General features: G+C 45.0%; 1 protein-coding gene across 1 annotated transcript; it reads right to left on the bottom strand.

Moving 5' to 3' along the window:
* Nucleotides 1–21,812: 21,812 nt before the first annotated feature.
* PKDCC (protein kinase domain containing, cytoplasmic) lies at nucleotides 21,813–63,751 on the bottom strand. Its single transcript, XM_033145465.1, has 7 exons — nucleotides 62,829–63,751; nucleotides 46,061–46,183; nucleotides 44,389–44,660; nucleotides 39,571–39,650; nucleotides 38,345–38,452; nucleotides 23,412–23,585; nucleotides 21,813–22,015 (listed from the first exon to the last, which is right to left on the bottom strand). The coding sequence occupies exons 1-7, from the start codon at nucleotides 63,552–63,554 to the stop codon at nucleotides 21,813–21,815; spliced, it is 1,686 nt and encodes a 561-aa protein (XP_033001356.1). The 5' UTR covers nucleotides 63,555–63,751.
* Nucleotides 63,752–72,089: the final 8,338 nt, after the last annotated feature.

Here is a 72,089-nt window from a genome sequence, read left to right as displayed (position 1 = left end):
GTCAAAACAAGTCGGGGGATGGCAAATCCCATCTATAAAAGAATGAGAGCAGGCAATTTGGCACAGGATTCTACTGTATAACACACACACACACACATATTCGCAAAACAATGAGAAGGAACTTTAGGCAAGTGCAAAGACTCATTAAAATTTTGTTAAACATGTAGCGCTTATTGGCACAATAAAACAAAAAGAATCCACAAATACTGGGCAAGTTGTCTGAGAGTAAAATCCCATGCTGAAGTTAGCTATAGAATCGTTAAATCAATGTAGAAGAAGAAAACACCATATGCAGTGCTTTTTTTCAGGGGGTACTCAATGGTTTTAAATGTTTGATGTTTTATCGTTTTTTAATATTCTGTTGGGAGCCGCCTATAGTGGCTGGGGAATAAATATTATTATTATTATTATTATTATTATTATTATTATTATTACCAGCACCTCTCTTTTTTTTTGTTAAAAAGTGTGGCACTTACTGTAACAGTTTCATGGTGAGTGCCAGCACCTATTTTTCGGGGGGGGGGGGCACTGACCATATGAATAGCATTTCCTCTAGTACTGTCTAGAACAGGGGTAACCAGCCCTGCAAAAGCTGTTGGACTCCAGCTCCCATCATCCCTGACCATTGGCCATCCTGTCTGGGGCTGATGGGAGTTGTGGTCCAACAACATCTGGAGGGCATTGCAGAACAGCTACCATGCTTCTTTGCTCTTTTGCTCTCTATTCATTTATCAAGATTGTTTTCCTGTTAACAGCGAGTTGTTTTAAACTGGGCTTAATGTTGTGTTCTAATGCTGTAGCCCAGCCTGGGACCTTGGGGTGAAGGTTGGGTAATTAATAGTAGCAGCAGTAATGGCTCACACATGCTGCAAATGCTTATGAATGTTCATTTATTTTCAAAAACCAAAAGAAAACAAGCATAGGTGGTGCAAAGCTAGCTGAGATGAGCTGTCCATGTGCCGGGCCACCCCACAAGTTCAGGCACATAAATGCACCATACATACATGCAACAGAAGCGTATGTGCATATACACACCAATACACACCAATACACACACACACAGACAGACAGACAACTCCATTATAGATCTGAAAGCCAGTGTGGTGTAGTGTTTAAGAGCAGTAGACTCATAATGTGGCGAACCGGGTTCGCGTCTCCGCTCCTCCACATGCAGCTGCTGGGTGACCTTGGGCTAGTCACACTTCTCTGAAGTCTCTCAGCCCCACTCACCTCACAGAGTGTTTGATGTGGGGGAGGAAGGGAAAGGAGAATGTTAGCCGCTTTGAGACTCTTTCAGGTAGTGATAAAGTGGGATATCAAATCCAAACTCCTCCTCCTCCTCTTCTTCTTCTTCTTCTTCTTCTTCTTCTTCTTCTTCTTCTTCTTCTTCTTCTGTAAGATCCCTTGGATCCTCTGGATAATTTTTTACACTGAGGTCTACAGGATATCACAGAGGGGGTGACCCAAAAAAGACATCTTCCACTATTGTCCCTGCATTGTGGGGTCCACTTCACTCTGCCATATGAGAAGCATCAACCACCAGTTGCTTCATGCGACTTGAAAAGACGCATCTTTTCACCCCAGGTTTCCCTGACCTGTAAGACTGGCGCCTGTTGTTATATCGGAATTCCTGTTTTCTATCTGTTTGTAGAGCACTGCTTTACTGGTTTTCATGTTACATCTCTGTTTTTATGATCCTGTTTTATTGTTTCTATGTTGCATTTCTATATACCACTTAGAGACGCTTAAATATTGAGTGGTTTAGAAACACTTTTAAACAAAGAAATAAATAAGATGCATGCATGCGAGCGCACACCAGTCCAAGGACTGCTTCCACCCATAAATTTTAATAGCTACTTTTACAGTGGAGATTCATGATGGAACTTGTACAACGCAGATAAATGAGTACTCATTACAACCATTCTATCCCTGGGAAATGAGCAACTGGGAAAAGTGTGTCCTGTGGCCACTCTCATTTTCCAATTTTGACATTTCTGCAGGGGGCAGACGAGATTTAACTGGGAAAGCAAATGCAAACCGTTAACCGTCAGCCCTTTAGATAAAATCCTACAGTTGGCAATTTGGGGGTTTGAAATTGTAGACTAAGAGCATGTTTCTCATTTCAGCAAGCTGGAATAAATGGCTATTTTTCAAAGAGGCAGTTCGGAGGAGGGGAGAATATAACTGCACCTTTTGAACTTTCAGTAAATACAGCTAGACTTTGGAAAGCTGAGTGGATAAAGATTTTTTTGCCCACAACGTTTTTGATAAGACTGTTTCTCGCTATGATCATAAAAAAGATAGTGTGAAGTAAAGCCAAAAATATTTGTAAGAAATTCAGTTGGTCTGCATGGATTCCCATAACGAAGTTCACTTCTAGGACCCTGACTTGCTTAATTACTGCAGACCTTGAACCTGCAAATTGGGCATGTCCAAAGACTGGCTACACATTTGACATGTTCTGGAAGGTTTGTCCATCACAAATGTCTGCAAAAGTGAGCAGCGGCAAACTTGCGGAGGCAGGACAAGGAGTGCCAAAAGAAGTTAAGTCCAAAATACGATGTCATTAGCACTTCCTGACCATTGCTATTTTGGGGTGAGGTTTAGTCACAAATCAACACATTCAGGCTGCACAGTGAATGTTGATTCGGAGCTCCCCCTGCCCTGCCTAAAGCAGGTTTTGGTGTTGTTTTGCAGTAAGGAAAGTGACAGGGAATTGTACTGGAAAGTGTGAGGTGACGTTTCTTTGGTGCAATGTCATTTAAACTCCCCCAAAACAAATCAAATGTTCAATCAACAGGTCATCTGGAGGCAACTACAACTTCACCCTTGTGTGCCCTATAATACATTTGTAGTTCCCTGGACCTCCAGTGCCAAACTCTCCCTGGAGTGAAATGCATAATTACATCTAACGTGTAAGGTTTTTAACATGCTAATTGCATCAGCGTAAGATTAAGAAAATGGGAAGCTGAAAGGAACCACAGCAGATGGATTCACTTTTACAGTTCAGAGTAAAAGGTGTCCCCAGGATTGCTCATGAGCAGGCCCTTTATGGGTGCTGGGAAAAAATGTGTCCTTTTGTGCACTCCCTGCCTCGTTTCCCTTCATTGTTTAAGAAGCAGCTACCAGGTGGTGAGGTGAAGTTTCCTGCCACCGATGGGCCCAAAAACAAATCCCTGGCACCTGCTGGAGAAATAATTGGAGGAGCCCCTTCTCTGCTGGCAGCCTGGTTTATGTGGGCATTTCTAAATGCTTTAAAATCCTAGTCAGATGTGGGAGTGTTACCTTCAAAGCATCCTGATAAATTCCAACCTGGGTTAATTCCATTTGTACCTATGTAATTATTCCTCTCTAATCTTCATTTAGGAAGGTTGGGCGGTTTATACACCAAAGGATTGGTTTTAAAAATAATAATCAATCAATGCCAAAGGAAAACTAATTGCGTGCTTACAGTATCCAAGCTATGGTCTTGGAACACAAGCCCTATTTTCATTTTTTTTTCTTTTTTGTTTTAAAAACAATTTTATTGAAATATCCTTAAAATAAAATCCAATATTCATACAGTATTACATTCGAACTCAAAGAGATACAAAAAAAGCAAAAAAAAAGGTAAGTTACACACACAACTCATACAGTATTACATTGAACTTAAAGTGTTACAAAAAAAGAAAAAAGAAAAGGTAAGTTACACACACAACTCACATCCAATTACAAAAAGGAAAAAAAATTACAAATAATAATAGGTAGATTAGAGATAAAAGTTAAAGATATAAATTAAAAGACTTCCTAAAGTTCTACTTCGTGTTCCTTACGAATACTCCTGTCAGTGCTGTTTTTTTTATTTTATTTTATTTTTCCCAATCAAGCTTATATCCAAATACTGTTATTTATATCTACATTTTTCTTACTCCTGTGAGTGAATCATTCCAAACAGATCAACAATCTTGTTTCAATCTCCTTCTTTTTTCATATATTCTTCTACATATTTCCATTCTCCTGTCACTTTTTGGTCCTATTTTCATATTGACTTCAGCCATTGGAACCAGAATGAACCATGCTCCTAAGAGCAGAATGGAATGAGAGGCCTCCTGGATCAGTCCTTTAGTTTCCTCTGGGGATGGTATGCCTGGGAAGAGGCCACGTTTGGCCCCTAGGGCCTGAGGTTTCCCACCCCTGCCTTACAGCAAAGGTGAAGAAGGACACTACACTTCCTGTCAAGAACGTACTGCCTCACTGAGCATGATTCTCCCAGTGAGAATATAAGTGGGGCACATACTGCTGTATCTAAAGAGTGCCCACAGGGCAAACACACTCTCCAGCATTAATCCCTACAGGCATGCCTAATGCTGTTCTTCTTTGTTCACCTGAATTCAACCTAAAGTGCCCTGGGAGGTTGGGGAGTGTTAGCTGAATCCACTGGTACATTTATTACCTGCAGCTTTCAGAAGATTGCAATGGGGCTGAGCATAGCTGCTGAGGACAATTTTTCCTTTACATAACCGTTTTGCAAAAAGAAAAGCAAAAAGTAAGGGAAGCAGATGTTTTGCTGCAAACGAAAGGGAGATACATTGGCTGACCAAGAATCCCTGCCAATTCAACAGCCATCTCCCTTCTTCCCTAGGCTAATCGGGTGGCTTTTCTGATTGTTGAATTAGCCCTCTTTTTGGAGGCGGGGTTAGGCTGGAGCCCAAATACGTGGCAGGACTATCGCCTCACTTTATAGACTGCAGCAGATTTTAAATATGGATTTATTTATGTATTCTTTCCCCCTTCCATTGCAATGTTTTGGTTTTGGTTCCTTCTCATGCCTTCCATGACTACCGGTATTTTTTCTGGGATAATCAATGGATGGTAGGAGTGCCAGCTTGGCCCCCCCAACTGTGGGTGCCTGGGGCTGTGGATGCCATGCAGTGTGCATGGCCCTGGAACTGAAATTTGTGGGTGCCCAGCCCTTTTATGGGGAATTTTGTGGGTGCTCAGGCACCCGGGAACCCAGGGAGTTGGCACCTATGATGGATGGTGTTTCATTGCTTATGAGTTTTAAGGAATGCCCATTCCTTAATGAGTCATCTATAGTGACTCATCGTTCCCTCTCCCCCAGTTCAAGGCCCTAGCATTAGTTCTCTTTTCTGTTCTAGAAGGCTCTAATCTGAAAGCAGGATTTGCTGAGGCTATCAGGAGAGAGATAGTATGTCCCCACAATGCATACTCCGCAACATGTCCAGCCCAGAAACTGGGATGCTCGTCTTCCAACCTGCAGTGTCGGGAGAGTCATGTGACCTGCGCAAATAGCACTTTGGGGGGGGGGCAAAATCTCAGTGCCCAAAATGGCCTCCATGCTCTCACACAAAAATGGGATATTCCAGATTTTCCAGGACAGTTAAAGCAGGGGTCGGCAACGTGTGGCCCATGGTCTGGATGCAGCCCATGAAGACCGTTTTACCGGCCCACGAGCCACCCCCGAACCAAGCTGCCCGCTTGGCGAATCCCCTGCACACTGTGCTAAACCGATGCAGCACAGCACGGGGACTCGCCGAGCGGCACCGGAAATTGCTTTTGCGCATGCCCAGTTGCTGAAAATTGCTCCTGCGCAGGCACAATTTTCGGCATCTGGGCATGTGCAGAAGTGATTTTCGGCATCGCGCTGCGCCGGTCCAGCCCATGGACGATCGCAGGAGTGATCCGGCCCATGGCCAGCAAGCCTTGCTGACCCCTGAGTTAAAAGGTATGCACAATGTCCATTTTGTTGTATGGACAACACCTCCAGAAACAAACAAACAAATAAAACCACTGAGTATTAGAAATTAAGAAGAGCCCTGCTGGAACAAGCCAAAGGCCCCTCTCGTCCATCATCTTGTTGTCACAGTGCCAACTAGATGCCCGTGAGAAGCCCATTAGTGGAACCTGTGCACAACAGCACTTTCCCCACTTGCAATTCTCAGCAACTGGTATTCAGAAACTAGTGCTATCAAAGGTAAAGGTAGAGGACCCCTGTATGGTTAAGCCCAGTCAAAGGTGACTATGGGGTGCGGCACTCATCTCTGCTTTCAGGCCGAGGGAGCCGGAGTTTGTGCACAGACAGCTTTCCGGGTCATGTGGCCAGCACGACTAAACCGCTTCTGGTGCACCTTAGTGGTATCAGCAGTATAGACACTGAGTAATTCCACTCAATCCAACCTAGGGGCTCCCCCGATCTAGAGCCTGGAGTTGGGGTGACCCATGAGAACAGGATGGGAGCCAGCTTGGCAAGGGGCTATTTTGGGGAGGTGACGGGGAATGTTAGGAACAGTCTTATGCAAGGTCACACTATTCGCCATCTAGCCCACTCTGACTGGTAGGGGCTTCCAGGTTCTCAGATGTGAGAAACTGTGACCTTCAGCTTGCAAAGGCTGTTTTACCTGTTGAAAGTGCAACATCGGGGATCATTCAGTTGGTAACTTAAGGGTTAACTTTTGTCAGGGTTAAAGCCAACTTGCAAAGAGGGAAATGGTTGAAGGTATCATGACATGATCTTCACTGAGGTAACACGCACTCTGGCTGCATAGTTCTGAGTCTTCCTCCTATATCCTTTTGGTTGAATGTATTCCTGCTGTGTACAAGGCCCAAACTAAAAAAAAAAAAGGGTAAAAACTCTGTTCCTTTCTCCTCAAATTATACACTACCTTTGTTCAGTTTGCTCAGCAAAGTGTTATCAGAATTCTTTTCCCCTGGATTCCATTCACATTATTTTAGTTTCTTTGCTAACACTAGCACTGTGGTGAAGGCCCAACCAGCCAATGTCTCATCCTACACCTTTTCCCCAACCTCTGCTCATTTATCATTTGATACAGAATATTTATACGATGAATACAAGCAGGTTCAAAGAATGTACAGAAACACAGGATGTTATGGGCTTGTGGGTGACAGAACATGCTCTCTGTATAGTGACTAATGCTGCGGTTGGTTCAGTCCTTAAGTATATCTAAACAATCAGTCACCCACAGTTTATCTGTTATCACACACACACACACCCTGTCAGTTGGGTTCACTAGTGTTAGGGTACCTCCTTTTCCTTCTGTGCCTCCACATTCAAGGCAGGAATACACCCTCCATTAGGTCAGTGTTGTGCATGGTATGTAAAAGGCAAAGTCTGAGAATCAAAAGCAATTTCAATGAGATTTCCTCATAGCTCCCATATAGTCAAGCTTCCTCCTTTTTAAAATGCAATGGGAGTGGGAGCAAATTTAATCAGAGCAGCAGCACATAAGCGAAAAAGTTCAATCCATAGGTTGCCAATGGGTAGCCACATGAGGGCATGTAGAGGTCTTCCTTATTGCAGATATTAATATTGTACAGCTTTAAACAATAGGATGCATAAAAACCGACTCCTCTTGGAATAGAAATTGTCCAATCCCATAAAGATAATTCATTTTTTTACTCACAGAACTTTTTCAAAACGGAACATAAAGCAATCAATTAGCTTCAAAAGGCATATGCTTGTCCAATATCTTCTTATATTATGAAACTCTAAACCTAAAATCAAAGATCTTTCTCTCCCTACAGCCTCCATTAGCCTGCAGCTGTTTTTTTCTCTCAGAGAGACTCATTTGTGCATCTTTCTCCCACTGTGGCTGAGGAAACCCCCCTCCCCCCAAAAAAAACCTTCAAAATTGTGATTTGTAACTAAAGACTTTACTCATGTGATCTAATGTTAAACACCACATGAAAGAGCAGAGAACATCAACAGTTGATTATAAACCAATCTAAGTGCTTAGAGAGCTCTCCTTCGCTTTAGTGTACCCCAATGGAATTTTCCACTGTTAAACCCTTAGCAATACACATACAGGCATTTCCATTTCAATGTCAATTAAACAAATATACAGCAAATCCCCATTTCTTCCCAGCTGAAATTAAGCTTGGAAGAAACTTTGTGGGGTGGGGTTGGCATTTTTGGGAGGGTCATAGATGTCAAGGCCATTGCCTATAGCCTCATCCACTGTCTGATGCCAGCCCCAATTGACTCTTCCCATGGTTACTGGCCCTTCATAGAATAATTTTTTCTTGGCCCTGTCATAAAGCACTGAACTGACTCAGGAGCAAACCCTCAGCAGTTAACGAGCTGTTGGCTAAACCATGAACCTATGAATCTGTCTGAATTAATCATTGCTCTATCTAGCTCATGATAGACAATGTGGTCCCTTCCAGATGTTGTTGGACTCCAACTCCCATAATCCCTGCCTATTGATCATGTGGCTGGGGCTGATGGGAGTGGTGTACAACAACATCTGGAGAACGTATGTCGGCTACACCTGATCTAGTCTGAGCAGCGGCTCTCCAGAGTCTCAGGCAGGGATCTTTCTCAGGATCCTTAAATCTTTTGAAGTGGAAATGTCAGGATGCAAACCCAAGACCTCCTGCATGGAAGCAGTCTACGCATTATTGGGAAGGGCCATAGCTCAATGGAGAAAATCTTTTTGCATGAAAAAGGTCCCAGTTTCAGGTCCACAGTATCTCCAGCTTGGGCTGGGAGAATCTCCTGCCTGAATCCCTAGAGAGCCACTGCCAGTCAGTCTAGACAATCCTGAGCCAGGTAGACCAAAGTTCTGACTCAGTATGAGGCAGCTTTCTAGACTACTACAGGTTTTGCTTCTCTTGAAATATAACCAAAATGCATTGCTTTAATAGCTAGTCTACTTTCACCTTTAATAACCGGCCATAACGGAACATTGCCATGTTTCATTTTAATAACCAGCTTAGTGTTTTTAAGACCCCTTCCCCTATTCTCCTGATTCGCAAGGAGACCTTGGGCATTTCAATTCATTTCTCAGATAATGTAATTGATGCTCCTGCCTATAAAATGAAGCACAGAGAGATGATGTCTGTGGAATCAATCATTTCCCCCCCATTGACAAGTCTGGTTAAATTATCAGGTTGTATGTAATTTTATTTGAGTGTAGGAAAATGAGTGTTACAGCCAAGAGCTTGGTGGGGTTTGCTTTCCTGAGACAATGATTGATTCTTTTTGGCTCCAATAGCTACGGTGTCAGCATATTTATGTATCTCCAGCTTTGACACTTCAAACATTTGATTGCCCTTTGCAACTTCCAAGCTAAAACATGTTCCCATTATGGGATATTCAAGCAACTGCCATACACACACTGACTCATGAAAGCCGTTTTTTATTCTCACAAAATAAGTAACCCCATTTGAATAAAATACAGATGGCCTCCAATGTGTTAAACATAGCAAATTTGCCATTTCTTTTCCACCGGTCTCTCTCCCTGCCTCCCCCTGTTCCCAGCCCAAGCTTTCTGCTTGGACAGCAGTATGAAATCTTAATCACCCTAAGCTTGAATAGATCAGAGATATAATGACAGCACCATGTCTGAAATGTCATTAATATTTTGTCTGCAGTACAAACTATCATGTATAGGTGAAAATGGGGGGGGGGGAGAGAGGAGAATGTGAAGACTTCATTTAAGATGTTTTGAGATAGATTCAGATAACAGGGTTCTTTTTCCACTCTGCATCAACATAAATGGTTATTGCAAACATCAACCTATGGGAAGGGCCACAGCTCCATAGAACAGCATGATCTTTGTGTGCAAAGGGCCCAAGATTCATCCTGGCATCTCCATTTTAAAAAAGGAATTAGGTGTGTATGTGACTGGGTACTTGGGATGGGGGGGATTCAGTTCACATTCAAACGCAAACCTACCTAAATTTGTGTTTTCCAGAACAACACACAAACCAAAACACAGCTGTCCTTCAGAATTTGCACTTCTAACGAATTGTTGCAATGCAGTTGTCCGGTCAAGTAATGTGTACAAAATGCATATAATTGGCAAAAATTACATACACAAATTGCATTGTATTGTTTGGCAGTTTCTATGCAAAAATGCCACATGTGGGCAAAAATTGCATGCAAACACTGTGCATGTTGTGAGAAATTTGCACTAAAATGCAGGTGGATTTTCTGGAGGACCTAAAAAATATAATTTGCAAACCGATGCGGAAATGTGAACTTAAGTTGGGGAAATGCTGAGGCAACATATGCACAGCTCATTGGTATCGTAAGAAAATGCAGCATGGATACTATTGTAGTAATGTCTTTAAGGTCTTCAGATGAAATACATTGTACAGCATAATTAAAACATACAGTCAGATGAGAGCCCAGCAAATGTGTGTGAGAGAGATAGAGAAAAAGATACCCAAGCTTTCCCATGTCTTATGTGTGGGATGGGGTTTAATAGCAAGAGAGGATATATTAACGCAATTTATCCTTCTAGGCACCCACATGTGTGGGTTGAACGAGTTTTAAAATCCCATCCTTGGCAGCAAATTTAAAACATAAGAATGTAAACCTTGTTTTGATGCAAGCCAGCTATGAAGGACGCTTGCTCTCCTTTTGTACCCCACTTAATAAAGATGCAAGCAACAACTTGGGAAGCAAGTTTAAAAATAAGATTTGGTTACTTTACACATTGTTTGTTGTTCAGTCGTGTCCGACTCTTCGTGACCTCATGGACCAGAGCACGCCAGGCATGCCTATCCTTCACTGCCTCTCACAGTTTGGCCAAACTCATGTTAGTAGCTTCGAGAACACTGTCCAACCATCTCATCCTCTGTCGTCCCCTTCTCCTTGTGCCCTCCATCTTTCCCAGCATCAGGGTCTTTTCTAGGGAGTCTTCTCTTCTCATGAGGTGGCCAAAGTACTGGAGCCTCAACTTCAGGATCTGTCCTTCTAGTGAGCACTCAGGGCTGATTTCTTTACACCTTGGTTCACAGCAAAGGCAGCCGTAAAAACTATGCAGGCAAAATACTTATATTTACAGTATAACCAGCTTCATGCTCATGCCTAAAAGCTGGAGCAAGTGGAGGCATGTCTACAACCAATACTGGTCAAAGGAAGAGAGAGAGAGGAACAGGAATTACTCTGTGGTCCTTCCTACTCAGCCATGTGAAGCTCCCAGGGTGACCTTGGGCCAGGCACTGCATCTCAGTCTAACCCACCTCACAGGACTGTTGTGGGAATTAAACAAGGCAGAGGAAGAACCATTTGTGCCACCTTATTTATTTATTTCTATTTAGAAAAAAAAACATTTATATCCTGCTGTATCTTAGAGATACATCATAGCAGTTTACAACAATATAAAGCCATACAGTAAAATCATAACTAGTTAAAAACAATTAAAAGCAAAAGATTTAGAAACAAACATCAGCAGACCATTGTAGTACCTTGAGCTCCTTGGAGTGAAAGATGGGATAGAAATGCAACAAATAAACAAAAAATTAACATTGTTTTAAATTTACTTTTGTCTACCCATATGAAACACTCATTTTATTTTATTTTATTTATTTTATTTTATTTATTTTTTTATTTTTAAAGGATAAGCAAGGTGAGGAAAGGGCTTCTGCAGTCTGAGGACCCGTTTAACAAAAATAGGAACTGGCTGGAAGCAGACGGAGGGTTTCTGGGTAGCCAAGTTAAAAATGATGTCTGAGCAAGGTGTTATTTGCATGCAGGGAGCATAAAGTATCCAGAGATTGGAGCCGAGAGGAGCAGCAGGATTCAGGAACTGAAAGGAGTGTAAACACAGACAGCCCTGGACTGCAAAAAGGAATGAAGGAAATTCTTAAGGAGCTGGGAACTGAAACAGCATGAGCTGTGCTGTATCCTGATTTGGCTTTGGGGAATTAAAAATTAATCCTTCCTTGAGTCTCTGAGTGGAATTTCTGGTACTGTTTCTGTCATGCAGCCACAACCAGTTTAGCACATGGAGCGAGCATCTACCGCGTCTTTGTTCAAGCCTGACTGATATATTTCTTATTTTGACACTTTCTATTCCCTTTTTCCCTTTACACATCACCTGCAGGATTAGATCTGTTTGCCAGCTTGTGCCAGAAGCATGCTTTTCAAGCACTCATCCTCCTCGGAGGTAGTGTGCGCACATGAATACAAAGATGCTAGTCTTCTGCTGTTACATGCAAATCCTGTGTAGCTTCCCGCACGGCTAAAGCTGCCAATGGCGGTACATCGCTTCTCCTGACTCCCCGCGGCAAACCGTTCAATATCAGCAGAGGAAGGCTGCAAAAGTCACCACAGGGATGGTGTGGGCAGTGCCTCCCTGCTGAGCACACTATGCACTATGGGAAGCAAGATTTCACAACCACTTGGAAATAAGGAGGTGAGAAGGGGGAAAGATCAGTTCAAAAGATGAGTCTAAGAGCTAGTGTGACATGGTGGCTAGAGTGTCAGGCTAGGCAGTGGCGAAGGAAGCCGCTTGGCCACCTGGAGCGGCAAACCCGGGGGTGGGGTGTCGCTCCATAGCGCCATGCGCAGTGTCACTACATAGTGCCGCTACGTAGCGCCGCTGTGCATGCACGCTATGGGGCAGCACCAGCAAACCGCGAGCAAGCCATGCTCAGCAGCTTGCTTGCAAACCTGCTTGGCGCACGCTTTGCTATTTCCGGCTTGGGTGCAGGTGAAGGGCGGGCCAGGGAGGGGCATCAGCAGCAGCCCACCCCTCGCCTATGCCTGAGCCGGAAAAAGCAAAGCGCGCCCAAGCAGGTTTGTGAGCCCCACTGAGCGTGGCTTTTTACCGGGCGGCGGGCTCACCCTGGGCGTCGTGGGGGAACGCCCAGAGTGTCACCCCCCTCCAGGGTGGCACCGGGGCGGACTGCCCCCAATGCACCCCCTTGCTCTGCCCCTGAGGCTAGGACCTTGCAGTCCAGAATTCAAATCCCTATTCAGCCATGAAACTCTGGCTGATCATGGGCCATTCACTCTCTCTCAGCCTCACCTACCTAATAGGATCATTGTGAGGGTAAAGTGAATGTCCATTGTCAGTGAAGTTAACTCTTTATTCAAGGAGACAGCATGCAACTCTGGAACACTTCCCCTATAGAGCAGTTGCCAAGACTGAAAGTCCCTGCCTTCCACTCTCTCTAAGGCTCTCCTGGATGTTTCCCAAACAGTCTCAAACTGCACCTATGCACCTCTGGTCTCTATGCTGCCTTCCTCATTATCTTGGGTGTTCTTGGAGACCAGGGGGGAAGGGAGCTTGTAACAGCAGGAGAAGGAGACTCCTTGGATTCTGCAGCAGCCTCTTCACACACACACACCACACACCCCTCTTTTGCTTCAGCCTCGGAGTCTAAGCTGCTCCCTGTCACAGGCTCTCCCTGCTCACTAAACCCTGTTGCCCCTTCAGCATCCTGCCCCTCCTTCCAATCTTCTCCCTACTCCTCCACCACCAAACCCGTAGCTCTGAGCCTTCCTCCTCTGGGGTTTCTCTTTGGGGGTTCCCCGGCTGGTGCCTCCCACCACTCTTCTTCCAGCCAGTCCTTGATATAGGAGGAGAATCATGTACTCCACCTTGAGCTCATTGGTCCTGCTTGTGACACACACACACACACACACACACACACACACACGGATGTTGTTGGCCAATGTGAGACCAGGAAGCTGGACTAGATGGGCCTGATCCCATAGAATTCTTCTTACATCCCTCGACTTCCATAGTGCTGAGCAAGACATATCCCTGGTCAGTTGTTCCATTACGTCACTTAGTTTATTAACTTCACTTTTTGAGAAGTAATGTGCCTCTGAGCATCAGCTGCTGTGGAATGAGACCAAGGGAGGGCTAAGGCTAAGAGAGAGGAGAGAGGAGAGGAGAGGGAGGAGGAGGAGGAGGAGGAGGAGGAGGAGGAGGAGGAGGAGGAGGAGAGGAAGGAGAGAAGAAGGAAGAAGAAGAAGAAGAGAGAAGAGGGCGAGAAGAGAGAAAGGAGCTAGAGAAAGGAAGAGAAAAGTAGAAAGGAAGAAGAAGAAAAGAAGAGAAGAGAAGAGAAGAAGAAGAAAGAAGAGAAGACGAAGAGAGAAAGAGAAAGAAGAAAAGGGAAGAAAGAAAAGAAGAAGAAGAAGAAAGAAGAAGAAAGAAGAAGAAGAAGAGAAGAGAAGAAGAAGAACCATCACATGGTTTTTGTACGCTGTCCATCTGACTGGGTTGCCCAAACCACTCTGGGCAGCTTCCAACATAATATACAAACCACCACCACCGAATATCACACATTAAAGCATCCTGATACAGGGCTGCCTTCAGATGTCTCTAGAAGGTCATATGATTATTTATCTCTTTGACATCTGACAGGAAGGTGTTCCAGGATCCGGCCCTCTTTCAGTGCATGTATGACCTCCTGCCCCACGCCCTCAACAGAGTCTTGGGGCAAACCTATGAATGCCTAGGTCTAGTTCACCGCTGATTGGATAGTAGAGAAACAACCACAAACAAGAAGCCCAAAGTCTGTGACATGCTGAATGCTCTTTGAACTTACAGGCTTATTTTCAAAAGATACCGGTTTTGAAAATAGACTTCTGTTAAACATTAACCTATAGCATGTGGTTTTGTGACCACAGAAAGAGAAGCAGGATGAATGGAGTGGCTCAGGAGTGGTGATTGCAGCTGAAACAGATACCAGAGGAGAACGTTGAAACTAATGAATGCAATCCATTGGGCGCTGCAATTTTGAATGGCGCTCCAGCCCTCTTCAGTCTTCTGTGTTAAATCAGCCGCGTGAACAGAGAAAGGGGGAGGATGAGCACACTAGCTCCCCCCCCTCACAGGAGTGCCTCTATCATCTCCTCAAGCCGGAAGGTGACTGTCTGCAGTCTGGAATATCAGGGTTGTACATCATGCAGGACCCTCCATGGGCGCAGCAGGGTCCCCACCTCAGCTGAACGCCCTCCAGCTCATGGAAGTGTAGGGTGCAGAGCTGGCATACTCATCCTTGCTCTTTGTGTGTTGATTGAACACAGAAGATGAACCCATGAGTAGGCATTTGGGGAGACAAGCAGAACTGGAACTGTTACAGGTGCCACATACCTGGTCCACACCTGTAAGAAATCAAATCTTTTAATGTGGTGTCACCCACACTCTGGACTTCCCTACCTATTAACATCAGGCAGGTGCCTTCACTGTACCATTTTCGGTGCTTGCTAAAAACATTTTTTTTAAGACAAGCCTATACAGACATGTAAAAAGTTGGCATGTGTTTTAATCTGATTTTTAGCTTTTATTTCAATCTTTGGGGGGGGGGGGTGTTTTAGATAGCTCTTTTTAACTTCTTTTTTTTACTGATAATTTTGTTGTTTTATTCTTTTCGTAAAGTGCTCCGAAGGTTCCAAGTGTTAGATTTTATGAAATAAACAAAAAATAAACAAATTTCTCCAAATGCCCCCTTCCACAATCATCTGAATATCCCAGTCTTCTAATGATGAAATTTGCAGTTAAACTCCTTCAAATAAGAGCACGGCTGACATTTCTGAAGAACGCTGCCTCTTAGAGACAAAACTTTAGCTTCCCCTCCACTCCCCCTGTCCCATTCGATAAGTTGCCCGCCAGACTGCTCATTTCATAAGCTGACAGTTCCTTTTGCTCTCTGTAAATAATATCTCTGTGTTCTGATCTCAGGAATTTTCTCTCCCCTTTATCCCGAGGATCAATTGTTTAGAGCAGAGTTGGTGTCTTCTTTCATTTTCCTACCTTGAAGCTACAGGAAGTTGTTTAAAAGAAGCCAAGGAAATGTATAAACCAGCTAGAATTTTGAACAGATGATTCCCCCCCATATATATAATAAAACCACTTTTAACCACAAATAAATCCTATGCATGTAGTGCTCTGTGGTGAGAGGGCAACTGAACCGATCCTTCTCCAAACAGAAGGCTGCCTCAGGCCAACAGCCTAGCTAGTCCAGCATCCTGTTCTCAGAGTAGCTGACCAGATGTCTGTTGGAGCCCACAAGCAGGAACTGAGCGCAATTACACTCTCCCTTCATGTAGTTTCCAGTTACTGGTATTCAGGCACTGATAGACTTATCCTCCATGTGTCTAATCCTCTTTCAAAGTCATCAAAGTTGGCATCTATTGCTGCCTCATGTGGGAGGGAGTTCCAGTTTAACTACCCACAGTGTAAAAAAAATTCCTTCCAGTAGCACCTTAGAGAACTAAGTTTGTTCTTGGTATGAGCTTTCGTGTGCATGCACACTTCTTCAGATACCTACCTGAAGTGTGCGTGCACACGAAAGCTCATACCAAAACAAACTTAGTTCTCTAAGGTGCTACTGGAAGGAATTTTTTTTATTTTGTTTCGACTACGGCAGACCAACACGGCTACCTACCTGTACCCACAGTGTGAATAATTATTTTCTGTTCTCTGCCCTGAACCATCCAGCACTGTTGAATAGGGTGACCTTGAGTTCTAGTGGAGGAGGACAAAAACGACTCTATCCATTTATTTTAATTAAATTTGTTATAGACACCTTTTTGCCCAAGGCAACAAAAAAAAAAAGGTAAAGGTAAAGGACCCCTGACAGTTAAGTCCAGTCGCAGACAACTCTGGGGTTGCGGTGCTCATCTCGCTTTACTGGCCAAGGGAACCAACGTTTGTCCACAGACAGTTTTTCCGAGTCATGTGGCCAGCATGACTAAGTCGCTTCTGGCAAAACCAGAGTAGCGCACGGGAACACCGTTTACCTTCCCGCCGGAGCGGCACCTATTTATCTACTTGCACTTTGACATGCTTTCGAACTGCTAGATTGGCAGGAGCAGGGACCGAGCAACGGGACCTCACCCCGCCTCGGCTTCCGATCGGCAAGCCCTAGGCTCAGTGGTTTAGACCACAGCGCCACCTGTGTCCCTGAGGCAACTCAAAGCAACAGCTAAATGAACAAAAAACAACATTAAAACCAAAGGGGGCAGGCAATCTTTCACCATACCGTGCATAATTTTATAGGCTTCTATCATGTTCTCTATTACTTGCCTTTTCTATAAACTAAAAAGACCCAAAAGCTGCAACCTTTTCTCATAAGGGATTAGCTTCTGACAATCTGGGGTATCTACAGTACATCTCCTATGGGCATCATTTGATATTTTGATGTCCCTAGGAACCAGAGTAGGCTGGGATTAGAAACGGCTTGAGTCCATCAATACATTTTTGCCACACACCTGATCTTCTCTTTCCACAATTCCAAGGAAATATTGATTTTTTCCGCAGGTTTCCAAGCTAAAACATGTTTCCATAGGTTTCTAAGCTTGCGTGCAATTGATCCTAGTTGACACCTGCTAGCTGACACCATGCATAACCCACCTTTCCTCCAAAGATCTCAAAGCAACATACACAGTCCCTTCCGTCCCTTTAATGATCCTCACAACAACTTTGTGTGGCAGGTTAGGCTGAAAGACCATGATTGCCTTAATAAACAACAACAACAACAACAACATTAATAATAATAATAATAATATAATAATAATAATAATAATAATAATAAACAATTTATTTGTTCCCCAGCCACTCTGGGTGGCTTCCAACAAATATTAAAATACATTAAAATGTCACAGATGAAAAACTTCCCAAAGTGAGCTTCATGGTTGAATGGGGATTCGAACCTGGATCTCTCCAATCCTGGCCCAGGTCTCTAACCACTACACTGCACCACACCATACCGAAGTTTGACTACTATTTAATCCTGCCATCCCTTACATTATGCCGCAGTGGGCAAGGGGTTTGATACGGTGTTGCAGAGGGCCTATGGGATATGTCCAATGCCAGGCCTACTCACGAGTAGACACATTGGAATCCACTGATGTGACTAACACAGGTTCAGATCAGAAGAATCTTTATTTCCATCAGCCACTAGCCATAGCAATAAAATAAAACTTAACTATACCAAAATACATTTTGGAGGTTTATGTCAATAATCAAATAATAGATCTTATTCTAATTGCCCCTACTATTTTTATTTTATTTATTTTTTTGCAGTTTTTGCTGTCACCTGGTTATCTTGATCTGCTAGAAGAAAAGACACTGGCAATGGTTGAGTGACCCAGCATGGACAATAATAGAAGGGTAAAAAAAAAAAAATGACAAACCTAGACAGCATCTTAAAAAGCAAAGACATCACCTTGCCGACAAAGGTCCGTATAGTTAAAGCTATGGTTTTCCCAGTAGTAATGTACGGAAGTGAGAGCTGGACCATCAAGAAGGCTGATCGCCGAAGAATTGATGCTTTTGAATTATGGTGCTGGAGGAGACTCTTGAGAAAAAAGAGACTCTTGCAAAAAGATCAAACCTATCCATTCTTAAAGAAATCAGCCCTGAGTGCTCACTAGAAGGACAGATCCTGAAGTTGAGGCTCCAGTACTTTGGCCACCTCATGAGAAGAGAAGACTCCCTGGAAAAGACCCTGATGTTGGGAAAGATGGAGGGCACAAGGAGAAGGGGACAACAGAGGATGAGATGGTTGGACAGTGTTCTCGAAGCTACTAACATGAGTTTGGCCAAACTGCAAGAGGCAGTGAAGGATAGGCGTGCCTGGCCTGCTCTGGTCCATGGGGTCACGAAGAGTCGGACATGACTGAACGACTGACAACAACACAACAACAACAAACCCCTCCTTAAATCTTTATAGAGCGCAAGCCAGAATCACATGAGCCACTGACTCAGTGCTGCCATCTCCACATGGACATAACCGTTTTTCCAGCGGAATTTTTTGAAATCGACCCTCAAGTACAGCCAAAGGCAGTATATTCAATCTTGCGTAAGTGAAAACGCATCTGCATTTTGGAATTGTTAAATTTTGCAAATAGGGTGCCAGCGTGTCAAAATGACTAGGTGGAAAATCATCATACCACGAACCAAATTTCCTTATCGTGGCCAAATTATTCTGTCGCTCAGTATCATATAGGCACTGTCTAATTATTTGCTTTACTGAAGCCCAGTGTGAATAACTGGTGTGGTGATAAACTGGAAAAGGAAAGCATTTGGTTGGCAAGTTTAGTCCAAGCGCGAAGTTTGTAACTTAGGTTCATTAGTATACTTCATTGCAACTTCACTGACTACAAGCCCCACTATACATTTCCAGAGTTCCCTGGGCAGAGGGATCAATTCTTAAACCTTTCTGTGAATTGTAGCTCTGTTAGGGGAATGGAAGTGTCCCATTAAAGACAGCAAAGACAATTTTATTGATTTCCTGCCTGTATTCCATCATGGAACGAACCAAAGGCAGCATGCATGTATGCATGTGGTTCCAGCCGGCCACCCATCCAGGCACTGACCTGGCCCAAACCTGCTTAGCTTCAGCATGAGGCAGCCTAAGGCATCTTCAGACCAAATCTACAGCTCTGGAGTGAATCAATTATAAGGATCAAAGATCCAAAAACAAAGGGGGGGGAGAGGAGAGAGAGAGAGAGAGGGAATGAATCACAGCAGTAGCAAAAAAAACCCAAGTCCATCCATTTCATTTCTTTTTATTACAAAAATAAACAATTTAAGAACCAAAGTACAAAAGATTCTGAATGTACAAACTAGAAAACAGTATGACATTTGTCACTTTTAAACATCTTCTCGCTTGCTTTCACTGAAAGCATATATTTAGACACACTCTGCTTTTTTTAAAAAAAGATTTTTGCTATTTCTATTGCATTTATTAAGGCTCGGGTTCGTTTGCTGTCAAAGGTTCTTTGTTCTTAAAGACAGGAAAGCAGCACCTTCAGAATGCAAAAGATCCAGTAGCAGAAATGTATCTTTTGTCGCAACTATCGAAAAATTGTGCTTTTTGAATAGCGGCTGTGGCTCTGCTGATGTGCCAGGGATACACTTCTCTGTGGCAGTCCCAATGCGACATGCGGGAATCAGATGCAATGTTTTCCTTCAGGTGTTCTTCTGAACAAGTACATTTGCTGAACTCTGGTCAGCAGCATTATATGGCTTCCTAGAGGGCGACGATAGGGAGCCTGTGGACTTCCTATCATTGGACTCCAACTCCCATCCACAGACTACCTTGGAAGGTGGTGAACTCTCTTCCACAGAAGCTGGATGGCCATTGGTCAGGGATTATTTAGCTGTGATTCCTGCATTGCATGGGGCTGGACCAGATGGCCCTTGGGGGGTCCCTTCCACTCTACAGCTCTGTGGTTCTAACCCCAGCCAGAGTGGCCAATGCTCAGGGATGATGGGACTTGGTAGTTCAGCAGCATCTGGAGGAGTGCATGTTTCCTATCCCTATGATGGAGAGATCCTATCCTATCCATTGCAGATACCAGCAATCCAGAACATCTTCCACAGTCAGAGCTGGCCCAGGGAATTTTGCCACAAGGTGGCATTCCACATACAGAAGCAAACATGGCTGGCAGCTGAATCGTACTTCAACTGGGTGATGCAGTAGTGCCTTCGCTGCACCTGAGGTAGCAGGTCTGATGAGGAAGCTCAGGACAGGCTGTGTGACAGCAAAGCAGAATGGCTGGGGAGGCTCAGGGGGAATAGCCAGGGGCTGGCTGCAGATGCTGTGCCACCTGAAGCATCTGTCTCACTGTGCCAAACAGTAGAGCTGGCCCTGATTGAGTCCCCAAGAAAACCCATTATTTCAGCCTCCTGAGTATCCAAGCCTTTTAAATTCACCCAACACAAATTATACGCCTTAGCTCAATGTAATGAAATATCACATGAACCTAGATGATACTACTCATTGGTTTTGAGATAAGCAAACAAAACTGGGACAGGCTTTCAAATTAAGACAGCTGCTGATCAGCTTACCCCAAAACCAGTCCCTAACTCTTTGTACTCCATGATCCTGTTCTATTGGCATCAAGCCAAGAGAGCTCTGCAGATAAGGACAGGCTTGATTGTCAATGGTTCCCATTAAGTGATATGGGATAAATGCAAGCAGGATACATTTGTCAAAAACTGATTGAGGCAGGGACAATATCTCCCTCCCTTAATAGAGCAATAATGGGTAGGGTTGGCTCCTAACCTCAATGCTGTCTTACACCCTTCTACTTTATCCAAGAGCATGGCTCCCATTCATTTGTATGGGAAAAGTAAATAGCCAGTTAGGACTGGGGTACCATTTGGTGCACTGATAGAGACAGATGCAGTGTGTCTGTTTGATTAATTAAGCACATACATTGGGTCTCTGTAGCAAGCGGCTCTCTTTTTCCTCCCTCCCACAAAGATGGGCATCTTGCTAGTTTATCTTAAACTGGAAAATGGCTATGTTATTGAATCTGTAGATAGTCTGGCTGCAACATTTAGTCAACTAACCAATTAGATTTCCGTTCTCTCCTATATAAGAGAGGAGGGTTGTTTTCCCTAAAACAATGCCTGCTGCAACATGCACATGTATCTTTAAAAAAAAAAAAAAGTTGTCCTCATTTTGAACTATTGCATTTCCCCCTCTTAGGCAAATAATGCAGATTTATATCCATTTAAGCTGACTTAACATAAGTTTTTTTGGGGGGGGGAATGTGTGACAACTTTAACAGATGCATATCGTTCCATTGCACAAGGACAACCATAATTTTTGGTCTTGCATATTTGGTTCAATGAACAGAAGTACTGATTGTCCCAGGAGGTTTCATCATTAGCTTTGGAACTCAACGAGGCTTTTAAAATGCTGCAGTGATTGTACTTTGCCTGTATAAATATCTGGACTGGAGGTTCCAAACTCCCTGTGAAAATGAACAAGAATTTCCAACCAAAGCCTACGCAAACCCTATACATAGTGAAAAAAGCACACTAAAGGTGGCTGCTCCTTTTTAGCAACCTATAGATAGCCACACAGTGTATCACATTTTGGATTTCATTCTGCTTCTTCAAAGTCACATCTTAAAAAATGTCATCCTATTGCACATTCGTCCTGGTCATGCTGGTCTCTTCTTTTAAGGTTTGATTTCACGCTCTGCAGATTAGAAGGAGTGATAGTGCAATTCCATCTCCATCCTCAGTTTCTTTGCGTACAACAGCAGTCTCTACATTGGCATGCTGACTGCAGTCATTTTACTAGCTTGCAACTAGGGCTGCAATCCTATGCATGCCGACTGGAGAGTAAGCCTTGCTGAACTTCATAGGATACTTCTGAGTAAATTTGCACAGAACTGGACTTGTAGGTCGGCTAGTGCAATTGATCACTTTCACGTAGGTCGTCTTGTCATGATCAGAGGCAATGGAAGTGGATCCCATCTTGAAGTAGACCAGCTGACGACCTAGGCAGAAAACAAAGAAGAATGGTGATTTAAAAACAAAAACAACATACTGGAGCTTTTTCAGATTAGAAAGTGATGGGAGTCAAGGAGGCTGCAGAGAACATGTTCATCGCCCACGGTCACTTTGCAACAGTAAGATGAGTTCAAAACTCTGCACCCACTGGAATTCTGAAGTGCCCTGAGAATGAGGCTGAAAAATGGGAGCACATTTTGCAGAGGGTGAAAACTTACAAAGAACTGGATGAGAGATTTCAGAACAGCACTCCAAATAATACTAAATACCAAATGTTGAAATTTCAGGATTCGTGTTCAAATGGGAATAAATGTCACACGTTGCAGGTTTCCAGCACTGTGCATAATTTAGGGTGCGATCTTGAAACCCTCTTACTTGGAGACAAGCACCATCGAGTTCAATGATATTTACTTCCAAGTAGAAAAGCATAGGAGCTCCCTATAAACCTCAACAGTGCAAACCTGCATGTTTTTAATTGGGTTTAACTCCTTGAAAGTTCCTCTCCTAGGCAGGAAAGTGGTTGGTTTTTTTTAAATAAAAAAATGTTAATATTAAATAAGTAAGATTACCAGAAACATGCATGACCTCTAACGTATATCCCACAAAGATCCCAGAGTTCATTTGAGGCTTCCCTTTGAGTAAAGTAGCATTGGTTAGCATCTGCCAGTGTCTAGATGGGAGGGCAGAATGCTCCGCTTGTCAAAGGAAGATCCTGCTCACATTTCATCCAGCTGGAAGCAGTCGTCCAGCGCACACACTAATCTCTATGGCACTCGTGACGACCGATAAAGGCAAGGTGCTGGAATGCATTTTGCAGGATTGCTTCTGCAGCTGCTCGGCTGTTTTCTACCTTCTGCCTAAACTTAATACAATTTCTACCCGTCTCGCAAGTGCTTCCATCAGCAACATAATGTTGTGCTCTGGACACTGCCAAGAGAGATTTTGCTATGCTCAACAGCTATATGGAACTCCTGGGAACCAAAATGTGATCGAAAGCCAGGAACATGGGTGGGCGTGCAAATGGGCCCCCATGAAGACAGTTAGAAACATTCCATAAACTTTCGGAATGCTGAAGAGTTCAGGGAAAATAAAATGTTCCTCAGTGAAACGGGCGCCCTCTAGGTGGACGAGACCCCACCCCACCCTTGCTTTTGCCATTTTTCTAGGGAAAATAAAACGAGGGAAAGAAACCCTCCATGCAGCAGGGTTAGAGGCTGCTGTGACATCAGCAGCAAACAGACCAATCACTTTCCTCTTGTTTTGCAAGTTTGAGCTCTGAAAGGAGAACAGGGCCCTGGTGCCCATTTCAAGCCAATCCCATTCCTTAGTCGCCATCTTGCTAGTAGGGAATGATAGTAACTCCAGTCCCCCGACATTTATTACCTGTCCACGTCGTCTGGTTGGTGAGCACAAAAGCTTTGCACTGGGAATGATTCTCGCAAACCTCCATGGCCTCGCTAACGTCAAACACGGATAGGAGACATTCCTTGTGATGGTAGGAGGGCCAGCACCTGTAATTCTCATTGATGATAGTGGCTTCAGGCACCTTTCTGTAATCTGTAGGGGGAAAAGAAATGCAAATATTCCACATGTGCTATTTTGAAGGAAAGTGGGTCCTCTCCAACATAGTCTTAGAAAATTTTACTGGCCCTCTTTCTCCGTTTCTGAAATATATTGCTGGTTTGTGTGTGTGTGTGTTTTAATCATTTCACAAAATATCTGCCAAAGGGAATATTTTGCTATGTTCGTTTTGGTGGAGAAGGAAAGAAAGAAAGAAAGAAAGGAAAGAAAAGAAAGAAAGAAAGAAAGAAAGAAGAAAGAAAGAAAAAGAAAGAAAGAAAAAAGTTTGCCAAGAAACTCCCATCTGCCCCTAAAACTCTATCCCTCGTCTCCTTCCTGCGTACGGCAAGCCTTTCATTTCGTCGAGCTCTTTATAGAGAGAATGTTCTACTGAGCAAACAACATCCACTTGAATGAACAGGCGACTCAGCCATCATTTGCTCTGAACAGGGGGCTGAATTGTCAGGGCAAGACCTGATCAGGCGTCTCGGCTCTCCTTCTGAGTCAGGAGAGCGTGGCTGTTTTTCTCCGCTTTTGTGAAGAAAAGACAGGTTTTTAATTAAGCAAACTTTTTTATTTCTTTCTAGGAGGAATAACAAAAGGGCAGTTTGCTTGATGGGCCCCCCGAGATAAAGACATGGGGCGGGTGGGGGGGAGGAATGACATGGGAGTTTTGGGGTTTTTGCCCAGCACTGCGGCATTGCCTGTGGATTAGCTGCCCCCATTGGCTGCAGTTCAGTCTCCCCTCCTTCTCTGAGCGCCTTTCTCTGTCTTGTTCCCTGTTCAAGGCTCCAGGCCGTTTCCCAACTGCCTGCAGTCTCGGGTTTATGAATGCATCAGGCAAATCAAACCTAATCATTTATAAACATTTCTGCTTAGCCGATGGTCTCACAAATCACCCGTCCGTTTTTTTAAATAAAAAAACACACACAAAAACCAAAACCACGCGCTTCTAATTGTACCCATTAAACAAAACTGTAAGCTGAATTTCTAGTTTCATGGCCTCGTGTTTTGTTGGAGTCATTTCAGTTCAAGAGGAGGGGGGTTGTTTTGGTTTTTTGCCTGCAGCTATGAAATTTCAGCCTGTTGATATTTTGGAACGGGCTTTGTTAAGGATGCTTCCAACTCAACAGTCACAGAGTTAACTTTTGGCTGCGATTATACACAGGCTTACCTGAGAGGAGGGCCTCACGTCCTGGGGACTGTGCACAATCTAACAGACAACAGATTGGTTTATATGAAAATTGCTCCCCACGCCATTAAGCATGCATTCCACACACCATCCCCTTGGAAAGTATGTGAAATATTTAGTAAACAGACGTTGGTTTCACACAGCCCTTGGCTTCTTCTCCTCTGACAACGAGGAAGCAAAATGCAAAACCACATTCAGGAAGTAGACGCCTGCATTCTCGACAAGAGCTTAGGTTCTGAAACAAAATTAAAATTCGCACAGGCGGATCTTACGGCCTGTATTAGATTGCAACCCTATGCCCATGTACCTGAGAGTAAGCCTCAATGAAAATCAGTGCGACTTACTTCTGAGTAGACCTACGCAGGATTGTGCTGTGGGCTGTCCATATTAAGGACAGTCACAAACTTTGCATGCCACTTGTGGGAGAGAAGAAGCTATGCAGGGGGCTAAAACTCTATGCTGCCCATCCCCAATCCATAGAACTCTTACTCAAGCAGCATACACAGACACCAGGTACTGCCCACTAAACTTTTCATCTGAATCCTAAGGGATGGGAATTTGCTTTTGAAGCCCTCCCCAAATGAATGAATGAATGAATGAATGGTGGGGAAAGCCAAGAGCCTCATGCTGCCAGCAACCACTTTTAAAAACAAAATCCAGACAAAAATGGGTACCACAGAGCTTCACCACAGAGCTTCTCAAAATAACTTGCCTTCTTAATTCTGGACCTACACCCTGATATTTGACAGCTTTCCTGGGTGCTGAGAAGAAGGATAAAATCCCAGACCTTCAGATCAACTTCCAAAACCCAACTAATCCTCTGTATTAGTTGCATTGCAGGGGGTTGGACTAAATGACCCTCGGGTCCCTTCCAACGCTATGATTCTATGTATGCCGGAAAGATGACAACGAGACCCTTAAGGGGACTTAGGCGGAATGGCCAAGAGCACTGAATCTGCAATTCAGAAGGAGAACGATTGGTAACCTGAGTCGGGGGTTAAACTAGTGCACTGTTCCTTCCCCTAAGGAGCAGGTGAAATTTCCCCAGCCTCCTGGTCCTTTTTAACCAGCTCTGGCTCAAAGCCTCAAGAGTGTAAACTGAGCTCTGTTTTCCAGCTCATCTGACATGCAGCCCCACCTCACTCCTCACCCACTGAAGCTCCAGGTTGCAGCTCAAAGCCCAAAGGAGAAAGCTGTCATGCTAAAGCAACTCCTGCTGAACCCCAAGGAGATGCTTGGGGGCCAGCCTTCATAGAGTCATAGCACTGTAGGGTTGGAAGGGGCCACAAGGATCATCTAGTTCAGGCATGTCCAACAGGTAGACCGTGATCTACTGGTAGATCACTGGACGTCTGTGGTAGATCACTGGTAGATCAGTGGCTCCCCCCAAAGAAGCTAAAAAACTTTGGCTGCCCTTAAAAAACCTCAACTTCTTTGCCCTGCACCCCTAAAATGACCTGAACCACCAGAAAAGGACTTTCCTTAAAAAAAAAGCTCAATGTTGCTTTTCTCCTCCCTAAAGAAGCTCAACAACTTTTACATGAACCCCAAAAAACAGGGCTTTCCTTCCTAAAAAAAGCTCAACAACTTTGACCTGAACCCCCCAGTTTTTAACTCTGTGAGTAGATCGCAGTCTCTTGGAAGTTGGCCACCCCTGATCTAGTTCAACCTGCTGCATCTTTTGGTCCGGGACTCTGGTGCGAGTCCGGCGGGTCACACCAGAGTACTGGTCCAAAAATGGGTCAGAAGCCAGGATTGGCTTCTGTAATTCCTGCTTAAAATGGGGCAGTTGAACGGTATGGCATTGCTAGGGGTTGGACTAGATGGGGGACGTTCTGACCCTACCATTCTCTGATTCTATACAGCATCTGACCAATTCGTTATTATCAAATAAGCAACGTCTGCATAGATCGGGTTTTTTTTTTGCTGCCATTAATTCTGGCTTTCGCCCTACTGCTCTGCCTGCTCGGAAATGTCATTACCAGAGATAGACTAATGGTCACTCTCCCCCCCCCCAATCCCAGCCCCTGTGAGTTCAGTGGTCTAAATAAAGCTCTTGTAATATTACCTAACGTGTTCTGTCCCTGCGAAAAGGTTCGGGCAAATAAAGTAAATCTTTCCACTCCTGGCAGCTTGCAGAGGTATGCGGCACAGACCCATCTGTCAAATTCCTAGAGCCCGGAAGCTACAGAGGTCTCCAAAGGTCTCCGGGCTCTGGACTAATATAAATACTATGTCATAACATATTTAGTAAATGGCAACGCAGGCTGCACACAAATGTGCAGAGAGGAGGGGGACTAGTTGGGTCCCGAGATGAGTCGAGAAATAATTTCTGGTTTCATTCTAATGAGAACCACCCAACTATATGTGGACTGAAAAATGCAACTACCCGTTGAAATTCACGCTTCTCCCAAATTTTGCATCGCAGCTCCCCAACCGAAAAACGAATCCAGAAATGTTTATATTAGGATTAATGTGCACGAAAATGATATGATAATTTTTTTTGCAAGACTTTGTCTTTTTTAATAGCAGCAACGTATGTGGAAATTTACAACTGGAAAAATGAGAAATGGGGGTGTGGGGCTGAGGAATGAGGACTGAATCTGACAGATTCATCCATCCCTACCAAGTTGATGAAGTTGCTGAACAGGAGGGGAAAGGTAGAAAGAGGGGAAATCTGAGAAAGAGAAAGGTTTGAGAAGCACCACAGAAGGACAACTGGAAGGGGGCCCTCTATGAGGACACAGGGCCTCTGTTTGGAACAGTTTTTGGCAGATTCTCAAGACTGGCACGGAACTTGGAATAGCCACCGGTTTTCAACAGTAGTTATTCTTCTTCCGTCTGCATGCTAGTTTAAAAGCGAGGCCTGTGGGGGAACGGAATGTGGTGCCCCACACAGAGCGAGAGGAGTATCAGCTGACCTTGTGAACACAGAGAACATCGCCCGTAAAATGGAAGAGGCAAAGGCTGCCAATGTCGAAAAACTATCTGCAGCAGGAGTGAGGAAGCCCAAATGTGGCCCCCAATGTCTTTCTATCTGGCCCTCAGGACTCTCATAGGCCATGACCTTTCTCTGCAGGCTGCACCCCACACCGGTCCTGGTCTTTGGCTGCTTTGATCTGGCCGAAGTGTGCCTTAAACTTATGAAGCCTGTCTTTCAACTCTGATAATTCCCATTGCTTGCCTCGATGGAGGATGGCTGGGATTCAGTTCATTGCACAAAGGTAAAAAAAAGTCCCATCCATTGTTGTGACACCTTTTTGCCTCTGGCCAGGATGCAATGTGGCCCCACAACTGAAAGAGGGTCTCCAACCCTATAGTCACACAGGAAGTTGCCTCATACCAAACCAGACCATTGGTTCCAGCGGATGATCTGAAGTCCCATGAGGCCACCACTTTGCTGAAGCTAAACGGGGCTAGGTTCTGGACTGATTCAGAACCATAGGTACATCACCTTGGGTTCCAGGATGTAAGAAGAGCCCAGATAAGTGAAATGAAATATGAAAATAGATTATCTACAAGGAGTCATGGCAGGTCTCCAGGGTTTCAGCCTCACCAGATGCCAGGGATTGAACTGGGGATATTTTGTATACAAAGCATGCACTGTCACTGAACTATGACCCTTCCCCTTTAAATCACTGGTATTCAGTGATTTTTTGGACTTTTACCTATACAGTTGTACATTGGATCTCAAACGCCTTGGCTCCCAAACAAATCGGCTCCTGAACGATCAAAAAACCGGAAGTGAGCGTTCCAGTTTTTGAATAATTTTTGGAAGCCAAATGTCCGGCGCAGCTTCGGCGGTTTCCAATTGGCTGCAAGACACTCCTGCAGCCAAACGGAAGCCGTGCCTTGGTTTTTGAACGGTTCCGGGAGTAGAACGGACTCCCGGAAAGCATTCTGTTCAAGAACCAAGGAACGACTGTATCTATATGCATGGATTTCTGGCGCTGCATGCTGACGTCCTGACGACATGTTCACAAATGGAACGTGGAAGATTCAAAATCCTAAATTTGCAGTTTGAACTGAAGAGCAATTACTAATTTTTGAAATGAGCTTTGTGAATAGCAACTTCCCTAGTTCCTTAAGGCAAAAAGCAGGTACGTCCAAGTGAGCATGTAAAACTCTTAGTTTATTAATGAACAAGTTAAAAAGCACGGGCCTCAATAGCAATCCTCAAGGGACTTCATTTTCTATTTCCCTGTTGTGATATGACAGGAACTATCTGCACTTTCTAGAAACAATTGATGACATTTTTGTTCCATTGATCCAGTTGAGAAAAAGTGCTGGGTCTCTTGAGCATGGGTGCCTATTTTGAATCTTGCACTGTTTTATTCTAAATATATTTGCAGGTATTTTAATTGTACTGTCCATTTTTTCCTGCTTTCTGCTTCCTGTTTCTTAATCAGTTCCTGGTCCTAACAGGACCTCTCCTCTTATTCCACGACTGCTAAGCTGACTCAAGGGACTTTCTCAAAAGTTTTTTTGAAAAGCTGCTTTCAAATATCGCAGAGGTGACATAAGTCTCCATCACGATCTCATCCAGAGAGCCAGTGTGGTGTAGTGGTTAAGAGCGGTAGACTCGTAATCTGGTGAACCGGGTTCGCGTCTCCGCTCCTCCACATGCAGCTGCTGGGTGACCTCGGGCTAGTCACACTTCTCTTAAATCTCTCAGCCCCACTCACCTCACAGAGTGTTTGTTGTGGGGGAGGAAGGGAAAGGAGAATGTTAGCCACTTTGAGACTCCTTCGGGTAGTGAAAAGCGGGATATCAAATCCAAACTCCTCCTCTTCTTCTTCTTCACGATCTCATCCAACGAAATCAAGCTCGGTAGCACTACTCCGGAACATCCTGTCCCTCACTGAAGTGGGGAACCACAACAGCCTTAAGAATCTGTGAGGTACCCAGTGGCATAGGAAGGGGGGCATTGGGGCGGACCACCCTGGGTGCCACTCTGGGAGGGGTGACAAGATAGCCCCTGCCTCCCCCCAGGTGTACAGCTCCTTGCAAGCGGCATCCCGTACGGACTGCGCATGTGCATGTGCACTCCATACGGCAGTCTGTATGGAGTGCGCATGCGCGAAAGCCACACATGCCCAGTCGGTATGGGGTGCCAAAAAAAATTCCGCACCGTGTACCATCTGGGTTTGCTATGCCAGTGGAGGTACCTGCTCAGCTTTAGCAACTTTCTAAGATGGGCCTGCATCATTCCCACTAAAACGATGTGCCAAAGCCCACCCACTGAGTTCATGGCTGAATGAAGGTCTGAAGTCAGGTTAAAGTCCAGTACTCTGTCAAATGGACCACACCGGCTGACAATTGGCAGAACACCCGGTGGAGAAAAAGAACGCAACATTATTTGTCCTCTGTTTTGCTTTGCTTTGCTTTGCCTTGGAGGAGAGGAAGAAGTGAGTGGAGAGCAGGCCAGCCAATGGAAGAAACACACATACACACACCCCAAACGCACTATGCAGGCTGGAAGACAGGGCCCAGGGGATCCATAAAGCCGTCAGCACATGCTAGAAGCCTTGACGCACAGCACAGATGGATGCAAACTATTAGACAAAGAGAAAGAGATGCTGGCTGTAATGGCTTCTTAAGAATTAGGCCCATTTGAAACAAGAGCTTTATGACGAACTCATAAATATCACTAGAAACCTATGGCAAGTGTGCCTCTTGGACCTTGGAGAACTACACTCTAGTCACATGGGTATTTAAGGTATACAGAAAAATCGAACGGGGATCCTTTGTGGGCGGATTGTACATGCAATTAAAGGAGATAAGTAGGTTCAGACTGGACCACCAAAAGACTAAAGTAGGCCGCTCTTCACAATCCACACTTCCTGTTCCAACCTGGCTGTTGCCATAGCAACAGGTGCAATGGCACGCGGACTCTGGGCAGTGGAATATGTGGTCTTCCTGTCTGTGGTTTCATCTAAATCCAGCAACATAAGTGGGCTGCTCTGCTTCCTTTTTTCCCCTTTCAGCAGCTCTTTCTCGGCACGAGGGATGGGCCAGCGAGGAGGGGGCGTCATGCTTGTCGCTGGCATGACGCCCCCTCCTCGCTGGCCTGCCCCTGGCGCCGAAAAAGGACCACTGAAAGGGGGGGGAAGCGGCATGCGAGCAGGCTGCGGGGCGAGGCTGCTTCACCCTGTGGCCTGTTCGGGGCCCGTCCGGCGGGGCGGGGTAAGGCGGGGCCAGCCAAAATGTCACCCCCCCTCCCCTGGAACCCGGGGCAGGCCACACATCCCCTTGCTCCGCCCCTGTGAGTGGGCATTTGGGGAGGGAGGGTGTATAAACTCTACTATAGGAGTTCCAGACCCTCCAAGTGTCCCTGTTTTCCAGGGGTGTCCTTGATTTAGAGAAGCCGTCCTGGTTTCTGATTTGATCCCTTAGGACATCCCTATTTTCACTGGCGAAATGTTAGAGGCTATGGAGTTATCCCACCCCCCAAGCCATCTGAAGACAGTCCTGTACAGTATTGGGAAGTTTTTAAAATGTTTTTTATATATGTTGGAAGCTGCCCAGAGTGACTGGGGCAACCCAGTAAGATGTGTGGGGTATAAATAGTAAAATTATCATTATGAAACAGGACATCCTTATTTTCATCAGAGAAATGTATGTAGTTAGAGAAGCAGAAACTAATCCTGTTTGTGGGTGTGTATGTGTCCCTCCTCACTTCTGACCATGCCCAGTTCTTACAAATGACAGATGTGCAACACCTGTGCATACTACTTTGCAACTAAACTGTTCAACTTCAGACTAGAAGCAGGAGTTCACATGATAAAATGCTCTCCTGTGGGGGAAAACCATTCCTAAACATGGAAAAGTAGCATGAATTTCACATCTGTCATAGAATCATAAGGTTGGGAGGAATCCCAAGAATCATCTAGTCCAACTGCAATGCAGTTTCTTTGAATTTAAACCCCACCTTTACTCCCCAAGTACTCATTTGAACCCAATGGCTCTCTGGAGCTACCTTTTTCACCTTTGGGTCAGCAGATGTCAGAATCACAGAATCTTAGAATTGTACAGCTGGAAGGGACCGCGGTGGTCATTTAGTCCAACCCCCTGCATCGCAAGAACCTTTTGGCCCAAGGTGGGGCTCAAACCCATGACCCCAAGAGTCTCATGCTCTACAACTCCCATTATCCCTAGCTAGCAGGACGACCAGTGGTCAAGAATGGTGGGAGTTGAGTTGAAGTCCAAAAACATCTGGGGATCTATTTGACAGCCCTTGAAATATCTGAAGATAGCAATCGTGTCACCTTTTAATCATCTCTTCTCTAAGCTACACATACCCCTTCAACTTTTCCTCATATGACTTAGTTTCCAAATCCCATCATCATCATTGCCGCTCTTCTCACATTCCAGTTTATCAATATCCATCTTTAACTGCAGCCCTCAGGACTGGACACAATGGTCATGACGTCGGCAATGGACTGTTAGTTTAGAAAACACTCTCCCCCAAGAAGGCCCACCTGGTTATACCCTTGTCAGCATTCTGGCACCAGGCAAGGATTATTATTTTTTCATAGGCCTTTGGGCAGATTTGGTATTGCATTGTTAAATCTGTTTTGAATATGTTTATGTGATTTCAACATTGTATTTTTACTTGTTTCTAAATTGCTTTGGGACTTTACATAAATTTAATAAACCTAAACCGTATTTTCTACTATTATTTCACCCCAAAAAAACTCCTGGTAATAGGATGCCATTTGGTGACACGGGCCTTATTTCTTATTCAATGTACTCGGAACTAAATTTAGGAATTCCACCACAATTACCCCACTTAGAAAGGTTTGGTTCAAGCCAGGATTGTTTTGTCTCGCCAAAACTTGAAACCTGCTCAAATGGTGTCCATGGAATTTGAAGACTCCTTGTAGCAACTCACATGATAAAAAGGTCAAAGTTCTGCTCATTTCCAGGCTAATGGTGTTAAAAACCTATAAATAACCTGCCTAATACTGTAACAGTGGCAATAAATTCACACATTCAGCTACACACACACACAAACACAAACACGTTTGGCATGGCATGGCATGGCTTAAGGCTACCACTGTAATGTCACATTATAGAGATTACAATGTATTCATCATCCTAATCCCAAACTCTTATTTCTGCCTAAAACTATTATTGTAAAGTTCACAAGACAGTCAATGAAGTGAGGGGTACTCCCACAGTGCCAAAATCTGCCCTCCAATTTCTCAATAGTTTCCATTTTCCTAGCTAGCAGACCCTCCAAGTGTTCCTACTTTCCAGGGACAGTCCCAGATTTACAGGAGCTGTCCTGGTTTTCGATTTGATCCTGGAATGTCCCGCTTTTCCTTAGGGCATCCCTAGTTTCATCAGAGGAGTGTTGGAGGGTATGGAGTTATGGGACCCCCCCGAGACAAGTAACTATACAACCTTTAGAAGACATCTGAAGGCAGCCCTGTATAGGAAAGTTTTTTTCAATGTTCAATGTTTTATTTTGTTTTTAAATACGCTGCAAGCCACCCAGAGTGGCTGGGGCAACCCAGTCAGATGTATAAATAATAAAATTGTTATTGTTGTGTTGTTAAATAGGACTCCCTATTTTCATCAGAGAAATGTTGGAGGGTAGGAGCTAGTTTTCAGGACAAATTAAGAGTTTTGAACTTTCGGGGGGGGGGGAGATAGCTTCAGCCTTTTTCTTCATCCACCATTGGTTCCAGCCACGTCTTCCACTGGCATGTGGCCTCCAACAGATTAGTATCAAGAGAATGCAGCCCCCCTCTTGGCAGAAAAAAGTCACACACACCCCACACACACACCTGGAGGCAGAGACACCTTTATCATCATCTGCTTTTAACTGATATTGCTGGGGGCTGAACGTAGTGCCTTTTACAGGTAGGTCATTTTATGTTGGTCTGCCAGTGAAAACAAAATAAAAAATAAAAAAATTCCTTCCAGTAGCACCTTAGAGACCAACTAAGTTTGCTCTTGGTATGAGCTTTCGTGTGCATGCACACGAAAGCTCATACCAAGAACAACCTTAGTTGGTCTCTAAGGTGCTACTGGAAGGAATTTTTTTTTATTTTTATTTTTATTTTGTAGTGCCTTTTGCAGTCTCTCCCTCTTCTTACTGGTAAGCCAAAAGCCACCTTGGCTCTCTGCGCTCAGGCATGCCAGCCTCTCCCCAGACTCAGTCGCAAGCATACGTCCTGGGATGGCAATTTAATATAAATTAGGTAAAACAGGTTGCGGTTTCGTCCTTTCAGCTTGCTCGAGTCACCCTCCACCTGAATTTAATCAGTCCTAATGGCCATTTATTTCAGCCGCAGCAGCCCAATTGGGTGGGGGGGGGGGGGAGAGAGAGGTATGTGTGTTTTACTACCAACTGTAGCTACCAGTTGGAAAGCTGCCCAGTCTGCTTTTCTATTTATCACCTGCCAATATGCCCTGGTCCAGGGACACAGCTGCAGCAACGGGGAGCCTTGACAAAGAAATGGCTTTACTCTCCCCACCGCCACCCATCTGTTGTAATGGCAATTTAAATACTAAAAAGGCAGGGTCCACAAGAGAGAAGTGGAAGTGATTAGAACTTATTTGCAGAATGGCACAACATTATAGCTAGGGTAGCCGCTGAGGCGGTGCCAAAATGGAGGGCAAGGATTTGCATAAATGTTACATATGCTAACAGATGCTCCTAAATACAAATTCATAAATCATGTACAGTAACTAGAAATGCAATGCATCTCAGCATACTGGAAAAGATTGTGGACAGGTGGCCTGCTCAGTTTGCTGGCTAGGTGTAGATGGTCAACTTCAAGGTTCTCCCAGCTTTCCTTTCTTATGATTTCCATCTTCAAGGTGGACTTGCACCAAAAAGCCCTTCAAACAGTGGCTGCTGCAAAACAGAGGACTGCCCTCTTTCTGTGAACCAGGACACATGGCCACCCTATTTACAGCTACTAGCTTCCTCTGGAGTAAAGAGTGGAAAGGCTTCAAAAACAGCATCTGTGGCAGTGAGAGCTTTACAGAGGGAAGGGGTAATCTACGAAAACCTCTCTCCTCCTTTTCCGTTACAGGATGCCACTATGACAGTGGTTTTCAACCAGTGTCCTAGTGGCACCCTGGGGTGCTTTGAATGCTGATCAGGGGTGCTGTGGGAAACACTGGCCTCTGTGCCTCTTTTCCCTTCCCTTCGTCCTCTGATGTCCTCTCGTGCTTCTGCCTGGCCAAAGGCTTGAACAGCTGTTTATTGCAGCAGCCCTGGCTATAAGGAAGGCATCTCTCTTTGGGGTGGGTGGGGGGCAGCTCAGAGACAAGGGACGGCAGCAGCAGCTGACCAGAGGGCTCCCAAGGAGAAAGAAGAGAAGAGGAGGCTGAGGGAACACTCCCCAAGGGAGAGTGTTTGAAAAAGGGTGAGAGGCTGCCAGCTCTGCAGGCAAGGGGTGACATAACTAGGCTCCTGAGCCCCACAGGGATGCAGCAGAAAGAATGTAGTCAAGGGAGCCATGGACTCAAAAAGGTTGAAAACCTCTGCTCTATGAGATCCAAAGAACATAAGAGCAGCCTGCTGGATCAGGCCAAAGGCCCATCTACCGGTAGTCCCTCATCCTGTTCTCACAGCGACCACCCAGTTGGCTATGAGAATCCTGCAAGCGGAACCAGGATGCAACAGCAGTCACAAACAGAAAAGTTTCTCCCATGCTTGGAAGTGCATCTTCAGATACTGCCCATTAATATCGGAGAGGTGGATTTTCCAAATGGAAGCAGTATTGGCATAGCCATTTTCTAAATAAATATACATAAAAGCTACTCAGAAGCCATTTTTGCCAGTGTACTCCTGTTGATACTATCAAGAGTAAATATGGGAATAAGCAAATTAAAGAACTGGAAATCCTTGTTTCTAAAATTTGGAATATTTGTTTCTAGCTGTTGTGCCACCTATAAAGGCAGGTGGTTTATATTATGATCCATTAGTCCTCCCTGTTTACAGTCATTGGTTTTGTTTTGCTTTAGAGTTTATTACAACCTGTATTTAAAAAAAAAAACCAACAACAACCTGTAGACGTATTCTTGAATTCAGCATCGTTTTAAATAGCCCAGCATCCAGATAACAAACTTCAATAATGGGGTGATTTACGATTAGGGAAAACACACATGACTATTAAAGTTCCCCCCGCAACACACACACACACACTTTGTTTCTGTGTCACTAAAGCGAAGTCCAAAGTAGAATATAATTTACGGCACTATAAAAAGTTTTACAACCAAAGCACAGTGAAAGCTTAAGACCCCAAGTCCTTCTGTAACATGACCAAGATTTATCTTGTTAACGTTTATTTATGGGAAAAGCTCAGAGTGACAAGAACTTTCATGAAGCTGCTTTTCCACTGACACTTTCCCTTACTAACTGGGCATGGGAAAAGGCTTTGGGAAACAGTTCAGGCTCAATCGCGAGGCTCTTCTGAACACTTTTACCTATACATTGATAAAGAACCTTCAGTCCAGCAGCAGCAGAGGGCATTCTAGCGTTGAACAGGAAAGGCAGATTTGCTGCTGCCATTGAAATAGATGGGATAGCCTGCATGATAGCAGGTAGGATTCTGGACCAGGGATGAAATGTGCAGATAATTAAAAACTATTTTGATTTAAAGCCCAGCCTCTTCTGGCAGTTTAGGGAGAACTATCGTAATGGTTTCTAAACAAAATGGATCTCAGCCAAAGCAGAGTTAGTTGGATGCTAACAAGTTGCTGTTACATGAGTTCCCGAGGAAGAAAAACCAAGTCTGAATAGATGTTACTCCAGCTGAATGTCAGCGTAGCTTTGCTCCATCTTAGCAGGCCAACACACTGTTTCTGTTAGGGTGTTCTGCAGAACCTTGTACTATTCTAATGGTGCTGTTAAAACTGGATTCAGCAGACACCCCAGAATAATTCCCAGCATCCTGGCACTCTGCCAACAAAGGATGGATCGTGCAGCTGAAATGCAATTGGGCTGTGTTGACACTGTCACTCAGCAAAGTGTGTGATGGAAAACGGCAAAATGTGGAATGTTAAAGGAGCACCTGTACCAGTCTTTCCTGCCAGTTTCTTACTAAGATGTTGACCCTGGAGCTGTCCACACTGTCAAGCCTCATCTCCTCCCTCAATAATTATGGAACCAAATGGAAACCCAGTGAAGAGCTCTGGACTTTCCCTTTTAGCCTGAGGGGTGGTTTCAACGCAACAACCAGGATTGGAACTACTCCCACAACAGTCCCCTCCCTTACTTAAATTTCTTTTAATTGTGCTGAATCCCGATTCAGCTCATTTTATTGGCTTATATGGGGTTTTTATCAGTATCTGTAATATGTGTCTTTTTGCTGCAATGGCCTGTAGGCTATGCAAATAAAGTTTGTTGTTGTTGTTACTTAAATTTCTACTTTGTTAATCTGCCTGGTCCTTAGCCATACACAAAGCCTACCCATAGGGTGATTGGGAGGTCATCTGACTACCTGGATGCTATTGATATTACTTCTATAGTTCTGCTACCCATATGATAGCACCACACATCCCAGAGACCTCAAGCCGGGATAAAAAGACACAGACAGATTGATGCTCAATCACCATTAGGAGTCTGAGACCCCAAATCCAAGGACACCTTTACCAACCCCAGCCCTGAGCTGTCAATGAGCTACCAGAAGGTGTATTGGAAGACAGCAAAGACCACCAGTGTTGAAGCAATGATTCTACAACATCAACTTCGTTGGGCTGGTCGTGTTATTTGGATGCCCGATTATTGTCTTCCAGAGCAACTACTCTATTCCGAACTTAAACATGGAAAGCGTAATGCTGGTGGTCAACAAAAGAGGTTTAAAGACTCTCTCAAGGCAAATCTTTAAAAAATGTACTATAAACACAGGCAACTGGGAAACACTGGCTTGTGAGCGCTCCAGTTGGAGAACAGCCTTTACCAAAGGTGTCATGGACTTTGAAGACACTCGGACTCAAGACAAAAGGGAGAAACAAGCTAAGCGGAAGGCATGCTTGGCAAACCCTCACCGTGATCAACTCCTGCCCGGAAACCTATGTCCCCACTGTGGAAGGACTTGTGGATCCAGTGTGGTGTAGTGGTTAAGAGCAGTAGACTCATAAACTGGGGAACTGGGTTCGCGTCTCCGCTCCTCCACATGCAGCTGCTGGGTGACCTTGGGCTAGTCACACTTCTCTGAAGTCTCTCAGCCCCACTCACCCCACAGAGTGTTTGTTGTGGGGGAGGAAGGGAAAGGAGAGTGTTAGCCGCTTTGAGACTCCTTCGGGTAGTGATAAAGTGGGATATCAAATCCAAACTCTTCTTCTTCTTCCAGAATTGGTCTCCACAGTCACTTACGGATTCACTATTAAGACTGCATTTGTGGAAGACAATCTTACTCGGCTACGAGTGATCGCCAAAGAAGAAGAAGACGTGAAGGTGGCACTGCTTTGAATTCTCACCCTCCATCAAGACCCATGTGGGACTGCAACAAAACAACCAGACCCCTAGCCAGAAAGGCAGCATGCAGCCATCCTGAGTCAAGACTAATTTGCTGCCCCGCAGGGAGTGATACTTTACCTGACCGGGGTGTCCGTGTAGAATTCTGGAGGTACACGCCACTCTTGTATAAATGCAAAACTCTTTCAAGCTGAGCAGCCGTTTCGTCTATTCCCCACTGAAGTTCTCCTATAACAAGGGAAACAGCTTAGAGACAGAAAGAAACCTGGTGTACAGCAACAGCTAGTCAGGGGCAATAGATGGGGCAGCAAGGGAGAACAAACGAAACTATTAATCACACTTCTGTCTTTCTCCAAGGAGCAGCAAATGGGGGGGCGGGGCGGCAGACACTTCCTATGTTCTTAACTTTCATGTTCCCCCCACTGCATTCCAGTTGCCTTCTTTCTCTATTGCCTTCAAATCCTGCATCCGGACTTCTTGAACACAAGAACAGCCCTGATGGATCAGGCTAGTGGCCAACCAGATGCCCATGGCCACAAAGCAGGATCTGAGCACAGCAGTGCCCCCCCGCCCCGGTCGTTTCCAGCAACTGGTATTCAGAAGCATTACTGCCTCCGACCAAGGAGAAAGAGCACAGCCATCATGGCTCATAGCCACTCATCATAGCCTTATCCTCCACAAAGGCATCTAATCTTCAAGTCTCTTCTCTGTCCTGGATCTTCCAGCGCTCAGCTTCATGGGGTGGTGCCCATGAGTTCTAGTGTTCTGACGGAAGAGGAGCATCGAATTGGCCACAGTGGGAAGCTTTTAGTTTAATCCAATGGAGATCTTGACACATTTCTTTTTTTAAATGCATTTTATTGATTTTTAACAATTATAAGCACATTACATAAACGGTTAAATTTTTTCATCCTCCCCCCCCCAAGGGAAGCAATCGCCTAAACCCCTCTCTCACAGGAGCAAATATTAAACACTTCAAATTTAACCCATTAAACATATAAATAATCATTGCTTAGGTCTGGCCCTTCTATAGGCCAGTCATTATTCTTTTCCTCTATTTCATTGTAGATTGACTTCCTCAGATCCCCCCCTGTTGAATTCACGGTCTATCCTTTTTAACAGTTTTCCAATCATGGTCAAATCTATTTTACCCAATCTCATTATATTTTCTCCTTATCTTTTTACATATATTCTTATAATCGCTCTTAACTCCTCAAATTTTAAAATCAAACCTTGGCTCCTACATAATTCTGAAACTTTCTTTTGACCCTCATCAAATTTACCCCTATTATCCTAATTTTAACCGCTTAATTCTTCATTTTTCTCACCCTTGACACATTTCTTACCTGTAGCATTGACAATCGCATCGAGCAACGGCCTCAGGGATGAAGGGGCACTGTGCGGCAGAAGATAAGTAAAGAAAAACCTACAAAGAAGTGAAAGTTGTTAGTTTTGCGAGTTCAGTAACCACAGGACATCATAAATGAATAATAAAATTCCAGTAATTTACAAGTGTCTGAGGTATGCAGGAAATAGAATCATTTTCTATAATTAAATATAGAGCTGCGGCTATATTCACACAGCTGCTGGGTGAAGCATAGAGAGAGCTGCTTTGGACAAGGCCACCTTGTAACTAACTACCTGTAAATACTTTATTAATGTAGAGATTTGCTGTAAAAAAATTAAAAAAGCACACCATGGATTTGATCTATTTGGAAAGCTGTCTGTCTCTGCTTGGACAAGGCTTTTTATTTATTTAAGGACTGTAAATTCAAAACGTCTTTCACGTGTCCAACCCCCAAAAAGCAACCAGCCAGATTGACATCGAACCACTAATATTTTTCAGTGCTTCCCAGCAAAAGTATCGCACATATGACACAATTTATGCAAGGCGCAGAATTCAGTCGACAGAATTTGGTTTATAATTCCAATTCACATTGTTAGAATTTGAGTTAGAATGCCTCAGAATAGTGTTGTTTTTCCCCCTTCTCTCTTTTTAAATTGAGTCTATTTTCATTAATGGCTCTGAATAATTTGCTACACAAAGGATCCAAAGTCAGGCAATAACTTTATTTGGACTAATCAAAATGTCACTAAGTAGCAATTAAACTTTTTTGAGTTGTCCAGAACTTTTCTGGAGGCTTGATGTTAATCAAACTTGTGGGTTGAAAGAGGAAAAGTTGAGCAAGAATTTTAATAATAATAATAATTTTTTATTTGTACCCCGCCCATGTGGCTGGGTCTCCCTGGCCACTCTGGGCAGCTTCCAACAAATATTAAAATACATTAGAATATCACAGATTAAAAACTTCCCTAAACAGGGCTGCCTTCAGGTATTTTCTAAATGTAAGCTGAAAGTCTGGAGTTTATAATAGTCTCAAGATGGGGTGCAGGTAATGTTAAGCAGAATCAACTAGATTAGACTCCAAAAAAAGAATGGATACAAAACCTTTTGGAATATGCAGAAATGGGGAAACTTACCGGAAAAGTAAGAAATCAAGATAACAAACTTTTTATAAAAGAATGGAAACGGTTTGTTGAATATTTACAAACAAATTGTAAACAGATAAAAACATTGGCAGGATTATTGTAAAAACCTGCAGTTTCATAAGAGTATATATTTAAAGTAGATGAATACATGAACGAATTAAGTTAATTTGGATATGCAGAAACTATTAATAATAAATTTAAGGAACCGAAGAAAGAGGGGGAAGGAAGTCAAGTTGTGAAATGTTAAAATGACTGTAAAACTATTGAAATGTATAAACCTGAAAATTATAAATAAATAAAAAAGATTAGACTCCAAGTTCCCATCTCCACTATGTGTTTAAAGTAGTGTTGTACAGCTTTAAAGAACCATGTCTTCCCCCAAAGAATCCTGGGAACTGTAGTCTGTTAAGAGTTCTGAGAATTGTTAGGAGACCCCTATTCGCCGCACAGAGCTACAATTCCCAGAATTCCCTGGGGAGAGTAATTTTTAAACCACCCTCCACTCTTGGTTGGGAGGAGTGGCAGCGACTCATGAGGCAGCGACTCCATTGCTCTGTTCCAGATTCTCAGCCAAAAATAGGATTACTCTGTGGGAAGAGCCCTGCTGGATTAGACCAAAGATCCCTCTGATCCAGCATCCTGTTCTCACAGTGACCTTATGGGATACCCACCAGGAGAATCTGAGTGCAACAACACTTGTGAAACCTAGGAAGTGGCATTCAAACGCATGAATAACAAAGGGAGCGGGATGCTTCAATTTTTAAACCACAATGGCATGATTTATCAAGGGATCTGAAGTTTGAATTTCTTCTGCAAATCCCATACTACCATTGCAGTCTATCAAGCCTCCTTTCAGAGTGACTTTTAACAAGACGGACAGTATAAACAGACCCATGAGATGTAAATATTACATCATGGGCAGATTGGTAACATAAATAGGACGTTTCAATGGATGCTGCCCTGTCCTACATCTGTTCTGAAAAGTCAGGAAGAACATTTTCCCTGCATACATAGATCCAGCTGTCAGTCATATTAAAAAGTCGCTCACGCCTGGGGGAGGGAATAAAAACACTTGCTACATGTGTATTAAATGAAGTCATAGGAAAGAATTAAGATAAGATTGGTTGGTTTGCAAATAGATTGCTACATCGCATGCCTTCAAACCATGCCTTGAGAACACGAAGACACATGGGGAGTGAACATAGAATCCTGATCACCAAATGAACCATGGAGAGTCAAGGCCAAACTACACTTTGTACTACTCACACTTTAAAACAAAAGGCTTTTTTTAAAAAAATATTTAATAAAAATCAGCTGCAGGCAGGGTTCATGTCCAGAACATGTACCCAATTGCTCGCTGCTGAAAATCACCCAGCTGCTATTCCCCTCCCCTGCAAAATGTACTGTTTGTGGCAAGCCTCACCTTCAGAAGCAAAAGGCTGTGGGGGGATTTTTTTCCAGCAAGAATATGTTGCTGTTCCCTACTTCAAGTTGGGAGTATGTTGCAGATCAGGGCCCTGCAGCTGATTTTTCTTCAAAACAAACATCTTGAGTGTGTTTTTGGAGAAAGTGTGAGTAATGTCACACTTTAAAATTAGCATTTATTTGGCCTTCAGAGCCAGACTGTGTTTGCTGCGTGTCTCTGAAGACATCCCTTCCAAATGTGGCCCTTCTGGATAATCAAGAAGAAAATAAGTCATGAGGAAGTTACGCCCCCTGTTCTAATTTCATGCATGACTCTCCAGGCCACTCTTTTCGGGGTCTCTTTCTCTTCTGCCTTTTGTGTGAGCAGAGGCACAGAGTTTCATGTGAAATGGGGGAGAGCTTGTCACCTGTGTGTGTGACATCACGTGTGTCGAGAGGAGGCCACAAGGCCCACCATTACTGCGACCGGGCCCTCAAGATTCGGGGGGGGGGGGGCTCAGTCTGCATACCTCAGGTTGCATACGCTTCAGGTTACACATACTCCGCTAACCCAGAAATAACGCTTCAGGTTAAGAACTTTGCTTCAGGATAAGAACAGAAATCGTGCTCTGGCGGCACAGTGGCAGCAGGAGGCCCCGTTAGCTAAAGTGGTGCTTCAGGTTAAGAACAGTTTCAGGCTAAGAACGGACCTCCAGAATGAATTAAGTTCTTAACCCGAGGTACCACTGTAAATGAATATGCAGAGAGTGAGAGTTTAGTATTTGAAAAGCATCTTTCTGTTTTTTAAAGATGATGAACAACTCCCGGATCAAGGCAGAGCAGCCTTGCGGAGACCGGCAGAAAGAAGAGGAGACCAACACCCTGGTGGACAATTTCAGCGGCTTCAATGGAGTCAGCCTGGAGAAGCTAGGTGAGCTGGGGGGGGGAAGAGAGGTGGGCGAGAAGGCCTCCCCTCTGCCCGGGGATGGCTGGCTTCTCTCACGCACACCCCCAAATATGAGGGGTGCCCAGAAGCGGTCCGAGCCTCCATCAGAATCAGGTTATTGGGCTGAACAGGTCTTTAATATTCCAACTAAACTGGCGGCCTGGCAATATTTCTAGTCTGCACAAGAGCCTGTAAGCAACACTTCTAAACAGACGTTTGCATTCTGTAGGTTCAAAGATAAAATGAAACTGCCCTTTCTTAAGGAATTGCACACTTCAAATCTCATAGTCGTGGTGATAGTTGTCATCGGCGCATAATATGCTTCCTATTGCAGCTTGGTTCCATTTAAAGACCTGGCAAAAGAGGAAGTGCTTCTAGCTACTGGAAACCAAAACAATACCATGCAGAGGCGTTGGGTGTAGATCAAGGAATGTCAAGGAGCTCATTCTGACCATCAGGAATTATGGGAAGCTGCTGTAGCATCCATTCGTTATTCTGTTCTGTTTTATGGAAGGACCCCTTTGTACAGAACAGGAACACACCTTACTTTATAGGATACAGTGGTACCTCGGGTTACATACACTTCAGGTTACATACGCTTCAGGTTACATACTCCGCTAACCCAAAAATAATGCTTCAGGTTAAGGACTTTGCTTCAGGATAAGGACAGAAATCGTGCTCTGACGGCACAGTGGCAGCAGGAGGTCCCATTAGCTAAAGTGGTGCTTCGGGTTAAGAACAGTTTCAGGTTAAGAACGGACCTCCAGAACAAATTAAGTACTTAACCCGAGGTACCACTGTACTTTGGGCGGCTGAGCTGTCGTCAGCCCCATAGAGTTGGTGCCTATGTGTGTAAGAAAGTAGGTGAGAAAGTAAGGAGACAGAGAGAAGGGAATATGACTGCTCCGTCGTGAGTCAGATAGTGAGCCCAGGGTGCAACATTACCCTGCAGACGGATGAAGCTGAAATGGACAGGATGGCGGAAGGTGGGGGGGGGGGGTGGCACAGAGGGTGAGAGATGAGATGGCACAGAAAAAGAGGGGGTGCCCTATGCAGTCCTGCCCACTTTGGGATCTGGTGTTGCTCACTGTCAGCATGCAGGCCCTAAGGCAAGAGTGGGGAACCTTGGCCCTCCAGGTGTTGCTCAGCTATAGCTCCCATCAACCCTAACAAACACAGTCAACGGGCAGGGATGATGGGAGGCCACTTAGGGAATGTAGCCTATGATAGGGTTCCCCACTCCTGAAATAAAACCATCTCTAGCATTCGGAAGGTTTCCCACTCCTGACAGCCCACAGCCATTCGTTTCCAGCTGCTTCGATACCTGTAGGCATTGTAAAGATTCCTCTTCTCGTTCATACTTTGGCATTTGCCCTCAAGAGAACAAGGCAGGCTGAAGTTTCTCGCCGGGAACTCCATGAAACAGTCCCTGCTGCTGGTGCAGGAGGCCTCCTCAATGCTGGCGTCATCCAGATCCGTCACCTTGAGCTCTCCGTCCACAATCACAAACTGCCGGGGTCGGAAATCCAAGAGAGTCACGGAGCCAAGGGGAGAGTGGGCCAGATAGTGCAGAAGCTGAACTAAGCTGAAGCAGATCTGAAACAACAAGAGCCACGTTGTCACGCCTGGCTTCCCTAACAAGGCCGTCCTAGAAGGATCTGTTTATTGTTGCAGAGCATGAAAAGGAAAAGAAAAACAAAGACAACAGCCCTTTCATCATTAGAAACAGATTGGATGGTTACAAGAGCCAAGTGCACACACAGGAGGATCTCCCCATTTTCCCTGGTCTTCAGCACACAGGTTTGTCCCCTTAGATGTCCCAGGGGGGAAATGTAGGCTTACTGCATAGGTGCACACATCAATCTTTGGAAAGCCAACACACCATTGCAAGACCCATTGCCAAATCCCATCTCTGGCTTGGCTTACTGGAGGAGTGAAGAGCCAGTATATTGTTGGACTACAGCTCCCATCATCCTTGACCACTGGGCCATGCTAGCTGGGGCTGATGAGGGGCTGGGGACCCCAGCAGCATCTGTAGGGATAGAGCAGGGTTTCCCAATCTTGAGTCTCCAGCTGTATTTGGACGACAGTGCCCATCATCCCTGACCTGCTAGCTAAGGATGATGGGAGTTGTAGTCCTGAAGCAGCAGGAGACCCAAGTTTGGGAAACCCTGGGCTTGAGCTTTGGAGGCAACCAGAAGCAGCACCAGGACACAGCATCCTCAGGCAGCTAGTGGGGCTCCACGTGCCCCCCTTGCTGTGCAGACACTTGCCCTCGACCCTCTACATCAGGTGGCTAGGAGCCGCCATTAAAATTGCCCACAACACAGCATCACCCAAGGGCAGGGGGGAGCCAAAGGAGTACCCTCCTGATGTTTTCGACTACAGTGCACATCAACCAGAGCCAGGATGGTCAATGGTCAGGAAAGATGGGAACTGGAGTCCTCAACATCTGCAACGCACCACTGCGGGAGCTCAAAGTTGCTCCGTGCTGATCACAGTGCTGCCGCTTGCCATTGTCACGTAAGCCCACCATAGAACACCAATATAGGAGAGTGCCCAGCAGAAGTAGGGCTGCCACTTCACCCAACCAGCTGCTTTTGAGATGATGGTTTTGAGAAAGCAGATGTGACCCCCTACCGTTGGTCAAAGTGAGACAACCGGCCCAGGCGGCCAATGCGAGGGGGAAGGGGGCAAGTGGCAGCCTCTAGTCTATTCCTCCTAAGGCCACTTTCCCTCTGTTGGAAGACACAGCTCTGTATGCTTCATGGCCTGTCCCAGCCACCCCAAACTATCATGCTGCCTCAGGTGCAGTGACATTATCCTACCACAGGGGGCAAAGTAAGATTCAGCTGCCAGCCCTGAATGGAGTGGGGAGGGGGCACCACCTGTCTTGCACTGGCCCTGGGGATCCTGCTCCACTCTCTGCACACATATTCTGAACCTCCACCAACGGTTAATGCCTCCTCAAATTCCAGCTTTGAAACTCTACTTACGCGAAACCTGTCCTCCCAGGATATCTGTAAAAGCTGGATCATCTCCAGGGGTGAGCCCAGTTCTGTGATGGCAGTCAGGGTGTCTGCGATGTCATTGCTGTCTTGGTAACAATATCCGTGAAGCTGCAAAGACAGGTGGGGGAAAGGAGGCATTAGTACATTATTTGAATGTATGCATGTTTTGGTATACTTCAGTTTAGGCAGAAGGAAGAGGGGTTGTTTGCTTAAATCTGCTGCTACCCAAAAGCCCGCCTCCCCACAGGCAGAAAGCTAGTATCTCAAGGAGGATGGAGTTTAGAAATTTTAAGTGCTTACGGTAGATACAGGGAGGTTTTTTACAGGCAGAATATAAGCACCATCAACTTACAGGCTGCATCTAGAGGGGAGACCTTTCCACATGTTAGGCAAAACCCAGCACATTAGCTCAGAGCTTTCAGCCTCCAGATGTTTTGGGCTACAACTCTCAACCAGCTGTGCTGTCTGGAACTGATGGGAGTTGTAGTCCCAAATATCTGGAAGGTAAAGGTTGGGGAAGCCTGGACTACATCATTGAATCCCCACCCCCCAAATGCAGTTTGACAGACAAGTCACAAAATTTATTGATTGATATATTTTTTTAAAATAAACTAATGGGGAAAAACACTGGGGGGGAAACCTGTGCTGTGTTCATGCACTGTTATAATACAGGAGGTAAAAAATCTTCAACAACAAATAATTTATAAAAGTTTCCCTTAGATCAGTAGTTTTTTTCTTTCTTTCTTTCCAAACAGCATGTCAAGAAACCTTGGGGTTTGTTCGGAAGTGTATCTGAAATTCCTCAATGAGAAGATCAGCATTTATTTTCTAAAAACGGTTATATCCTACCTTTTCAAGAGTTACGGTAGGTCCTTGGTACGGTTTGCCAACATAATATGAAACAAGTGGACCCACAATAAAACCTAGAACCAGAGCAGCCCACGGAAACGGCGTTTACCTTCCCACTGCAGCAGTACCTATTTATCTACTTGCACTTGATGTGCTTTCGAACTGCTAGGTTGGCAGGAGCAGGGACCGAGCAACAGGAGCAACAGACCGAGCAACAGGGGATTCGAAACGCCGACCTTCTGATCGGAAAGCCCTAGGCTCAGTGGTTTAGACCACAGCACTACCTGCGTCCTACTCAGAATCAAATGTTTCCCATTGAACTTATTCCCAGGTAAGTGTGCATAGGACTTACTGCCGCTTTAAAATGTGCGAATGAATGTTCACCAGTTTTGACTCTTGCAACCCCATGCCAGGGATCTGTCATTGTCTGGGGAAACCGAGCATTTCATAAAATGCATGGTTGTATGAAGTAATTACTCCTTGTCTGAAATAAGTGCCTTTGCACATCAAAACACTGTTTTTAGGAAAGGGAGCATCGGACAAATGGGAGTGTTAAAAGGGAGGGGGAAGGAAACTGAAACCAGCAATAGACACTTTGGCATCAGATCTGTACTTGTGGCAGTTTTCTTACACCTTAATTTCTGGGGCAGAGAACTGGGAAGGGAGTGTTAGGCCAAGCAAGCGGGAAAGAAGCAAAAGTCAAACAGAAGTAGGAGGTAGCTGGCCTTTCAGGTGGGGAAAAAGAAGAACTTTAGCAGTGGGAACTGTGTTGAGGAATTGCCTGGAGTCCACCAAGACAAATTAAAATTGATGTCAATTCTGGGATGAAGATTAGCCATTCATTCCAGTGATTCCTACCAGTAGCAGTTTTCAATGCCAAGCACTACTTGTTACAACAATGTGAAGAAGGCAAAATCCCTTGGAACTGTGCAGATTTCTTTTGGAGGTGGGAGAGAACGACAAATTACGGCGACGAGAACGAACCCTTTTTCAAACGCGCCCCCTGCCCAAACAGAAGCCAAAAGGTCAGACAGGACACAAAACCCGGCATGTTCGAAACACAAAATAAAAGACCCCTAGTAAGCTGTCGTCAATGGGTAGAGATAGACAAACAGAAAACCCTTTCTGGCTTAAGTGAGATTTCCAAAGCTGGATTTGTCAAAAAGAACACATGCCAAGAAAAGGCTTTAGCAAAAGTGTTGCTTTTCTATGCCCAGAGAGGAGGAGGAGGAGGAGGAGGAACGGACAAAATGTTCCAAAAAGAGAAACAGTTAAAAACCAGCTTCTATGCAGCAAGGATGATGCAAGTCCAGAATAATTTACAGAAAGGCATTTTTCCTATAACCCAACCCGGCACTGCGTGGCGGTGTTCTGCTCTACTTACTGCCTCTGACCACTCTCCCTCGCTGCTCCAAATGCCTGGAATTCCCCTAGGCCTCTCTTCTCTCTCTCTCTCTCTCTTCCAACCCAACCTTAAAGACTGCTACATCCACAAAAGCTTTGGCTTAACCCCTCAGCTTTCTTCCCCCAAATGAAACAAACCCAGAGACTGGGACCTGGGAGACTCAGGGTTCGAATCCCCACTCTGCCGTGAAGCTCACTGGGTGATGTTAGGCCAGTCCCTGCCTCTCAGCCTATCCTGCCTCACCGTGTTGCTGTGGGGATTAAATGAGGGGGAGAGCCATCAATGCCACCTTGAGCTCCTTGGAGAAAAAGGTGGGATACAAACACAATAAATACCCAGAGTAGACATGACTTAAGCTAAGTTCACTAATTTCAAGGGGTCTACTTAGAGAGATACCCCCACCCCAATAATTTGGCTACCTATACAGTACTAGTTTTAAATGTTTCCCAAATTTTATCTGCATGTGTTTTTGTTACTATATACAGTTACATCAATGGTTGTGTGTGTATTTTAGCTGTGTTTTCTTGAGAGTTTAGTTGTGTACACAGCTTAGAGAGTTCTGATCAAGTGGTCAAAAAAATCTTGCTAAATGATTACACACGGTGTAAATTTCAATGGTGAACGCCTGCCTTTTGCTTACGTTACTATGGAAGCGTCATTTATTCCAGTGGCACTATATAAATAGTAATGGAACTAGGGAATCTGACAATTTCCAGAGGGAGGTGAGGAACCACTATGAATCTGCCCTGCCCCATAATGCTGAGCCCCAGTTCTCCTCCGGATTGGTTCAAAATCTGAGCCACAGAAGAACACCTTGGCTGTGCCTAGGCACTCCCTGCCTGCCTGCCTGCCTTCTTCGCCTGGCTGCAATACCGGTGACAGCCCTAACGTAAGAACATAAAAATAACCAAAGGCCCATCTAGGCCAGCATCCTGTTCTCACAGTGGCCAACCAGATGCCTGTGGGAAACCCGCAAGCAGGATTCAAGCACAGGAGCCCTCTCCTCTCCTGTGGAATAGCAGCCACTGTTATTCAGAAGCATTACTGTCTCTGACCGTGGAAGCAGAGCACAGCCATTCAAGCTGCTGGCCACCACTGCCTCCTGTGGGTGGGAGTTCCATAGTTTAACAACGTGCTGTGTGAAGAAGTCCTTTCTTTTATCTGTCCTGAATCTTCCAACAATCACCACCTGGACTGGAGATGCCAGAGAATGCAAAGCAGATGCTCTAGCACTGAGCCACGGCCCTTCCGCATGTTTGAATATAATCTTCTATTGCTCCACTTCACATACTCCAGCACTGAGCCATGCTGGCTCACCCTGAGAGGCAGCCAAGTTATGAAAGATTCAAGGATGTTGTTAGGGAAGAGCGAGAACATTTGGCCTGACTCTGCACTTCGGATCACATTCTTTATTTGGATAATGATCTACTTTTCCAAGAGGGAATCAAACTAAAAAGGTGCCTTGAAATAAAAATAAGTTGTTGGGTGATTGAAAAAGATCACAAGAAAGGAAAGCTAACAAAGAGCAGTTAAACAGCATCACATTACAGTATATTCTGGCGTATAAGACTACTTTTTAATCCAGGAAAATCATCTCAAAAGTTGGGGGTCGTCTTATACGTCCAGTCGTCCTATACGCCGGTATATACAGTAACTGTAGTCAGCAGCAGCAGATGAAAAGCTTATAAGACATGTTGCTAATTTTCTCCCTGCTGCTCCATCCCCTGGAAATCAAGAAGCATTAAAAAAAAAACTGCGTCAAATGTTCTTAACACATTGCTTTCAGAAATTGCATCTTGAATCATACACAGGTTTGCCGCAAACACATACACACAAAGGCACACTCCCCACCAAAAATGATAATCGCAACTTCAAATGAGATGCCCCTGAAAAAATATATATATATCCCAAAATCCACAGCTGGGCAACATCTTTCTGTGTCACCTGATAGCAGTGGCACTCTACTGGCTGCTGTTCGGTTGGTGTTAATAAAAATCATCACTCAAGCTGTAGATTTTTTTATTTCTGCGTTCTTCTCTAACAGACCAACATGGCTACCTTTGCTTTTTGTGTGCCCTGAAAAATATGCTGTTTTCATCGCAAGCAATACCATGTGGAGGTATATTGAAATAAAATCTATTTAATTTATGAATTGCTTCCCAAGAAGCATTTCAAATTTATCTAATTTCATTAAATTTATGTGCCGCTTAATTGTAAAAGGGGGGAGAGCTTAAAAGCAGTTCACAAGAAGAATAAAAACAAGTATGAAATCATCAGTAAAAAAATAGTTGAAAATAACTATTTAAAACATTGAAAACATAATTAAATCCAACAATAAACACACACAAAAATATTTAAATGCCTGCCGGCATTCTACATATCTTGCATGTTTTTGCAGGTGCCAGAAAGAGTACAGTGAAGGTGCTTGACTGATATCAATAGGCAGAGAGTTCCAAAGTTGCCACACTAAAAGACTCATTTCTTACAAATGTGGAATGAGTGAGATGTGGTATTTGTAACAATGTCAGTTCCACAGAATGAAGCGGTCATCTATTGGGTAAGGATGCAGTTAACAAACTACAACGCCCAGAAATCTTTAGGGGAAGAAACCATGTATTCTACTGCTTTAAATGTGTAGCGTAGACAGAATCATAGCGAAAGTGCAAAGAATTCAGAGTTAGGAATCCCTGGCTCTCCTTTCATAACTTCCTACAGTGCTCAGTGTTCCCGGGCTGGTGAAATGGAGTGACTCTTCAACCAGCTCTTTAGATACACCCTTTATACATCTTCGGCCTGTTCCGACATAAAACTGCCTTCTGTTGTAAATCTCAGTTGTTTCGAAAGGGTACTGAAATTAGTCACAACGGGTCCAAGAACAGGCCTTTTGTGGTGAGGATTTTGAAGATAAAGCAGATGAGGGTTGCAAGTCACCCGCTCCTATTAAAGAAACAGCAAAGCGGAACAGACCCTTTAGGGAGCGATTTACATGAGACGAATAATAGAGGGTGTGGAAAGACGCAACTTGATAAATTGGGCTGCATTTATTCTGAGAAAGGGCAGTTTGGAAAGGGAGGGAGGGAGGGATAATGTTTTAGCTAACATTATCGGGTACATTTTTACCCCCTTCCTGTTAAAAACTACACTGGGCCTCCCCTCACCTTCCCCAATTTCCCCCTAAGCCAGAATTTGCAGTCCAGCCCTTTCAGAGCAGAGACCTCCGGCACTTGTCTAATAATGACACGGATAGTTATGGCTGCTTTGCAATTGTATCAGCTCTGGGCTTCCAACAGCAGCAGAGTTCTCGCTAACAGATCCTTTCCTCACTCTTAAAGGCTCAGGATAACATCTGGGCCTTTGGGGAAGCATTCTCGCAAGAAAGAAGCACTTTGTGTAATTCATCTTTCCACACCAAGCTGCATCTGTCTTCTCCTTCAACCCACCTCCTGTCTCCTGCCAGCCCCCTCCAGCAACCTTCCTCGGACCCGTGGTGGAGGGAAGAGGACAACCACCTCCAGCAAATTGCCAGGAGGTGGCATTGCTTTGACCTCGCCATCTCGCTTCACCCTCCATCAAGAACCAACCAGGATAAATAATAATAATAATAATAATAATAATAATAATAATAATAATAATTTTATTATTTATACTCCGCCCATCGGGCTGGATACATGCATCACCTTGAGAGGTCTTGTCCACAGCAAGAAGACAACCAACCCTCAGTGAGAAATGTTCTGCTGGGGCCATCATGAGTCAGTGCAAAACAGCAAGGAGGAGGAGGAGGAGGAGGAAGAAGAAGACTGCAGATGCTCCAGTGGGTTGAACTTCATGGTTACTTATCACAGGAAATTTAACTACATTATTACCTACTTTTAGCATCATTGTTTCCTGCCTTTTCTCCAAGGAGGTCCAAGCAGAACATAGGGCACCACTCCCATTTTGTCCTCATGTAACCATGGGAGGTAAGATTAGGATAATGATTTATCCTCACCCTTCTTGAATGAATGAGCAGAGATTTGAATCAGCATCTACTGGTCTGATAACTCTCAAATTCATGACATCACAAGGGGAGCAATAGTTTGATATCTATTCTGTGGTTGGACTGGGACATATGTGTGCGACTTCATTGGCAAATCAGAAAAAAACATTTATCGTATTTAATCAGTAGCTATTCTATATGTACCCGAAGGAGGCTTTCAACAAAACAAAAAACCACCACAGTAAAGAAACACATAAAAACAAAAACTATCACATGTTAAAATGACTTTCCCCATTTTTTCCCCACTGCCAGCAACATTCCAGATGTATACATCTAGGGTTACCAAGTTCAGCCCCTAAAAGCTGAAAGCAGATGAGTAGAAGCCCGTTTTTATCAATATGCACCGAAGAAACACACACCCCTCCAATAAAGTCTTCACAGGCCGGTGGGGGGAAAAATAAGAGCGCTGGTTGGACAGACCCTGTTCCCAGGGAGCCTCTACCAGGTGAACAGAACCCTAAGAGAAATACACCACATTTCCAAAGTCCCTTGACGGTTTCAATCAGCTTTCCTTCCAGTTGGCTCTAACATCACAAGAAGAATTGTTTGAGACGAGCTGTTTATGACCGGCTGAGCCCACATGAGGCTTATAATTATGTTTGATTACAGTAAATCAAACAACGCTATTGTCTCTTTACAATCACAGCCATTGTTTGAAATTAACAGCTAAGTTGCTGCAGTTACCAAGCAAAGGATTTCTCTGTCTTCTCCAGACTGGGCGGTGGCGACAGGTACAAAGTCAATATAGGAATATGCCTGCTGTTTTCCACAGTATTATATATAATTTTTTTAAAAAAAATCCAGGACTTTGGTGATTCTGCCCCCTCCCCTCCCCTCCCCCTTACAGGTCAGGAGAAAAGAGATAGACAGGCCATCAGCTGAGTTTGATGGAGGAGGACTGCAAAGCAATTAGTGGGGCTTCTAAATCTTCAGATACAATAAGTCAGTGACCCAGATCCTCCCCCCCCCTTCTCAATGCCCCTCATTATTAAATCAACCTTAATGAGAGACTCTCCTCCTCCGCTGCTGCTCCTCCTCCACCTCCCTTCATTCCAGAACAAATGACATTCTCATTTTGATCTGCACCTGCCCATCACAATGGCTATGGCTGGCGGGGGTGGAACCACACTTGGTGCGAGATGTGGAGGAACTGAAATTGACAAGCAACTTGAAATGTCCCATAAGGTGTGTGTGTGTGTGTGTGTGTGTGCGCGCGCGCACACACACACACACACACACACACACACACACTTTTGTTGTTCTTATTTAGAAGCAGTTGTTACTGTTGTTATTTTGAAGCAGTAGTTGTAAGGGGGCAAGCCAGCTCATGTATTTTCTTTGCAAAGATTTGTTTTTTGGTACAGACAGGCCTTCCACAACTGAACTCCCCCCCCCCCCATATCCCTTCATCTTGTTTTCTGTGCGTATTCAGATTTTCTTAATGTCAGCGGGGCTGGGAGCAACGCCCTTATAAGAGAAGGCATGCATTTGTTTAGTTTAGAAAAGAAGGAAGGGGGACATCATAGAGGCGTGATTCAACTGAATTATGTTTTTCTCCCCCATAATACTAGAACTCTGGCCATCCAATGTTGGAAAATTCAGGACAGACAAAACCAAAAGCACTTCTTCACACAGCGCAGACTTAAGCCACAGGGTCTACTACCACAAGGTGCAGGGATGTTGACAAACTCTAATTGCTTTAAAAGGTACTTGTAGACAAAATTGTGGAGGATAAAGCTGTCAATGGCTAGCCTTAATCAATCATGGTTGCGATGGTTGTGGATGACCTCTGGTGTCAGAGGCGATATGCTTCTGAATTCCCGTGGCTGGGGAGCATAAGTGGGGAGGGTGTTCTTGCCCACAGGCCACGGTGAGGAGAAGATGCTAGGCTGGACAGGCCCTTGGCCTGATCCATTGGGGTTCCTTCTTCCATTCTCATTTGGCACATCTGGACTCCTGAAGGCGAACACCTACTTATTTTATTTCATTTATTAACATATGTTTGCGCCTGTCAAAATTTAGTGCACAGAAAAGGAAAATATGGTGGAATTCTTTCTTTTTTTAACTCACTAGAAAAAAACAACAAATCAGTTTCCTTACATTTGAGGGTCATCGTTCAACTAAAGGCATCCATGCTGATTCAAACTGCAATCAATCAATCAATTACATTTTCTTATAAATTAAACAGCTGTTCTGAAGCATTTGTGCATTCAGTCTATTTATATCCTGTTAAATGCTTTAAGAAAAAAAAGGGGGGACACTTTATTTTTAGAATATGAACTAGCTATTATTACCTTTAAGAAAAAAACCCAAGAGTCAAAAACAGACATTTAGCTGCCTGTCTATACCGCAGCTGAAAAACAAAAGTAGTTTGTCCAAGTTTGCATAATGTGACATTCTTATTTCTAGGTGCCAGGCAAAAAAACATTCCTCTTTAACCAGGCCTTTGGTTGATTGACATCCTATGCCCTTTTAAAATTGGGGGGGGGGTGTTTTGCGGGGCTGGTGTTATTGGGTTGTTTTGTTTTTATTTTGATAATGTATTTTGTGGCTTTATAGTCTGATTTAATCCTGTGAACCACCCTGAGACCTGCGGTGGTATATAAAATTTAATAATAATAATAATATGGTGGTATATAAAATTTAATTTAAAAAAAAATCTGCCTCCCCTCATCTGCTGCCATTCCCAGTTGGCAAAAGAGGAGCTTGGATTTAAAATAAATCCACTCTTCTGTGAAGAAGCACAGAAAAAGTATTCAACCAAACGTCAACTTAACGAAACTGCTCTTGAAGCCAGTCTAATCTCTGTCGGTAGGAGATTACAGTTTTGGGGCTGTCACTGTGAGTACCCAGCCCCAAGACATCCTAGTTTGTTCTTCCTGTAAATATAGACAGCCCATATATATTCAATCATGTACCTTGACAGGTGAGTGAACTCATGTGGATTATGGGGAGTGAGAGAGAGAACATCCTTGAGATACAAAAGTCCCAGGATATGCAAGGCCTTCAAAGTTCAAACACACACCTTGAATTGGGCCCAGAAACAAACTGGTAATTGTCATAGAACAGGATGAGTATCAGAAGGCACGCAGCAGTTTTCTGCACCGGGTAAGGCTTCCAAGTCACCTTCTTCAAGGGCAGTCCCACAGAAACTGTGTTGCAGTAATCAAGCCTTGACCTTCCAGAGGCATGGGTCACCAATGGAGCAAGAGCTGTCACGTTCAGAAACAGTACTGTAAATAAATGCTTTCTAATGATCCAAAAATGGGGAAAGAAAGTCAACCTGCCACAGAATTTACTATTCTATTTTCACTGCGCAGGGAAGGATGCCATGTGGATTTCAAAACTCATGTATGGGATTGTCTGGAGCCAGTACTGCTTGAAGGGAATTGAAAGGGTAAATAATTTGTGTTGAGTGATCATGTGTGTGTGTGTGTGTGTGTGTGTACACACACTCTGAGATTCCAAGCCACGAGTTCTGATTTCTGATTGGAGATTACAGGCTGCTCCAGAATAAGGGGCTATTTGTGGATAAATAGGCTAATTCACTAATGCTTTGGAGGCCCGTGGCAACCCGTCACTCACCGTAGATGGATGTGCTGCTGAGCTGGAGAGAAGAGCAGGAGAATGGGTGGTCTCCAGTGTATTCCCTGCACTCAAGGAAGCAGTAAAAGGAAAATGAGCTTCTGTTCTTGAAAGCTCTACACTTTCTCTGGACACTAAGAGCTTTGCTTTAGGAAGTTCGCCTAAACAGGTTGGGTTTATTTAGAAAGGCTGTCCCCTCCTGTCAAAATTAAATCAGAAGCCAGAAGGGCCTGGGGTAGGGGTGCCAGGGGATGGAGTTTCAAGCTTTCCCAGAAATTTATATAAAGAGATCAGTGAAGTGATGCTTTTTTGCAAGAGGCTGGTTTTGCCATTATTCACTTCAGAGGACGTAGGATGAAATCAGAAACTAAGATTATAAGGCAGAAGTAATGTTGCCGCGCAAATGCATGCAAAATTAATCTATGGAAGTCTAGGAAAGAACCTCAGATGGGGAAGAATGAGACAAATTCATGAAGGAGAGGCTAATATTCATTATTGTTCAAATTATTATTATTTTCCTTCGATTGTATGTTTATATTATAATATTTGTATTGCACCTTTTTGCCAGGGTGGTTTTATAAGAAATAAAATAAAAGCAAATGAGGGAAGGGGAAAACAACATGTGAAACCAAAATAAGATAAACTCAAGCAAAACTCTTAAAAAGGTCTAGAAAATATGAAGAAGTGTGCATGCACATCTGAAGAAGTGTGCATGCACACAAAAGCTCATACCAAGAACAAACTCAGTTGGTCTCTAAGGTGCTACTGGAAAGAATTTTCTATTTTGTTTCGACTATGGCAGACCAACACGGCTACCCATCTGTAACTAGAAAATATGAATGACTCCACTGGCCAACTGGAAAGATGAACAGAGTAGTAGGTACCAGGTGAACGGCACCATCACCAAGAAGGCCCTGTCTCTCTCATTGCTAGTATACACCTTAACTCAGATGTGGGGAGCAAACAGAAGGCAGCCTCTGAAGGAGGCTTGGCAAGGACCAGGGGCAGAACATCTGCCTGGCATGCAGAAGGTCACAGGTTCAATCTCTGGCATCTCCAGGTAGGGCTGGGAGGGTCCCTTGATCTGAATCACTGCCAGTCAGTGTCAACAATGCTGAACTTGACAGACAGATGGTCTGTCTCAGCATAAAGCAGCTTCCTAAAAACTTAAACACAGATAGGCTTATATGAAGGCAGGCAGTCCTAAATGGGATCTCTGAGTTTAGAGGACCCTCGTTATGCTGAGGCAGAAGCAGAGAGACAGTTTGCAGGGGTTGCTGCCTTTATCATCATCATCATCATCATTAGCAGTAGTAGTAGAAGTATTTAATGAAATACTGCTTGATGCCAAAAATAGGCTTCTAAATGGCTTCCAAAATATAAAGGCCAATTGCACAAACATTAAGATATAGACATTCGTAATTAATATATACCCTAAGGCAACAGCGCAGCTATTAAAACAGGAGGCTTCAGGCTGTGCTGGGGGCTTCTCAAAAATATTGGGACTGGCCAGCATTCAAAATATGATTCTGGACTAGATGGAACTTTGCTGCAATCCAGCAGGGCTCTCCATAGCATCCTTACAGAATCCAGCTTCCAGAATGGAGACAAGCCCAGTTGAAAAAGAAAATGCACTTTAAAGCTAAAATGGAATGAGACCCGCACTTAAACCATATTCCAAAACCTCTCAAGGACAGAACAGATTCAGCCTTCTGGACTCTTAAATTGATTTTGGCTTGTCTGGGCGTTTGTTTGTTGGAGCATGCCATTAAATCCCGCTCAGTTTTAAAATGGGAAGCTCTAAAGCAAAGGCTCCCAAACTGTGGCCTGCAATCTTCATTCAAGGGGCCCCACAGTGTGCCTGCAGATCTGTGGTAGAAGCTGGGAGACGGCACATCCATTTCACTTAATATTTGATATTAATTTTTAATGCACTTTTTAATTGCTTCTTTTCTTTCTTATACAGTATTGCATTTGAAGTCTAAGGAATTACAATTGGTACAATGGGCAGAAAAAAATATTTAAGTGGTCCACCAGGACCCCCAGTAATTTTCAAGTGGTCCATGGGCAGAAAGGGGGGCATTTGGGAACCGCTGCTAGAGAGCAATCTTCTGTAGGGTTCTAGACAGGTCGCTGCTCACTATTTTGGAGCAGAAAAGAATCAGACTGGAGTGTTTACAGTACATCCTTAGCTTGATACAACCTCAAAGCTGACTGAAATCCTTTGGGGGGGGGTGTTCTAAAAAGCATGAATATTGAATACACAAAACAGAGAGCCGCACTCTGGTCTTACCCCAAACATTCTCTGAAAAAGCTATTTCAAAAGCACTCAGACCAACAATAATCTATATGTGGGAGTGGGTCCATGATAATACAGTATCCAGCTAGATCTGCTGGCTTCCTTTTTATTCAGATCCTTTGCCTGTAATGCCTTAGGAAGCATTTAGTGCATGTCTACATTTCACCAAGATTTTTTTTAAAAAATGAAATTATGCTGGCGGTTTTTCTTATTTCACATCCGCCTTCCCTCCAGTGTGCTGGGGATCCTGCTCAAGTAAGCCTTACTGAGCCTGCGAGGAAGCCAAAGCAATCTAAACCCCATTGGCAAATATGGTTCTGATTATTTAAATGAAATTTACTCATAATTGGGGTGGCACTTAATCCATGAAGTCGTAATTGACCAGGCGGGAGAAAGAGGCTCTGAAAGGAGGTAACTAGATGGCCCTTGATTCTCTTTCAACGTCCTCCCCATCAGGATATTTGCTCACAAAAGGAATTGGGGAGGGGGGGGAGAGAAGATAGGCATTTCTTAGACATGCTCCATGGAATTACAAATAAGACGGAACAGCTCATTGCGCCTCCTCTAATTTTCATGGGCCTAATGGAAGAGACTTGCTCAAAACAAATCTTTTCTCTGCAGAGCGGCTGGGTGTCTAGAGAGAGGCTAAATGCCCGGCTTTTGATAGAGGCTGAGCTTTCATTGTGTGAGGAGCCCAGCCAAATTCTGTGTGGGTGCCCCCACCCCACTGAAAAGCGCACATAAGCTCTTGTTAACAACCACAGTCCTTAAAGAGGCCTGAAAGCGATGGCTACAGCTTGAGATGAAGTCAGATCCTGGCTGTCTGAGAGACCCTGGAGCCCCGATTGGCCTCTGGGAATTCTCTAGGGCTGGTACTCCTCAGCATGCTTACTTGGGGGTAAACCCATTTCAAAACTCAGTGAAACTTCCTTCCCAAGGACAGGTTAGATTTTTGCCTTAAGGGTGGCTTAGCCCCAAGACACTTTTTCTCAAAACTGGAGCTAGTTCAAAGAAGTGGCTCTGTCCTGAGTGTGGACCTGAAAAGGGATCATCCGTATGAAATGCAACTGCCTGAATGGGAGGCTGCCCCGGGGTATTGCTGGGGATGGGGGGAGAGAAGAGGGACTTACAGTCAGGTTTGCGCATGTTGATTTGGAAGGCAGACCCATCAGCAGATTCACTGTGGATTATTCCCAGGCATAGGATGGCAGCCAAACAGTGTGGCAAGGGAGGGAAGAAGGGGTACAAACAGGGAGTCTCTCTTTATCTCAGAATATGACATTGTCGACAGGCGCAAAGGGGAAGAACTTGCCCACATCCATCTCCAGCGAGAAACACAAGGTGAAACAAAGTCCGCTTTAAAAACAACAACAGAGGGGGGATGGGGAGGGAAGCTTTAACTGTCAAGCTCCATCGACCGCCTTGTCTGCGCTTTTGACAAGACCAATCTGATGTGCTCCCGAGTCAAAATTGCTAACAGAGAGCTCCTTCTCCTCTCGCTGCTGTTTCTGGAGGGGGGAGATCTCTCTCTCTCTCTCTCTCTCTCTCTCTCTCAGGAGCGGGTCATCTCCCCTCCCGACTCCTCGCCGCTCCCCCCCCCCCCCCGCTCAGAATCGCAGCTATGAGCCGTTTCTCTTTCTCCTTCCTGAGCAGGAAGCGATTGCCAAACCGGGTCAAAAAAAAAACCTAGAGCGTGTGCATTTCGATCTGTTTTACGCCCTGATTCGAAATTCGAGTCCGAAGAGACTCAGGCTAGAATCTCTGTTCCCAGGGGCACCCAAGCCGATTGGAACTGCTTTGCCGATCGACGCCTCCTGTTACGGATACAGGTGGGTGTACAGCTGTTACGGAGCAAGGGGTGTTTGGCATCGAGGTCGCCCAGACTCTTGTTTAGACAGATTGCCCACACACACAAGTACACACCGGTATTTTATTTTGGTGGTTCTGTATTACAACTATATTATAGCGGGTGATGATGATGAAGAAGAAGAAGAAGAAGAAGAAGAAGAAGCTATAAAGCTCCTCTCGTATATGAACTCCTATCGACTTCCGTTGGGTTTACTCGCGAGTAAGCGGGAACAGGATTTCCAACTTTAATCGTTTTCAGATCCCATGCCATTTCAACGGGAGAAAGTGGAGGGTTGATTTAATGCATCCGCAGCGGTGTGTGTGTGTGTGTGTGTGTGTGTAGTTTGCAAGTGCTTCAGTCTGCCAAAATACGGTGTGATTTGTTACCCGTAGACATCAGCTGGTGGATATTTGCACAAAACAGGAGAATGTATGAGATCCCTGTCCCGAGGAGCACCGGGAACAGACATTCGGGCACCATAGGGAGGCTTGACCTCCGCGAGGAAAGGGGGTTCTTTCTAACACGAGTATTTAAAATCCCGAATTCAAACCTGCTCGTTCTAAGATCGGACACGAGGCCCTCGCCGGCTAAGAATTGCGGCTAAATGTTATCGACGCCCCTTGTCTTGCTGAACGCAGAGACCCGGTTCACTATCCACAACTTAAAGCGAGCGCTTAGCGGTTCCGAGTCTGCAGCTCGGCTCTCTCCATTAAGCGAAAGCCAAGGTTCTCTTCCAATTAGGCATTCACGGCGCTAGTCCTCCGGGTGCGCTCGTGTGCTGCCGTGCAAGCTCAGGCAGAATCCCACTGTGCGCCGCGCTACTGAAAGAACCGACGTGGCGGAGCTGTGAACTCCGCGACCCCCTCATCTCAGAGAAGATCCACACCGATTCGACGGGACGCCTAACCTCCCAAGAGTTGTTGAAAGCTTGCCCGATTTCTCCCGGGTTTCTGGCACTCCCCTGTCTCCAGCTCAGAGAGATTAAAACGGAGAGCTGGTTGGGGGAATCTACACGTCTCTACCTCATTTCTGCTGCTAGAACACGTCGATCGCCCACGTCTATACGACTGTGGCACTCCCGGGTTTGAACATGCGGGACTGCCACCATCGCGGCTTACTCAGAACTTCATTCCAAGAAGCGTTTCCCCCAGTCGACGTAGGAAAAGTCCTATTTATTTACCCCAACTCCTCAAGTTTTCTTCTTGATCCAAATGTTTAGGCTGTTAACACAGCACAAATCATCGGGCAGCAACAGATAAAGAACTCTGTGCGACTCCCAAACTTGGCACGTTCTGCTCTCGACAGAATTCCCTCTAAGCCTACACTTCTTTAGCTGTGTATCTCTGTGTTACGAAGCTACCTTAAACCAAGGCAGACCATTGATCCATTTAGTTCAATATCGTCTCCACACTGAGCTGCAACATTTCAAGCGGGGTTTCCACCCCAGCTCTACTTGAAGTTGCTGAGGATTAAACTAAATAACTTTGGGGCGCAAAACACCAATGAGCTACGGCCCTTCCTCTCTCTCTTTTTTTAAGATGGGTTTTAGTCTTAAATCCACTAGAATATTTCCAATTTGGGCTTCCTCAGAATTGCGGCCCTCTCTAGCGCAATAAAAGCAGCCAAATATTTCTGATTTATCCAGCATCCTCCCCCATCGGATTAGAATTTCCGAGGTTTAGGGGAAATACCCCAAAACAGCTGTCTCCAGCATCCCGACCCCAAAACACACGGAGGAACGTCAACATCCTATGCATGTATACACGGAAGGAAGTCCCACTGAGCTCAATGGAGCTTACTCCCAAGTCTGTGAGTTTAGGAAATCAAAGCGATTTAACTGGCACATAAACGTAAGGAAGCAAATCTCATGGGGTTCAATATTTAGGTTGCAGTTTATGCCCGGACTCCAGTACACGTTCCACGAAACTTACTGGGACTTCCTTGTGAGGAGACAGCGTTAGGTGTCGAGGATCGGGAATGCAGTCTAACCAAAATCACCAGACCTGATCCTGATCCTATTCACTTTTCCCTGCAAGTGCAAATTCAGAGAGTTCTCTGTCACGCGCACACGCACCCAAAATATCATCTCTCTATGATTTATTTCCAAATGAAGTTCATCGGTGGCCAAAATGGGCTTTGGAACTAAATCTTGGGTTGGAAAGCATGGCAGCGCATGTTTGCCTTCGGACAGATCGCAAGGGAACTTCCAGAAGCAAACGGGCCTCGGATCTGTTGCCAGACGGCTCGATCCCATCCCAAATCACACTTCAACACCTAGGTGCCATCTTCGCCTTGGGAAGAGCGAGCAGCAACACCGAGAGGTCGCACGTGGCCGGCCTCGCTGGTAAACTTCCCTAACTTGACGCGTCAGGACTGTGGTGCAGATTAACTCTCCTTCCACAAACCTGCCCGTTCCAAGAGAGCCCAATTAAAACATCATTATTCCAGAAGCAAAGAATACAGCCCCGCCGGGAATTGGCAGTACAATGGCTTCCCTCCCAAAATTCATTTTTTCCCCTAATCCAATTCACGTCTAAACAATTTTGCCCATGAATAAGCCAAGATCTCAGAAAAAAAATTAATCCAACGCCAAGGTTTAACTAGGTTTCTCCACTCGATCGCTCACACAATTATTAAATAATAAAAACCAGTGTGTCCGTCTGCGTCTCTCTACCTCCCCTCCCTCTACCCCAATTCTTCACACCGGGGACCCCCCCACACACAATTTACCTGGAGGATGTTGGGGTGTCGCAACCTCTGCAACAAGACCATCTCCTTGGCGATCTTATAGGAAGCCAGGCGGTAGCAGCCTTCCAAGGAGGCGTACAGCTTGACGCAGTTGTCGATGTCGTGGCCGCCGAAATCGACGGACTTGAGGGCCACGGCCAGGCTCCGGTTGAGCACGGCTCTGTAGACGGCCTTGGTGTAGCCGGAGCCCAGGTAGTGCACGTTGCTCACGTTGCCGATGTCCCGGCAGCCGAGGGCCAGCGGGCCGAGCGAGAGCTCCAGCTGCGCTCGCGGGTGGTCCCAGGGCGCGCCGCCCCAAGAAGAAGCCCGGGGTCCGGGCAGCTTGGGACTGCTGCTGCTGCTGCTGCTGCTGCTGCTGCGCTCCGTGGAAGAGGACGACGAGGAAGAGAGCCGCTGCGGAGCGAGATCCATTAGACGCCGCTCCAGGGGTCGCACTGCCAGGCGAGCGCCGGCGGCAGTTGCCTCCCGAGGCGGCTGGTAGCGCAGCACCTCCTCGTAGCGCTCTCGGATCTGCCGGGCGAGGTCCTCGGGGAGGGGGCGGCTGCTGCTGCTGCTGGAGCCCGCCAGCGAGTGCGTGACGCCCGCGCTGAGCTGCTGCTGCTGCTGCTGCTGGGGATCAAAGGCCGGAATGAAGAGGACGTTGAGCAAAGTGCCCAGCAGGAAGGACATGCAGAAGCCGGCGGCCACGGCCAACTTGCGCCGCTTCATCGCCCCGGAGAACTCGGGCAGGGCAGCGATCGCGGCTCGCCGCTGCTTGCCTCCGACCTCCGCTGCTGCTGCTGCTGCTGCTGATCAGCTTGGCTGCTGCGAGCTCCTTTGCAACATTCCAGATCCGCAGCAGCCAACGGCCAAGGAAATAAAACCACCAGCAGCTCTCCAAAAAATAAAAACACCCACCAGCCGCCTCTTCACGCTGCCCAGCCGCCGCCGCCGCCGCTCCGCTGCTCTGCCACCCGCATGACACTTGCCTCCAGCGCCGCCTTTATAAAGCCTCCCCGAAGCGCTTATTATTAGCTGCACCCCTGCGAGGAGGGAGAGGGGAGTTTGCATTTGGAGCGGGGGAGGGAAATGTATTTGGAATCCTCCGAGCGTTCTGCACACATGGTGACGCCGCCTGATTGGCGGTTCGGCACCGCCCGTGAAACGCGGAGAGCGGCAACGGGGGTGGATGGGAAACGTAGTCTCCCGCTCGGCGCGGAGAATGGAGAGCGTGGGGAGGGAGGACTACGCGTCCCAGAGGGAGAGAGGAAAGGGGGCTCCTGGAGGAGGCGCCGCTGACTCGATAACGGTGTCGCCCGCAGAAGACAGCGGTGAATGGGACCGTGTACTGTATGTCCCCTTCTCGCCCGGCGGCTGGTTCGCGGCATCGCCGCCTCACCCGCAGGGAAGGGAGGGGGGGGGTCGTCGGAATGCGGAAAGTAGAGCTTGTAACTTAAGTTAGGAAAGCGTCAGGACTCGGAGGGCGGGAGGTGGGGGGATTGTCTTGGAAGGTTGTTTCTCTGCTTCGACCTCTCTGGATTTTGGGCTCCGATTGCCCCAGGATGTCCATCTGAAGACAGGAGTCCATCTCTCTACTCTAGTGCACGTGTGCACGTGTCGTAGCCGGACGAACTGGCATCTTTTCCAAACCGATAGCTCTTATCTTGAGGGCGCTGTGATGATTCCATCTATGATCAAGTGGTGATTTTGTGGGTGGGTGGGGTGTATTTTTAAATGCTTCAAGAGCTGTCCAGATACGTGCGTCGCTTTCACCCTCCCGCCGCGCCCCTTCATCTGCCGCCCTCCTGCCATTGTCCCATGAATCATATGCGTGAAGGAGCCTCTGTGGAACAGGCAGCGCCCACGTCTGAATACCAATGTGAACGAGGGAAGTGGGCAGCAGCAGAAGGATGGGTGAGACGAGGAAAGTTGCTTTTCTCCCTCCACTGCTGACCTTTCAAAAATATGTCCCGAGCCGAATATCGGCTTCAGAATTGCATGAGGTCATTTATTCTTTATGGCAGCGCTGATGAACCGCTTTCCCTATTAATTTGTACATATTAAAGCTATGGACAAATGCCTGTTTGTAATAAATAGGAATAAACGTTTATTTCAGACTGTGCTTGTGCCACGCTCGCAGCTGGCCGTTGTACTGCTAGAGATCAATATCAAATATCGATGGTTGCTTATGTGAGAAGGAAACCAGCTTCACGGAACTCAGTCGAGTTTACTCCCGTGTAAACATGGATGGTTACCTTAAAGTCAATGGGTAGGATCCAGACTTGGTCCCGTTTAGGGTAGGCCCACTGAAATCAATGGGTCTACTCTAAACATGTCGGTGTTCAGAATCACCGCTCAATACAGGTTGGTATTTTAAGGCCACTGAATGAAGCTCAACCTTACTTTACCTCCTCCTACTCCACCCCCCGCCAGCCAGCCCCATAACACCTACAAATTATGGGTCGTTTAGAAAGCCATTTGTGTAAATGGGAGGCGGGGCTCAGCCATCGGCGCTGAATCGCCTTTGCCTGGAGGAACAGACGTAAATCCGATTTAAAATACCTACTTGCAACAATGCCGCGATAAATCGCCGCGATTAGGTTGGCCGAGGGTGTTAAATGAGGCGAACAGAAAAAAATTACTTTTCCGGACTTGCGAACTAGGCAGAGGAAAGAGGCGAGTCTTAAATGGGCCGGGCGCCTTTCATTGAGGCGAGTGAATATTTCAGATTTCCCAGCTCAGTCCCCTGTGTGCCTGTCCACTCAAAAGTAGATGGGTGTAAATCGCGTTGAGGTTGGGATTGCCTGAGACTGCAATCCCAGACACACTTACCTGAGAGTAAACCCCACTAGACACAAATGTTATGCGCTAGTAATAGAACTGAGATGCATCCAGCGGGACTTACTTCTGCATAACCATCAACCAAGGATTGTGAGGTTTTATCTCATGGGCGGAAGAGCTACAAACTTTCTCTGAGCGACAGAGTGTTTAAACCTCCCTCTTCAAATATTGTGCCTTGATCGATTTTTCTGGTAAGGCGTCTGGCAGCTGCAAAGAATTGGAGAGTTGATTCCACACACACACAAAAAACTTCGGTTGGAGGGAGGTTGTGTGTGTCGTGACTAGGAAATAAGTCCCCAAAAATGGCCCTCGGAGAAAGCTGCAATGGTAAACCTACAACTCTCGGGCTGGGGCTGGCCTTGATCCCCCAGCTCAGCTAGGACGTGAATTGCAGGGCCTGGGTGCTAATGGTGCGCTTATCCATCAAGGTCTGCATGACGGCGCTGTTAGCAACTAATTAGCAAACACAAAGGGATTGCGCATCAGAGCTGGGGAGAAGGGCGGCGGCTCCAGGCAGCCGGCTATAGAATCCAGTCCTCAGAGGAAAAAAGGCTGGAGGAGTGTGGTGCCGCTCATGTCACCCACACAAAAGAAAGTGGCGTTGAAACTGTCAGTTGCCACCAGCCGGAAGATTTGCGGGCAGCAGAATCAATTAATTTCACCGCCTGAGTTTTGGTCTTCGGTGGAAAGGCTCCTGGCAAGGGAAGAAAACAGCTCCATCAGCAATGCATTCCTCTCTTCAATTTTTATCAATTGTGGCTACTATTTTTTATGCATTCAGGTGGCTACTGAAGTTGGGGGGGGGGCTTCTCAGTGCTGGCACCCCACTTTAAAAATAGTCTCCGCAGAGAAGCTCACCAGCCTCCCCCTTACAATATTTTCCATACTAGGTTAAGACTTGATTATCCACCCAGGCTTTTTAAACCTTTCTTTTAAAGCAAACTATAGGTCTTTGAAGGTTGTTTAAATAAGCTTTATAGCTGCCATATATTATATTATATTATATTATATTATATTATATTATATTATATTATATTATATTATATTATATTATATTATATTATATTATATTATATTATATTATATTATATTATATTATATTATATGTATGCCAAAATAGGCTTCTATCACTGAAGGTGAAACCTACAAGAGCCCCACAAGATTCATCGAAGTGTGAACTGTGGATGCACAAGTCATTCACACCTTCACTTTTGTCACTTTGATGTAACCTCCAAAGTTAAGTTTAGGTAAAGGAGACTCTGGACTCTTTTTTCCCCTTTGTACTCTGCTGCTTCCATCCTAAATATGTTTGTGTGTGTATGTCCTGTTGATTTTGAGAAAGTGTATTTAGCCTCACCATAAAGATCCCCTAATGACTTGGGAAGAAACCCTGTTTATTTCTGCTGGACTTGCTTCCAAGTTAAAAAAAAAAAAAAGTGTGTCTGGGATGAGACTACGCAATTTGGGAGTTGATTTAATCTACATCAGCAGGGTTGAATTCTGTGTGGTTTTACAATTAAGGCTGAATTTGACTTCTTTGAGAAAGTCATAAACCTATATTTGCTTTCAAGGACAAGGAGAAATGTATGAAAGGCACATATGTGTGGTCTACCATACGGAACACAGACACTTATTTGTATGTATAGAGATAAATAAAATGAATGGAGATTTACAGTAAGGAGACAGTGACTTATCTGTTTGTATAGAAATATTTGGGAATGACTGACTCATTCAGGGGGATAGCAATATTTTATTATTATTACTTTTTAAGGCAGCTGTGTTGGCCCATAAGCGGGGTGGGGGGTGGGCTCTAAAATCCATAGCTGGACAATGCTTACAGCTGTGAATGCTTACAGCCGGACCAACCAAAATGTAACAAAATGGTGCACAAGCTGTCAAGTGTGCCATAATTTTTCCATTGGGCTAGAGATGTTACCCAAAGCAGGAGTTAAGGGGAATAAGGGAAAGGGGGTTACAAAAACCAGGGAGGATATGGAAGCCTTGAGGTCTGCAATTAGACTGGATTAATCCTTACTGCATGCTTGTCCCATCTGGTTAAACCTAGGATACTGAGATTATTTTTGGACAGTAATGGATTGTCAGAAGCTGTAGCTGGTGCAGAATGCAGTGGCCCGGCAGCTGATGGGAGCATCTGGCTGAGAACATGGGACACCACTGTTACAGCATCTGCACTGGCCGCCCATCTACTACCAAGCTGGGCTCAAGGTTCTCCTATTAAGCTATCTGCCATACTTAGATACTTAGGTGGCTACACAACCCAATCATTCTCTCTAAAATAGTGTATATATACAATGCATATTATTATTATGCATTATATCCTACCTTTCCTCCAAGGAGCTCAAGTGATCTGCATGGGTCTTCCCGCGCCCCCTCGATTTTATTGCCAAAACAGCCCTGCGCGGTAGGACTGACTACCTACCAGGGTTTCCCAAATTTAGTTCTCCAGCAGTTTTTGTACTACAGTTCCCATCATCCCTGACAACTGATCCTGATGGTGGGTGCTGTAGTCCAAAAACAGCCAGAGACCCAAGTTTGGGAAACCCTGGACTAGCCTAAAACAAGCCGGTGAGCTTCACAATTGTGTGGGGTTGATACAGTCTTTGTCCATCACGCTAACCATCACACCACATATTTTATCAATTTGATATAGCGCATGTACCAGAAAACTCGCCGCGCCTCTTTTCTGGTAGGATCCACATCTCATCCAAGACTCCAGAGCCACAGTGAAATTCTAGTGACAAGCTGAGGATGCCAAGAGTGAATCTGAATCTGAACTCCCATCAACAATATGTTCCTGATTTAAATGTAATATTCTTTTAATTGGACGGCATGTAAACCATGAAGCGGTAATTAAAAGAGGGTGGGAATCTGGTAGATAACTTGCAGAGAGAATCTGAAAGGCGAGCGAGCAGACTCATCCAAGACCCTCAGGGTTCCCCCCCACCTCAGCCTTTTCTAACTTTAATAACTTCAAGTCTCCAAATAGTATTTTTTTTAATGAAGCACTCATGGATGATACACTCAATATGCTACGTATTAATTAGACAAACATGAAGGTTTTAGAATACACATGCACAGCCCTCAGAAGAGGTTGCCGATCTCCCCCTTACCAGCATTTACAGTATTTCCTTTTATTATCCTTCTCTCTGATAGCCAAATTTAAGCACTCTTGATCAAACTCTCAGTGAACTTGGACACTGGTTCCCAGGCATTTTTGGGCCACTGCCCCCTTGGTCCCATAAACTCATCCCCAGTGCCCCCTACCCCTGTTAAAAAAAACATGGTTCAGAATAGCACTTTTCACAGCCCACTAAGGAAGATAGGAACACAATAAAATCCAAAACAGGAACAATTAATTGCACCTTTATTCAAAATCCACTTTAAACTATTTCCTTTAATCGATTCAACAAAACTGATGAACTTAGCAGCTTTTTCAAAGTCTGATAATCATTGACACCCCCAGAGCCCCCCTGCTGCCTCCTTGCTTCTTAGCGCCCCCTAGGTAATCCAACCATGACCCCCTGTGTGTGATACCCCCCACTTTGGGAGCCACTGACCTAGATGTTTGAGAGTCAACGCCATCCCATTGGCTTTAAAGTGAGTTTCAAACAAAAGTGGGGGTTAAATGTGAAAATGCCGGAGAATCAGCTGTACAGTTAAGTTGGTTCCTGAGACCTTGCTCTAGGAATGGAAAGGAACAATCAGGTTACACAAATTAAATAGTTAAAAAAAGGTAGAGGACCCCTGGATGGTTAAGTCCAGTCAAAGGCAACTAGGGGTTTGCGGCGCTCATCTCACTTTCAGGCCGAGGGAGTCAGCTTTTGTCCGCAGACAGCTTTCTGGGTCATGTAGCTAGCATGACTAAACCGCTTCTGGCGCAACGGGACACCATGACAGAAAACAGAGCACATGGAAACACTGTTTATCTTCCCACCATGGCGGTACCTATTTATCTACTTGCACTGGTGTGCTTTTGAACTGCTAGGTTGGCAGGAGCTGGGACAGAGCAATGGGAGCTCACTCTGTCACGGGGATTTGAACCGCCGACCTTCTGATCAGCAAGCCCAAGAGGCTCAGTGGTTTAGATCACAGCGCCACCTGCATCCTATTACAAATTAAATATCAGTAGCCCAGAGTGAGGATAATACATCAGCATTAAAGGGCTCCCATCTGAGAGACTTTAACAACCCAGTCATGTCAGTGGTCCCAGTGAGTACAGTCTGCACATCTCATGATGCTCCGATACCATCATCGTGACAGATGCAAGGAGGGAGACGCTTGCGTGATATGAGGGAGAGCAGAAATGGACACAAGAGGCTCACAGAGGACCAAGACACATTGAGATGTCAAACCCAAGAGTCTACCAATAACACGCCACCTGCTGGTGTTTGGTGCGGCCAGCATTTTCCAAAGCAAAATGCCAAGCCACCCATCATCTGTGATCCTCAAGAGTAGTTAGGCAAATTTTTGGGGTTCAGGCTCCTGCTGCAGTTTATCTGCCACACACACAAGGCAGCTTTCTGTTGCTTTGCCAATTTTTAACATGGCAGCTCATGTCTCCGGAACTCCCTGCCTATTGAATCCTAGAATTGTAGAGTTGGAAGGAATCCCAAGGCTCATCTTGTCCACCCCGCTGCAATGCTTCGTTGTACTGTTTTCAGCACTTGCTAAACAAAAAACAAATCTTGTTTAGGGCCACCCTGCCCAGGCATGCAATATTATTGTGTACTTTTGCTTCTTACCATCTGTTGCACTATTTGATAATGAATCTCCACCCCACTTGGAAGAAAGGTGTCCATTGGTCAGAAAGATCCCAAGATTTTTAATGTTGTTAACGAGTCCTTGCCTGTCAGAATACCACATTCACACCATACTTTTAAAGCACTTTAAGCAGTCCTGGATCCCCCCCACCAAGTATCCTGGGAACTGTAGTTTGCTAAGGGTGCCAAGGAATAGTTAAGAGACTCCTATTCCCCTCCCAGAGCTACAATTCCCAGCACTCCATGTGAAGAGGAATTGACTGTTAAACCACTTTGGGAAACGTAGTTCTGTGAGGGGAATAGGTGTCTCCTAGCAACTCTCAGCACCCTTAGCAAACTACATCTCCCAATATTCTCTAGGGGAAGCCAGGACCATTTAAAAGGGGCATCATAGCACTTTAAATGTACAGGGAATCAGGCAGAGGGCTTTCTCAGTAGTAGCGGAACACCCTCCCATCAGATGTCAAGGCGATAAAGAACCACACAACTTTTAGAAGACATCTGATGACATCCCTGTATCAGGAAGTTTTTAATGCTTGACATTTCATTATATCTTTATATGTGCTGGAAGCTGCCCAGAGTGTCTGGGGGAAAACAGCCAGATGGGCGGAGTATCATCATCATCATCATCATGAAAGGCAGTTTCCTGTGTTCCAGGACAGAAAGTGGAAGAGGGAAAAATATATGAATATAAAAGAAGAATATGCTTCTTAGCAGATGTGTGTAACATCCATGTTACCAAGAGCTGGCAGATGCAAAAAGAAACAAACAAAATCACTTTTGGGTTCCACATGCAACAAAATCCTTTCCAGGAGACAAGTTGTTGCAACAGGGATGGTGTTCTGCTCCTGATTTTTATTTTATTTTTTAAAATATTTTTAATTAAAGTGCATTGTCTATTTCTTTAGGTTGTGCTTTCGTGTTGTTGTTTTTTAAGCAGCCCACTGTGTGGAGAAGGATCAGCCTATCAGCCTCTTTTACACAGAGCTGGCTTCTTCACGGTTAAATTTCCCTTGATGGCTGGCGTTGCTTCCAGACACCTAACAGCTATTTACGCATCCCTCCCCTCTTAATCACAGAACCCATTTAGAGAGGGATTAGCAGCTTTCACACATAAGCAAAGGGAAAACCTCCCATTGAGAACACAATGGAAGCTTCTTCCCCCTTGGTGGTTTCTTATCAGATAATGGAACAAACTCTGCCTTATTGGAAGGCTCTTGTTTAGCCAGGTATTTTGCATTACAATCTTACCTGAGGTGGTTCAGGATCAGGAATGTCAATAGGCCCAGTTGTGGGGGAGGGGGGGAATAAGAAACAGCCAGAAGGAGAGGCTGTTTTGAAGACCACATGCTGGTAGCAAAATGAGTTGCTGTTGTTTTTAATTTAGTTTTCTGCAATTAAGAAGGCAAGAACACCCTCCTTGATCAGAGGAGAGATCTGCCTAATCCAGAAACTGCTCACAGTAGCCAGCCAGGCTGCTCAGGGAAACTCAATAATGGGGTATGAGAGATTGTTGAATGGAGAGAAATCAGGAGAGCATGAGACTCTTAATCTCTTAACCTCTATGGGGTCCCAGCTGCGCAAAAGATTCCTGCATTACAGGGGGTTGGACTAGATGACCCTTGTGGCCCCTCCCAACTCC

Source organism: Lacerta agilis, chromosome 3 (assembly GCF_009819535.1).
Source record: "Lacerta agilis isolate rLacAgi1 chromosome 3, rLacAgi1.pri, whole genome shotgun sequence".
Taxonomy (NCBI): Eukaryota; Metazoa; Chordata; class Lepidosauria; order Squamata; family Lacertidae; genus Lacerta; species Lacerta agilis.
The sequence above is the reverse complement of the archived record's forward strand: the minus strand, read 5'-3'. Positions and strand labels throughout refer to the sequence as shown.

What these genes read in the sequence shown, in the direction of transcription:
- PKDCC (XM_033145465.1), bottom strand. Translation starts at nt 63,554, where the DNA reads ATGAAGCGGCGCAAGTTGGCCGTGGCCGCCGGCTTCTGCATGTCCTTC. An exon ending in GACACCCCAACATCCTCCAG is followed by an intron (nt 46,184 to 62,828) that starts GTAAATTGTGTG and finishes CTGTCTTTGCAG; the next exon opens with CTTCACGGATATTGTTACCA. An exon ending in CCTGGGAGGACAGGTTTCGC is followed by an intron (nt 44,661 to 46,060) that starts GTAAGTAGAGTT and finishes TTGTTGTTTCAG; the next exon opens with ATCTGCTTCAGCTTAGTTCA.